At 33.8% G+C, this 72,089-nt stretch overlaps 4 protein-coding genes and 1 non-coding gene across 6 annotated transcripts; 4 read left to right on the top strand and 1 right to left on the bottom strand.

Annotated features, from left to right (window-relative positions):
• The first annotated feature begins 280 nt into the window (after positions 1–280).
• LOC102618022 (coumarin 8-geranyltransferase 1b, chloroplastic-like) lies at positions 281–2,757 on the top strand. The gene is made up of 10 exons (XM_052441052.1): positions 281–586; positions 670–738; positions 886–960; positions 1,218–1,301; positions 1,406–1,495; positions 1,752–1,850; positions 2,090–2,161; positions 2,286–2,381; positions 2,478–2,582; positions 2,716–2,757. Exons 1-10 carry the CDS (start codon positions 281–283, stop codon positions 2,755–2,757), a joined length of 1,038 nt encoding a protein of 345 aa, XP_052297012.1.
• A 12,189-nt stretch (positions 2,758–14,946) lies between these two features.
• Positions 14,947–15,053, top strand: LOC127902931 (small nucleolar RNA R71). The gene has a single exon (XR_008055569.1). It is a non-coding gene; the product is annotated as a small nucleolar RNA R71 (small nucleolar RNA).
• Positions 15,054–32,314: 17,261 nt separating this feature from the next.
• LOC127902223 (secreted RxLR effector protein 161-like) lies at positions 32,315–32,788 on the top strand. The gene has a single exon (XM_052441051.1). The coding sequence runs from the start codon at positions 32,315–32,317 to the stop codon at positions 32,786–32,788; it is 474 nt and encodes a 157-aa protein (XP_052297011.1).
• Positions 32,789–34,506: 1,718 nt separating this feature from the next.
• On the bottom strand, positions 34,507–35,076 carry LOC127902646 (uncharacterized). The gene is made up of 3 exons (XM_052442354.1): positions 35,009–35,076; positions 34,751–34,924; positions 34,507–34,653 (listed from the first exon to the last, which is right to left on the bottom strand). The coding sequence occupies exons 1-3, from the start codon at positions 35,047–35,049 to the stop codon at positions 34,545–34,547; spliced, it is 324 nt and encodes a 107-aa protein (XP_052298314.1). The 5' UTR covers positions 35,050–35,076; the 3' UTR covers positions 34,507–34,544.
• Positions 35,077–64,921: 29,845 nt separating this feature from the next.
• LOC102617448 (coumarin 8-geranyltransferase 1, chloroplastic-like) lies at positions 64,922–68,391 on the top strand. 2 transcript variants are annotated; one of them, XM_052442351.1, is made up of 10 exons: positions 64,922–65,116; positions 65,222–65,305; positions 65,412–65,513; positions 65,737–65,820; positions 65,925–66,014; positions 66,184–66,285; positions 66,416–66,511; positions 67,490–67,557; positions 67,838–67,942; positions 68,025–68,391. In XM_052442351.1, exons 3-9 carry the CDS (start codon positions 65,433–65,435, stop codon positions 67,938–67,940), a joined length of 624 nt encoding a protein of 207 aa, XP_052298311.1. In that variant the 5' UTR covers positions 64,922–65,116; positions 65,222–65,305; positions 65,412–65,432; the 3' UTR covers positions 67,941–67,942; positions 68,025–68,391. The 2 variants fall into 2 exon arrangements, with proteins under 2 accessions (XP_052298311.1, XP_052298312.1); XM_052442352.1 differs by lacking the exon at positions 65,412–65,513 and having other exon boundaries at positions 64,924–65,116.
• The last annotated feature ends 3,698 nt before the right edge of the window (positions 68,392–72,089 follow it).

The raw sequence follows: 72,089 nt of genomic DNA, 5'->3' as shown, positions 1-72,089 counted from the left end.
GCGTTATATAAGGGTATTCTTTTTTTCTTTTTTCTTTTTTTAAAGATTTTCCATCCAAAAACCAGAGCAAATTTACAGAGTCGGGCCTTGGGGGAAGAAACACAGCGAAGTCATCAATCATGTTTCAAATACAGTGTTTAAACTTCTCTCCAAAATTTAATGCTTTGCAAAAGCCTGGTGAGTCACTTTGTAACCCCAAAAGCCGTCACTGGTCTTCTTTTTTAATAAATTTTATGAACATTAATTAACTTCAGGTTGCTTTAAAACAATTGCATCGCCAATGACACAAAGACACGGCGCCGTCGCAAACACAAGTCCGAGCAACAAGTCCCCATCAATCAAATGCTACTCCCAAAGATCATTTCATTTACCAAATCAAAACAAAATTGCACTCAATAATGAGGGTATAATTAGCAATAGAAATGATCAGAAACCGTTGAACAATCAGCTTGTTCCTTTGGCGTTGGAAGATGGTTGTGCATTACAATCTGAGGATGATAACACAGCAGCTGCAGCTCCGAGCGTTTTGGAAGTTTTCAAGAAGAAGCTCGTTGCAATCAACCATCTAGTTCGTTCATACACGTGGGTTAGCATTGGGAGTTGCTTCTTATACAGAACAACTAATGATATGAAGTTTTTTCATTTTCTTTTTCTTTTAATCCTTTCTAGATTCACAGAAATGAGATCCGAGTTTTGTTTTTACAGGTTTTTACGAGTGTATCAGTTTCTTTACTTCCAGTACAAAGTCTTGCTGATTTGACTCCAAGATTTTATTGAAGGTAAATATTGTTTATTAAGTACTGAGAGAGAATTAATAAAAGTTACAACTACGTATTGGGAAATGATTGTTTGAATAACATTGATTCGTCTTGACATATATTTCAGGTCATAGTCCCCACATTACTGATGAACACTTTTCTGACGGCTTTAAACCAGATTTGTGATGTTGAAATAGACAAGGTATGTATATACATATATATATGAATGATGCACAGGTCCTGACGTCTGGATTTCTAAATTTAAACTAAAACTAGAGTTGCATATATTGTTTGATTCTAGTTTAAATTCGAATTTTATAAAATCCGAACAATCCTATCTGACCATGACTCCATATATGTATATGTTGAGATATTATATACATGCTCCTTTGACGCTTCATATTCATTATCTATTTCTTTGTTTGTTTTTGCTAATAAATAAACATAATGTTGTTAAAGATTAACAAGCCGTATCTCCCGCTTGCTTCCGGGGACTTGTCAAGGGGAACTGCAATGGCAATTTGTATAGGAAGTGCAATCTTGGTAAGCAGCTGACAGCAAAACTTTTGCAATAATCTAATAAATCAATTTAAGTCTTTTTAATTTGTGATCATTTTTAAATTCATTTACTGATCCCAATTTTTCAGAGTTTTACTTTGGCAATTATGGCTGGATCTCCACCACTTCTCTGGATCCAAATCTTGGGTTTTCTAAGCGGATGCGCTTACTCCCTGCCAGTAAGTGCCCCAGTTGCATGCTTCTGTAACGTAATTTAATAAACATTATATTGCCCCAAGGGTTTGGCAGAGAAATTTTCAAGCGGTCTTTTTTACTATTCACTTGATTTCGAATATTAGAGAAATAAGGATTAAAAAATTAATTTAAATTTAATAGATCTGCTACCTTTAATTGAAGAAAAAATAATTTACAAAACATAATATTAACCCAATCTAAATTGATAGTTTAATTGATTATTCTTAATCATGATTGCAGCTCCCCTTTCTTAGATGGAAGTCACACACATTTATGGCTCCACTCTGTCTCGTGATTATGATGGGATTGACAGCATTACCTTTTTGCATGCACATGCAGGTATACGTACAATTGATTCATCTTGCAAATAATTATCAATTAGATCCCATATCATAATTTTATCTTTCTCTTTTCGTTTTTGTAATTTTTGTGAAGTAGTTTCTCCATCTTCGCATTTGTAAACCGACTTCTGAAGGTAGTAATTTTAACTTTATATTCCAATTTTATAAGTGCATCAATTCTAATTAATAGAAAATAAATGATTACTATTTTACCTTTTTGTGTGATTATGTTAATAGGATTTGCCAGACGTGGAAGGCGATAAAAAATTTGGCATGAATACGCTGTGTGTCGTTTTAGGAAAAGAAAAAGTAAGTAGATCATAATTATCATATAATATTTAATTTATTCCCATCAGTTCAAAGAGAATTAAATAAATAAATCTTAGTCAAGTAATAATTGGCTTACAAATTATATTTTTCTTTTTCTGAAAAGGTCCTTCCACTTTGCGTCAATATGATGTTAGTTGGCTACGGATGTGCTCTAGTAGCTGGGGCTTCCTCATCTTTCATGATAAACAAGCTTGTCACCGTAAGAAATTTAGCCCTGTATATTTTTCATGAATGTGTTGATGACCTTGGTCACTTAAAAATTATTATTAATGATTTTTCGTTTAATTTCTTGCAGATAATTGGCCACAGCATACTTGCTTTGATTTTGTGGATTCAATCTAAAAAGGTTGATCTTGACAATTTTGAATCAACATTTGCTTTTTGCATGTTAACTTGGAAGGCAAGTGATCGATTACTGTCCTTCACTTGACACTTGTGATTACTGAGTTAAATCAATTAATCAATTTCCATAACTTAATTACTTCTTTAATTAGTGATTTAACTTCTAACATAAATATGTTGTTTATTTGCAGTTAAATTATGTTGAATACATCCTTATCCATTTTCTACGATAAGAACCAAAGAAATTAAGAAGGCTGCATTGTTTTTGGAATCTTCGTTTTCTGCTTACAATAATTGTTGTATTGTGATGTTGTATTTTCAACTAGCGCCCTCAGTTTAATGAGTGAATTAACTATTTATTTATTTGCAATAAAGTGAGCTGTAATGAAAAGTACCCAATTTTTTAAAATTTTAATATATGCATTAAGATGGCACCTTCAGATAATATTTTATTATATAGCTTTAATTATTAATTTTTAAGTAATCTCGACAGAACGAGTGAAGATTTATTAATGAAAAGAAAAAGATTTATTTGTATTTATATGTTATCTTATTTATTTTGTTTATCTTACCGTCGATACAAAATTTTGGTTCATTGATGTGATTAGGCTGTGAAAGCTCCTTGAGATAGTGCTATATAACTCCCAAATTCAGGTGCTTTGATTTGTGATATAAGAAAATTGTAAGGGTGTCGGGGTTGATGACAACTAAAGGAAAAAGAGTTAAAGGAAGAGAAAGAGCTTCTAGTTTGCTTTCTATGCTTGAAAACTACTTGCCTTGTAGGTTTACCCTATTATAAATTAAAAAGTTTTGTCATTGTTAATTAAATTGAATTATTCAATAGAAACCCTTCTTTTATAATTTCCTTAGGGATTATTTAGCAAAATTACTTTTGTAGAGTTACTGGCCACCATATCTATTCACCACAAATTAATCATCCAAATCCTCCATCGCCATTTATAAAGACAAGAAAAAATAGAAAATCCAAAATTGGAAACCATAAAAAAAATAACAATAATAATCTTGAGAGTTTTGTTTTCTCTGATCTCTAATCTTGGTTCTATTGATTTGGTTGGGTTTCCATTAGAGATCCACTGATCTTTGTTAGATTGGAATGATAATTTGGCATAACAAATGGTAAAAGAAAGTAAGCAAAAATACTCTAATTCAATAAACTATTCATAACGCTATCACTGGAATTCGAGTACCATGGAAGATCTTTCCTCTTTCCGTAAAAAAATTAGAAAATGGATAGATTTTGTTAAGTCCAATATTTATAGAGTTGGAATTTTATGGTAACTCTAGTTAAATTGGAAATTTATTTATTGCATATCTTGTAATAGGGATTAATTTATTAATTCCCTAATTTAGTGAGATTCTAATTTATTAGGAATATTTGTTTCCTAATTTAATTAGATGTCTAATTTAGCAAGTCAATTAATGGTGGGATTTTATAGTTGGCGCATGAGATCTATTTAGAGCAAGAAGTTAGTTCAAACTGGAAGTTCATTAAATGCTCTAGATATTTCTTAGGAGACAAGCAAGGCAAGAAAATCATATTTATTTCTATTCAGATTCATGGGAATTATAAGAGGAAAGAAACTCTTATTTGGAAAGAATCCAAGTCTTTTAAGACTTGCTATTTTGGTAAAACTCTAGTGCCTATATAAAGAGAGGTATTTCACAATTGAAGTTTAATGCACAACACAGAGCATAAAGCAGAGAAGCAAAATTCGGCCTCCTCCCTAGAGAATCCGGATTTGGCGCATCATGTTGTGTTGATTTGTTTTCTTATCTTCTGTTCATCTTTGCGGAGAGTCTATGTGGATTTTGGATCACTAGACATTGAAGAATTGAAGAATTGCTATTGAACACTTTGCGAAGTGCCTTGAGGATCGTGGATCAAGAGGGGTAGCAATGATTCAATAGAAACAGATTCAATCTAAGGTTGAGTAAACTGTATGGTGATAAACTGTAAGTGGGAGTCTTAAGTTTGGTAAATCCATAGGTTGTAACATCTCAACTTAGTGAATTGCTTTTTATTTGGGTGTGGCCTCGTGGATGTAGGATTGGTTAATCTGAATCACGTAAAAATCTCCGTGTCATTTATTTTCTGTATTTTATTATGTTTTTGGAAAATTAATATTTTTTTATGCAGATGAACAGTATTCGTGAACAGTAACAGTGAACAGTCGTGGTGAACAGTACTTCCGAAAAAAATTAAGTTGTTAATTTTTGGCTTTTAATTACCTACATCTATTTCTAATAGATCTAAATTCCTAACAATTGGTATCAGAGCGGGACACTAACTATTTATTTAGTGAGATTCTTGGAACCTAGATCTATTTTGTAGGTATGAGTTTGCAAAGAGAGGGAGGCTCTTTGACTCGTCCACCTGTACTAGATGGAACGAATTATGCTTATTGGAAGCAAAGGATCGAAATTTATCTGACAGCTGTTGGTTAATTTCTATAAGCAATTATATCAATGCCAATGTGCAAGTATACACAACAAGTAATAGAGTGATAAGTATTAAAGATCATCTCCACAGAAATTTATGTTACTTAAAATGCTAAAGCAATCACAACAGTGCAAATTAATTAAAGGCCAAACAAATAATTGTCAAATGATTCTATCATAACTAACAATTGTGAGAGATGAAATAAAACAATACTGTAATGAAATAAACTAAGTTAAATGTGTCTAAGATTCAATTGAGGATATAGTAGTTGAATGATCAAACTCTCCTAATGGGGTGACTGTTGTTTACCAAATTAGCACCAGTTGTTACAATAAGTGCTGCAGCAATGGGTAAATTAAATCTGCATCCGCAGCTATCGCATGTTGGAAATCTCATACCTTTAAATCTACTAACAATGACCAGTTGCTCATATATTTATGGTATGGCATTATAACCTTTAATCTCTCTACCCTACAAAGTGAACACCTATGTCTAGAGTGTCACAAATCTTAAATTCAAGCATTGCCCTTATGGGACTCAAGATAACCTAATCCAGGAAACTCGATTTAAGAACAAGTAATACTCTAATAATGTCCGCTAAGGCATGCCCTTTTGCTGCTCTACCTTAACTGAAACTATTAAATGGGTGGTCAACTGAAATAACAGTTGTATTCATAAGAACTACTAGAGTATAATGCTACAACATTATCATAACAACATAAAAGAACAGTCACGAACCCATTTGATTATTTATCACTCAATCACAAATAAGTTTAGTTCATAATCTGGATGAGAAGAATAAACATAAACATATTGGTTTCAGAATACATCAATTCACTTAAAGGTAAACGATAAATATAAGTTGAGCACAATGAAAATCAAAGTCAAATAATTCTGCACGATTGTCCACTGTTGCCAAAACAACACTCTTCAATTCTAATCTTCTTCTTCTTCGTTCATTCTAATTATTCTCACGATAATTCCTTGCCGCCTTTCTATGTGGTGCACGCCTCCTTTTTATATTGCAAATTAGGTTAAACTAAAACCCATGAGCGTGCATGTGTTTTAATTAGTAAACATGCAGATCACGACTTTATGGCTGACTCGCACCTAAATTTTCTCCCGTATTGCCCCCAAATTGCTCTAGCACTCATTGCTCTAACAACTACCACAACACTGTTTCATTCCCGATTGTGCTTTACTTCTTTTGTGGCCATCTTCATTCCTCCTCTTATTCTTCTAATGCTTTAGCATCTTCTCGTGAATTTAAAACCTACAATTTAAAACTTGTTTTTAGCACCAATTACTATGATTCAAGCAAAAATTATTAAGTTCAACTAAAATGAATATTTATGCAAAAGGTAATCAAAATGTAATGAAAACACCTTATTTGTTCTCTAAGTGACCTTAATTCAAGTCTAGAATTGATTTAATAACTCTCATTTCCTAGAGTTGTCACACCCCCAAACTTAAACCATTGCTTGCCCTCAAGTAATGATATATACTAACATTTCCCGCAAACAAACATGCACACAACTTTAGCTCTTTTATCTAATTTACAAAGATTCTTCCACCTTCAGATCACAATCCCAATCATACAAAATGCCCATAGTAAATCAGTTCTAGACTTAAGCTTCTTTCTGTCCATAGTGTGTGTGTGTTTCCTTTTGATTAAATTCTAGATATGCTGTAACATCACCAAAGGACTGTAGAAATTTCAACAATGATATATTTTATTCATAACAGGGGTAACATAAATTGCACATATTCAAACTGTGATTGTTCTAATATTGATAAACTGGGGAGTAATTAATCTCCTCACTGTAACATTGATCTTTCATGTGAATGTCAATCACTTGTAATGATGATACCCAATTACTTAAACCATGCCCAGATCAGAGTTGCTGCAGCAGTAACTATAATGTAATCTTATCTAAAGGTATCTTTTACTCAAGGCTGAACATGGGGCTCATGAACAGACCTCGCTACTCAATGCCTTAGACAGAGGATTTTGTTTTTTTTTTTTGTTGCTACAGCATTGCTCATAACTCTTGCTACCTTTGAACATAATTCTGCATATGAGGTACATACTCAGATCTGGTTACTCAGCAACTTGAGCCATTGGAACAGATTGTATTTCATAGAAATCAGAGTTAATCAAACTTGCTTTTCCCCCCAAACTTAGGATCTGCTCTATTCTTCTGGCTTTGCTCTAGCAGTCTCATACAATTCAACCAAAGTCTACGTGTCAGGACAGAATTTCACTTTCATCTATAACTTATCTCTACTTGGCATTCTCATAATACTGAATAACACTCAATTTATCTTCATTAAGTATTCAAATCCATACACAAATACTAGATAACAGAGCTTCACACAACATAGACATAAACACATACATAAATCACATGCATTCGACACATAAACACATATATAAATCACATGCATTCAACAACTCCCCCAAACTTGAGAGATGCTGTGTCCTCACAAGCATACATAACAACAGCTCACACACTGCCAAACAAAAAAATCTCGCTGGGTTTTTTGTTCTTTAACAAATATAAATGAACTAGTAAAGAAAGAGTACTCCCCTGGGGTGGGGATTGCAGCACAGAACAGGTTGTTGTCAGCGCTTCTTGGATGCACTGTGCAGCTTATCCTTTGGTGAAGTTTTTGGGGAGGTGGTTGGCACTGTTTTTGTCTTTTTCACTGCGGGGCTGGTGAGAGGAGTGGTGGATGGGGTTGCTGTAGCAGGACCTTTAGAAGTACTGCTTTTTCTTTTGTAGAGCTGTCGCGGGCTGGCGCGAATGGGCTGGCTAGGAGTTTGCTGTGGAGGAATTTGAGTTGATGCATCAGCTGCTTAGCCCTCAGCTGTGATGGCCGCAATGATGGCCAGTAGTTGGTTGGCTTGTTCAGTTGTAAGCGTAACTTTGGCTACTGCAGCAGCTAGCTCGGCATCAACTTGCTCCAATTCATCTGCAGAGTCAGGAGGTGTTGTCATTTTAGCTTTGCCCTTGTCTTTTCCCTTGCCTACAAAGACTGGAATAGATGGTTCCTCTTCAAAGTCTTCCTCCTCTTCTTCTGGGATAATGTGCTGCTTCCTAGTTTTGGACTGAGTTGGGATGGTTGGTTCCTCATGTTCTTTCTCCGAATTGTCGTCTGTCTCTGAGGGTGAGCTATTAGTCTCAGACTTGTTACCTTCGTCCTCAGGCAGGTCAGATGGTTCAGCATTGTCTGATTCGACTTCTGCTGGTTCATCTGTAGTAGTGGCTTCTTCGCTGGCTTCTGCTGGAGCACCTGTGGTGCTGGCATCAAAATTATATTGCTGGAGCAGTGAATCAGAGAAGTTCCTGTAAGTGCATTTCATGTGCAAAGCAAAGTGGTGTAGTTGGTTGTCCAAGTGCTGAAGATAACTCCAAAACTGACCATTTTCCCACTGCTGAGCTTCCACACATTGAGTTATACTGTTGCTGAATGCCTAGATGGTCTGTGCTAAGCCAATGGCTCGTCTTGCTCCTGTCACAGCAGCTGGTTCAGTGGTTGTTCCAGCACTCTCACCTGTAATTCTCTCAATTGTACGTGCTGTAATTGCACCCTCATTCTTAACATGGTCATCTTTGGCATCAAGTCGAACACAAATACTGGTGACAAGTGAAGGAAATAGCAAGGCAACAGTTCGGTGAGTCTTGACTGCACATTCTTGAATTTCTTTTGCAATGATGCTACCCACATCAATGGGCAGCCCATGAACAAGGATATATAACAAAACCAATCTCTCTTGCGAAACAGTGGTAGTGTGAGTGGTGGGCATAAGCCTAGATTTCAAAAATTTCACCCACACCTTAGCAATAGGCTTTAAATCTATTCTATTAACTACCCGCCCTTCTTCGTTAGCCCATGATGCCCCTTCGATGGTAAGCGTTTTGAAAATGGTGTTCCACTTTTTCGGGGTTAACTTATCACGCAATTTATCATACTCACAAGTCACTTCAGCAGGTAAGTTATAAAAAGCATTGATAACACGGGAGTCTAGTGGGACAAGTGTATTTCTTACCCATACATTGTGCTGATCAAGGCTTACCAAATTGGCGTAGAATTCTTTGACGACAGGCAGCACAGGATCTCGAGGGTGGTTGCAAAACTCTAGCCATCCTCGCTTTGCTATAGCATTATGAATGGTTTGCACAATTCCCGTGAGTTGGTCTGGAAATTAAAACCCTTTTTCTTCCAAAATCCGACGCAGCTCTATGAGTTCTTCATATTTTTCTTCAGCGTGGTAACTCTGGAATCGTGACGGATCTTTGAGGCGACTTGTTGTTTTCTTGTATCTCGGCATTGCTGTAGCAGTAACAAATCGAGGTTACTGTTCCTGAGAGTAAAAAGAGAAGAAGAGGTTAAGAATTAGGAGGGTTGAATTTTGCGAAGGAGATGGAGAATAGTAGCGTAGAGTACTAAGCACAGTGACTCCTTTTTATAGTGGACTTTTAATTGGAGATAAATACGGTAACTTGAAATAATTGAGGGAATAAAATAATTTGAATTAAATGTGCATATCCCAAAATAATCGGTCAGTGAATTTAAAGCTCTATTTTCAGAGATTTGTTTCCGCAATTTCTATCTATATCCATGCATCCATCTGTCACGATTTTATCTCTAACGGTAAGTGAAAAGCTTCAGCTTTTAATTTACTGTAACGGTAAGATTAGCTGTTGTAGCATCCATTTGCTTATTCTAACAACGAATACATACTCCCCACGAAAGCTTCTGACCCGTGATTCACCTTTGAATTCTGCCACCATACATTCTCACGTGTCAATATAGAATTCAATTGTCACCCTTACTAAATTCAAGTCTAACATTTAAAAGACATAGATATATCAAAGTAAAGTGAAAATAAAGTATGCCGTAATGGAAAAAGGACAAAAATAAATGGTTAACATGAAAAAGAAAAATAAGATTAAATAAAATGGCAAAGAGAAAAAGCTGTCTATAAAACCAAAGGATATCAATATCAAAATTGGTTTGAAGCGGCTGTCTCCTCAATGGGTTGCCTCCCATGAAGCGCTTGATTTAAGGTCCTTCAGCCTGACCTTCTATTTTTTGCTCAATAGCTAGGTTCCTTAAGGAGTAACACCTCCTTTGAATATTCTACTGCTGGATGTATGTAATGCTTAACCCTGTGCCCATTGACCTTGAACTCGTGGCCTGTTTGTTCATCTAGAAGATCAACAGCTCCATGAGGGTAAGATTTTAACAGCTTAAACGGGCCAGACCATCGTGACTTGAGTTTTCCCAGAAACAATCTTAGTCCTGTGTTGTGGAGTATTGACCAGGGGTGAATTTTCTGTGTTGAATATGCTTGTCGTGCCAGTATTTTGTTATCTCTTTATAGATTCTTGCATTTTCATATGAAAATAGTCGTAATTCATCAAGCTCACAAAGTTGAAGTTTCCTTTGCTCTACTGCAGCATGCATATCCCAATTTAATTTCTTCAGTACCCAATGTGCTTTATGCTCTAGCTCTAGTGGCAAATGACAAGCTTTGTCATAAACAATTCGGTAAGGAGACATGCCAAGTGGAGTTTTGTATGTTGTTCTGTAGGCCCATAGAGAGTTATGCAAATGTAAAGACCAATCCTTCCTTATGGGGTTCACCACTTTTTCTAAGATCTTTTTAATTTCTCTGTTAGACACTTTAGCCTGACCATTGGATTGTGGGTGATATGTTGTTGCTATCTTGTGTCTGACTTCGTATTTCATCATTGCCGCAGCAAATATTTTGTTGCAAAAATGTGTGCCTTCATCACTAATAATTGCCCTAGGAGTGCCAAACCTGGAGAAAACATTTTTTTGAAGAAAAGTCACCACATTTTTAGCATCATTGGTAGGTAATGCTGCAGCTTCTACCCACTTAGAGACATAATCTACAACAACAAGGATATATAAGTTCCCAAAGGATGAGGTAAAAGGTCCCATAAAATCTATTTCCTAAACATCAAAAACTTCCACTTCCAGTATGTTAGTCAATGGCATCTCATGTCTGCTAGTTATGCTCCCTATCCTTTGACACCTATCACAACATTTAACAAATTCATAAGCATCTTTAAAAATAGTGGGTCAATAATAACCTGATTGCATAACTTTGGCAGCTGTTCTGTGACCACCGAAATATCCTCCATATGCTGCAGCATGACATGACTCCAGTATACGAGGTATTTCTTCTACTGCAACACATATTCTTATTACTTGATCTGAGCATAGCTTATATAGATGTGGGTCATCCCACTGATAACTTCTAACATCATGAAGAAATTTCTTTTTCTCTTGAAACTTCAGCTCAGGTGGTAGCAACCCACTTACTAAGTAGTTAACAAATTCTGCATACCATGGAGATTCTGACTGCTGCAGCATCTGTGTTTGCTGTACTACCAATAACTGTTCATCAGGAAAAGTTTCGGTGATGCCCTTCCTTGTCAATGTACTAATGTCTGCTTCCAGCCGTGACAAGTGGTCTGCCACTTGATTCTCAGTCTCTTTTCTATCTTTAATTTCCAGATCAAATTCTTGAAGCAATAAGATCCATCTGATTAATCTTGGTTTGGCATCCTTCTTTGAAATTAAATATTTGATGGCTGCATGGTCTGTGTAAACAGTTACTTTGGTACCCACTAGGTAAGCTCTGAATTTGTCAAAAGCAAAACCACTGCTAGCAACTCTTTCTCTGTAGTAGTGTAATTGATCTGAGTTTAAGTGAATTTTTTGCTTGCATAGTATATGGAATGGAAAACCTTATCATTTCTTTGTCCTAATACTACTCCCAAAGAATGATCACTAGCATCACACATCAATTAAAATGGTAAGGTCCAATCTAGAGATATAACTATTAGAGCAGTGATCAGAGCTTTCTTTAATTCTCCAAATGCTTGAAGGCACTCTTTGTCAACGTGAAATGGTTTGTCATGCTCCAACAATGAACACAAAGGCTTAGCTACTTTGGAAAAATCCTTAATGAATCTTTTGTAGAATCTAGTATGACCTAAAAAACTCCTAATACCCTTTACTGAGGTTGGAGGTGGTAGTTTATCTATTACCTCTATCTTGGCTTTATCAACCTCAATACCATCCTTGGATATCTTGTGACCCAGAACTATTCCTTCTTGCACCATGAAATGGCACTTCTCCCAATTGAGTACTAAGTTGGTCATCTCACATCTTTTAAGAACTTGTTCCAAGTTGTGTAAACAATCATTGTATGTTTCTCCAAAAACTGAGAAGTCATCCATGAAAACTTCCAAAGTCTGCTCTACCATATCAGAAAATATAGACATCATGCATCTCTGAAAAGTTACAGAAGCATTGCATAGCCCAAATGACATTCTTCTGAAGGCAAATATTCCATAGGGACAAGTAAATGTAGTTTTCTCTTGATCCTCTGGAGTTATAGCAATCTGGTTGTAGCCTGAATACCCATCTAAGAAATAGTAGTACTGTTTTCCAGTAAGTCTGTCCAACATCTGATCTATAAATGGAAGTGGGAAATGGTCTTTCCTTGTGGCTTTGTTGAGCTTCATGTAACCCATACACACTCTCCATCCAGTTACTGTTCTTGTAGGAATAAGTTCATTCTTCTCATTAGACATTACTGTTATCCCTCCTTTCTTGGGAACACATTGAACTGGGCTCACCCATGAACTGTCTAATATTGGGTATATGATTCCAGCATTTAGCCATTTGATGATTTCTTTCTTCACTTCTTCTTTCATAATAGGATTTAGCCGTCTCTGGTGCTCCACCGAATTGCTGGAGCACTCTTCTAACAGGATTTTATGCATACATATGGTTGGGCTTATCCCCTTGATATCTGCCATGGTCCATCCAATTGCTCTTTTGTATTTTCCCAACAAATCTACTAAACTCTGTTCTTGACCTGCATCCAAAGTAGAAGAAATGATCATAGGAAGTGTGTTGTTTTGACCAAGATAAGCATACTTTAAATGTGAAGGTAACAGTTTTAATTCAAAACTAGGAGGTGATTCAATAAAGGGTAAAGTGTTTTTACTTCCCTGTCTGAAAGATTCAGGTGTTCAATAAACTTGTTGTGCCTATCAGTTTGCTGTTTGTTCATCCAATCCGTGTGGATTACTGCAACATCTTTCTCTTCAACATCCTCAAAAGTGGTGACTTTTTCAAGTACATTACTGTAGCATCTGTCCATTCTGCCTGCTACAACAAGATCCACTACACTCAAGAAATTGCAATCTTCTACTTCATCAGGGTTCCTCATAGCCTCTAGTACATTAAATGTGACTTGCTGATCATTTACTCTCATGGTAAGCTCTCCTTTCTGCACATCTATCAGAGTTTTCCCAGTTGCTAGAAAAGGTCTTCCTAGTATAATGGGTACCTCTTTGTCAGCTTCAAAGTCCAGCACAATGAAATCCACTGGAAAAATGAATTTGTCAACCTTCACCAGTACATCCTCTATCTTTCCTTCAGGGTATGTATGAGATCTATCAGCTAATTGCAGGGTGACTGTTGTTGGTCTGCACTCCCCTACTCCCAGCTGCTTAAATACAGACAATGGCATCAAATTAATACTAGCTCCCAAGTCACAAAGTGCTCTGCCAACATATCTAGTCCCTATAGAGCAGGGTATTGTAAAACTCCCTGGGTCTTTCAATTTTGTGCGAATTTTACTGTGGAGCATATGACTGCTTTCCTGTGTTAAAGCAATTGTTTCAAACTCTCCCAGCCTTCTTTTTCGTGCCAAAATATCTTTTAGAAATTTCACATAATTTGGCATTTGTTCCAAAGCTTCTACAAAAGGCATATTTATGTGCAGTTGCTTTAGCACTTGCAGGAATTTGCTGAACTGCTTGTCTTGTTTTTGCTTCTAGAGTCTTTGAGGGAAGGGTGGTGGATGTCTAAACTGCTGGTTGAATTCAGGAGGTACCAAACTCTGTTTGTTTAGGGTGGTGTAGGTTGTGGCTATTGGTGTGGCAGCTTCCTTTTCAGCATGATCTGATAATATTTTTTCTGCAGTTGCTGTAGCTTGACCCAATAATTCAGTGTCTTGATGAGGATTTTGCTGTAGCAGGCTGCCCTTTTGAGTTGGTTTTTGTACTCAATTGCATTCCATCCCCTTTTTGGTTATCTCAACAGGTATATCAACATTCTTTCCAGATCTCAAACTGATTACTTTGCAGTGTTCTTTGCTCTCTCTCTCCTAGGATCTTCTGTATTGCTAGGTAGGCTCCCTTGAGTTCTGCTGCTCATTGCTGTAGCTAGTTGTCCCATTTGATTCTCAAGGTTTCTCAAGGACATTGCTTGACTCTGCACAATTGCTTCATTCTTTGCAATATACTCCTTGATCAGTGTTTCCAATGGAGTGATTGGATCCTGACTGATTTACTTTTGCCCTAAACCCTGCTGATGAAAACCAGGTGGCTGTGTGTTTCTATTCTGTCCATTGAATGCTCGAGCATTTCGATTCTGACTGCTCCATGAAATATTTGGGTGTTGTTTCCAGCCTGGGTTGTAAGTATTTGAATATGGGTTGTTCTGAGGTTGTCGATTGAAGTTACCTACATAGTTTACTGAGGCTGGATTTCTAGGACAATTATCAAAATCATGTTCTTCACCACAGTAGACACAAGAAAGTTCAGTAACTTGCTTTACTGTTGCTGGAGCAGCTGTCATGGCTTTGACCATGTTAGTCAATGAGGTTACTTGAGCTGATAAGGCTGTAATTGCATCAATGTTATGTACCCCTGCTGACCCTTTTGCTGCTAGTTGCCTTGCTGAAGGCCACTAGTAATTATTGTTGGCAATTCTTTCCAGAATTTCATAGGCTTCAGTGTAAGATTTGGATAACAGAGCTCCATTTGCTGAAGCATCCACCATTAACCTTGTACTCGGATTCAACCCATTGTAGAAAGTTTCCAATTGAATGCAACAAAAGATACCATGATGAGGACACCTTCTGAGCAATTCTTTGAATCTTTCCCAAGCCTCATAAAGACTTTCATCTTCAAGTTGATAGAAGGAAGTAATCTCATTCCGCAACTTTGCATTTTTTATCGACAGGAAATATTTCATTAAGAATTTATCAGCCAATTCATTCCATGTAGTGATGGAATCAGATGGTAACGAATTTAACCATGCCCTTACTCGATCTCTTAAAGAATAAAGGAAGAGCCTCAGCCTTAAGGCATCTTGGGTTGCTCCAGCAATCTTGAAAGCATCACTTACTTCCAAGAACAATTTGAGATGGAGATGAGGATTTTCATTAGGCAATCCATTGAATTGTCCCACTGTTTGTAATATTTGAAACATCATTTCAACTCAAAATTTACTGCTTCTACCTTAGGTCTGATAATCACAGGGTGTACACCTTGCGGAGTTAGTACAACGTAATCTCTTATAGCTCTATCTCTGTCATCAGCCATGTAAATAATATTGTTGTTGCCTAGCTGTCTCCTGTTAGCATGTTCATTCTGCTCTCCTTGAATGTCGACTGGTAGTAAAGGCCCGTGAGGATTCAAATTTTGCGCATCCTGTAAATTATTCATGCTTTGCAGCAATTTCTGAATTCCTTTGTTCTCTTCGTAGTTTCCTGACAATCTTTTCAATCTCAGGATCAAATGGGAATGCCACAGATCTGTCTTTGCGCATGCATGTACCGATCTGCCAATAAATAGAATGAATCAAATCAAATTTGGCGCTATCAAGATTTACTTTACGCTTCAAAAATAAACAATCAATCCCCGGCAACAGTGCCAAAAACTTGTTGGTTAATTTCTAAAAGCAATTATATCTATGCCAATGTGCAAGTATACACAACAAGTAATAAAGTGATAAGTATTAAAAATTGTCTCCACAGGGATTGATGTTACTTAAAATGCTAAAGCAATCACAACAGTGCAAATTAATTAAAGGCCAAACAAATAATTGTCAAATGATTCTATCGTAACTAACAATTGTGAGAGATGAAAATAAAACAATATTGTAATGAAATAAACTAAGTTAAATGTGTCTAAGATTCAATTGAGGATATAGTAGTTGAATGATCAAACTCTCCTAATGGGGTGACTGTTGTTTACCAAATTAGCACTAGTTGTTACAATAAATGCTGCAGCAATGGGTAGATTAAATCTGCATCCGCAGCTATCGCATGTTGGAAATCTCATACCTTTAAATCTACTAACAATGACCAGTTGCTCATATATTTATGGTATGGCATTATAACCTTTAATCTCTCTACCCTACAAGGTGAACACCTATGTCTAGAGTGTCACAAATCTTAACTTCAAGCATTGCCCTTATGGGACTCAAGATAACCTAATCCAGGAAACTCGATTTAAGAACAAGTAATACTCTAATAATGTCCGCTAAGGCATGCCCTTTTGCTGCTCTACCTTAACTGAAACTATTAAATGGGTGGTCAACCGAAATAACAGTTGTATTCATAAGAACTACTAGAGTATAATGCTACAACATTATCATAACAACATAAAAGAACAGTCACGAACCCATTTGATTATTTATCACTCAATCACAAATAAGTTTAGTTCATAATCTGGATGAGAAGAATAAACATAAACATATTGGTCTCGGAATACATCAATTCACTTAAAGGTAAACGATAAATATAAGTTGAGCACAATGAAAATCAAAGTCAAATAATTCTGCACGATTGTCCACTGTTGCCGAAACAACACTCTTCAATTCTGATCTTCTTCTTCTTCGATCCTTCTAATTATTCTCACGATAATTCCTTGCCGCCTTTCTATGTGGTGCACACCTCCTTTTTATATTGCAAATTAGGTTAAACTAAAACCCATGAGCGCGCATGTGTTTTAATTAGGAAACATGCAGATCGCGACTTTATGGCTGACTCGCGCCTAAATTTTCTCCCGCATTGCTCTCAAATTGCTCTAGCACTCGTTGCTCTAACAGCCACCACAACATTGTTTCATTCCCAATTGTGCTTTACTTCTTTTGTGGCCATCTTCATTCCTCCTCTTATTCTTCTAATGCTTTAGCATCTTCTCGTGAATTTAAAACCTACAATTTAAAACCTGGTTTTAGCACCAATTACTATGATTCAGGCAAAAATTATTAAAACTCAGCTAAAATGAATGTTTATGCAAAAGGTAATCAAAATGTAATGAAAACACATTATTTGTTCTCTAAGTGACCTTAATTCAAGTCTAGAATTGATGTAATAACTCTCATTTCCTAGAGTTATCAACAGCCATTGATGAAAGAGTTTGGCAATGCGTACTCACAGGATATACTTCACCTATCAAAATTGATGAAGATGGTGTAGAATTTCCCAAGCCAGTCAGAGAATGGATTAATGATGAACTTGATGCATCTGGATATAATGCAAAAGGACTTAATGCCACTGTGAATGGAGTTGATGTGTTTCAGCACCAACTAATTTCTACATGCAAGACATCCAAAGCTGCTTGGGATATACTCCAGAGTACCTTTGAAGGCGACAATACGGTAAAACGTTCTAAACTTCAGAAACTTAAATCTGATTTTGAAAACTTGAAAATGCATGAACATGAAACCATATATGAATTTAATTCTAGAATCCTCGTTATGGTTAATGATTTTTTTGCTCTTGGAAAACATATTTCTGAAGAAGAAATTTGTAGAAAAATCTTAAGATCTGTCCATCCTAGATATCATCCTAAAATTTTGGCCATTGAAGAATATGTTGATATGTCTGTTATGACTAGGGGTTCGCTTATAGGAAAATTGATGGCCTATGAAACTAACTACTTGAATTTGAATCCCAAGAAAGGAAAAGGTATTGCTTTTCAGGTTGAAACGGAGACTCCTATCACCAAATCAAGTGAAGATGATGATCTATTTTTGTACGTGGATAATTCTCTTGCACTCATTGCAAAGAATTTCGAGAAGATGTTGAAAAAGAATAACTTCAATAAACCAAAGAAAACTTCAACATCAGTCGCTACAACGGTTCAAAAAGGTTCTTCTAACTCTAATTCTAGATTGTTTGATTTTAACAAACTTGTGAGTATTCGATGCAGAGAATGTGGAGGCATGGGACACATACAAGCACAATGTGCCAACTCTCTTATGAAAAAGAAAGCAATGCAATCCACTTAGAGTGATGATGATTCTAACAATAGCATTGATGAAGAAGACCTTGTTGGAGGACTTGTTGTCCATAATGATTGTATTAAACAGGAATCAAACATCAGAGATGCATCCACATCTGAAGCCTCTCACTTAGCTCCTTGCAATGAAGACATTGATTCCCATCTTGACACAATGTGCAACATGTTGCCCAGAATAATGATTCAGATAGTGACATCAGTGACATTGATATAAATGACAAGAAAACATTTCATGAAAGCTACAAGATGATGTTCGCTAAATGGAAAGAAGTCTACAATGAGAATGTGACATTGATGACTCAAGTATCTAATCTTTTAGATGATAAGGCGAATCTTGAGAGTGAGGTAATTTATTATAAGTCTTTACTTACTGACAAAGATAACCAATTGCTTGCAGTAACGACATAATTAGACAATACCAAAAAGTCACTTAAGATGATGAGTTCCGGAACTCAGAAGTTAGACCATATCTTGTCACTTGGCAAATCTAGCTCAGATCATCATGGTCTTGGATATCAACATGGTAAAGACTCAAATTCTCAAGGTGTGTTTGTTAAAGCTTCTTCACAAACAGTTTCTCCACCTATAGTTAAACTTCCATATCTTTAAAAAGGTAAAGCTGTTGCTCATTCTTCACCAGTTCATCAAGGTAAGAACAACAAATTTATTCCCACTTGTCATTTTTGTCATGTGAAAGGACATATAAGACCTAATTACTTCAAGCTCATTAAATATATGAAAAAGGCTATGTTCTTTAATTATACTCATGGAAAACCTAAGATGATACCTAGACCTAAGGTTGAGACAAGTGAAAATAAACCTAGAACTACTTGGATAACAAAGACTGATTATAAAGCTTATGTTTCCTTTATTTCCTTGAGAACTTGCACTACTGATTTTTGGTATTTTGATAGTGGTTGTTCTAGACACATGACAGGTGATAGAAGTGCCTTGACCAATTATCAAAAAAATGATCGAGACAATGTAACCTTTACCGATGGTGTGAAAAGTCGGGTGCTCGGAAAGGGAACTTTGAATGTGGAAGGGTTTCCAAAACATTGTCTAACTTGACAATGTTATGCTTATGGAGGATCTCAAAGAAAATTTACTCAGCATTAGTCATATTTGTGATCAAAACTTGTTTGTCAACTTTGACAGGAACAAATGTCGCGTTCTTGATGTTGATGGAAATTGCATTTTGGAAGGACATCGATCATATGATCATTGTTATAAATTGACTAGCTTAATTGTTTGTCATAAGACCACTCTTGATGACACAGAATTGTGGCATCAAAAGTTGGGTCACTTGAACTATAGATTATTGACTAGAATTGTGAAAACATGTGTTGTAAAAGGAGTTCCAATGCTTAATAAGAAACAACCTGGAATATGTGTCTCACGTCAATTTGGAAAACAACAAAGGGCGTCGCATAAAGCCATTCAGGATAAAACAACATCAAAAGTGCTACAACTACTTCATATGGATCTTATGGGACCAATGCAAGTTGAAAGTTTGGCTGGGAAAAGGTACGCATTTGTGTGTGTAGATGATTTTTCTAGGTATGCATGGGTTGACTTCATTAAAGAAAAATCAGATACATTTGATGTGTTCAGAAAACTGTGTGAAAATGTTAAAAATGAACAAAATTGCAATATTGTCAGAATTAGGAGTGATCATGGAAGAGAATTTGAAAACTCCAGTTTTGAAGAATATTGTAATTTACATGGAATTTCACATGAGTTTTCCTCACCTATTACTCCAGAACAAAATGGTGTTGTAGAAAGGAAAAATAGGGCCTTGCAGGAAATGGCACGAGTGATGTTAAACTCAAAGAAACTTTCAAAGAGATTATAGGCTAAAGCACTTAACACTACTTGCTACACCATTAATCGTGTTTATTTTCGTCCAGGTACTAAGAAAACTCCTTATGAGTGATGGAAAGGTAAAAAACCTGATCTAGATTACTTTCATATTTTTTGGAGTATGTTCTTTATATTGAATGATCGCAAACATCTTGGTAAATTTGATTCAAAAAGTGATGAAGGTGTTTTTCTTGGTTACTCCAATAATAGCAGAGCTTTTCGTGTTTATAATATGAGAACTCAAAATATTATTGAATCTACAAATGTGGTTATTGATGATTATCAAGATTTTGCAGATTATTCAATTGAGGAAGAGATAACCAATCTTTTAGAAAAACCAAGTGTTGTTACAGCTACTCCAGAAGTTCGAGTTATTAAGCAAGGTAAATCTAGTGAACCTCCCTTGAAAGAAAAGGAATCCGTTGAAGAAGACACCTCTAAGGAAACACCAGAGACTGTGAAGAAGCAAGTTTCAAAACTCCAGGCAATCATGGACCTGCAGGACCCAATCAGAAAGGAACCATCATCAAGAATTAAGAAAAATCACCCATCTGAGCTTATTCTAGGTAATCTTGATGAACAAATGGTCACAAGGAAACGGTATGCAAATATGGTAAGATTTACTTGCTTTGTATCTTTGATTGAACCTAAGAATGTTAAGGAAGCTTTAGTTGATGAATTTTGGGTCAAAGATATGCAAGAAGAATTAGAACAATTTGAGCGAAATGATGTATAGATGCTAGTACCTAGACCAAGTCACACTAATGTTATAGGAACCAAATGGATTTTTAAGAACAAAGCTGATGAATTTGGTAACATAGTGAGAAATAAAGCTAGGTTGGTTGCACAAGGCTACACGCAAATTGAAGGTGTTGACTTTGATGAAACCTTTGCACCTGTTGCTAGAATCGAATCTATTCGTTTGATATTTGCAGTTGCTTGTTTAATAGGTTTTAAATTATTTCAAATGGATGTTATGAGTGCCTTTTTTAATGACATCTTAAATAAAGAAGCCTATGTTGAACAACCTAAAGGTTTTGAAGATCCTCATTTCCCAAACCATGTTTTCAAATTGAAAAAGGCTTTATATGGTTTAAAGCAAGCTCCTTGAGCTTGGTATTAAAGGTTGACCAAATTTTTGCTTGAAAATAGCTATAAGCGAGGGGGAGTAGATAAAACAGTATTTATTAAGCAACTCAATCCAGGGATTTTAGTTGTTCAAATCTATGTTGATGATATAGTATTTGGTTCTACTTTTTTCTGATCATGTGTAAGAATTTGTAAGTCAAATGAAAAGGGAATTTGAGATGAGCATGGTGGGAGAATTGACTTACTTTTTGGGTTTACAAGTGAAACAAATGGAGAATGAAATTTTTGTTAATCAAAGTAAGTATGCAAAGAGTTTAGTCAAGAGATTTGGTTTAGATTCTGCAAAGCACTTGAGAACCCCTATAAGTACTAATAGGGGTGGGCAAAAAAAGCTAATTAATTAAAAACTGAACCGAACCGGTCGGTTCAGTTCGGTTTTTATGCATTTTGTTTACCTCCAAAAAACTGAAATAGTAATATAAAAAATAGTAAAACCAATCGGTTCGGTTTTCGGTTTAAAAAATAAAAACCGAAAACCGAACCGAAATCTCAAATAAACCGATTGTTTTGAAAGCTAAAGCTAAAAGCCTAAAATCTAAATCTAAACTTCTGACTTCTGTCTTCTTCGATTCCTGACTTCCTGCTGGCCGCTGCTCGTCTTGACCTTCAGCCAAAAGCAAAATCGAACTCGTGAGTCGTGACCTTCAGCCACAGGCTCGAGTCGTGACCTTCAGCCACAGGCTCGAGTCGTGACCTTCAGCTACACTTCTGTCTTCTTCTGTCCCCTCTGCTCGTCACCACCGCTGCACGCTCGTCACCGCCGCTGCAAGCTCGAACTGGAACTGAACTTAAAATAATCGTCCAAACTAAAACCTAGTATAGCAAGTGTCACTGGTGTTCTTCACATTTTGAGATCACCATCCAGTTATCTGCGACCGTTAGATTTGCTTCTTTACGGTCAGATTTAAATCTGTTAGTGAAGTGAATCCAACTACAGCCACTCTACGGTGAGTCTCTTTTCTTGTCTCAGTTATCGGGTTTGTGAATTTCTGGTAATTTCTGTGCCTTTCTATGTTGAACTGTTATGTGAATTTATGGTATTAGTTGATGTCGCGAAATGACCAATCGAGTCGTGCAGCCATGAAATGAGAAGAAGAATCATCTTGGAGCATTATTGGAAGAGATTTTGTGAATATTGTGTTGCTGTTGTTGAGTGTCAATCAGTGCATCTTTCTTTCTTGCACAAATTGAGGTATGTTTTGGTAAAGGGATCTTGCACAAATTGAGGCATCTTTCTTTCTGTCGAACCTTAGTTGAGGTCCTACTTGGAAGTTTTGGCTGCACCAGTCATCTAAAGTAATTGTTTTGAAACTTTCTGTAAATTGTAGATGAAGTAGCAGCAATCAATAATTATCTATAATTGTATTGGTATTTTGATAAATTTTCAATAGATATTATTTAATTGAGAATTCGACTATTAATAATGTTAGCTAAAAACATTTTATTTTATTTTGATGGGTGTTGTTGTACTGGCTGAGCTATCTTTCAAAAAAGTTATTTTGTCTCAAATTTCCAACGTAAATAGCCCAACAAATTTGTGTCATTATGTATATTTTCTAATATAAATACGTTTCATAATTGTGCGACTTATCTTTCTGTTTTAGTTGTATGTTAAAAAAATTAAATGGAGAAAAAGAAGATCTAACCTTTTTTTTGCTGGTCAAGGCAGCTGCTTCTCGAAAAAATACTGTCATTGATATCTTAGGTTTCTCGGAAGGCTCTTTTCCTTTTGTTTATCTTGGAGTTCCAATTTTCAAGGGTTGTATTTTGTCCCTTACCGGGCAAGTTGAGCTAGTTAATAATTTTTTCCCCCCATTGAAAATATTACATCATTTTGCCTTTGTTTTTCTCAGCGGTCTGTCAACCCATGATTGATTTTAACATGTCGAGCGCAAAAAGCACAAAAGCTCTATTGTCCTCCACATAAACTTGTAGCATTTAGATACAACCCTTAGATAATAAAGTTACTGTTTTCAAATCATTGTTCAACGCCATTGTGTACCACTGTTCTGACTGATTCAAGCTTTTAATAAAAAAACCCAACAACATGCCATTGCAAAAACATTTTATTTTATTTTACAAATTTTGACGGATGAGAATTTTCTTTCCATTAAATAACAACTAGATTTTTCATTCACAGCTGTCATTTGGCTGCTTAGATATTTATGTTTATGTTATTGCATGTGTTTGTGTAGAATGGAAAATTATAATGAGGAGGAAGTGCAAGAGGTGGAGGTTGATGATGGAAAAAAAAGGAAAAAATACCTTTGAGATCAAATGTTTGGGCTCATTTTACCAAACTACCTTGTGGAAACAAAGGAAAATGTCATCATTGCCGTAAAACCTTTGCAGCTAATAGAGGAAATACCACTAATTTGAAGAATCATTTGGATAGATGTAGGTCATATGAAGGTGTGAAGGGTGAAGGGGATCCGAAGCAACAAGTACTTTTCCGTCAAAAGGGAAAAGATAAAGATGATGGAGTTGTTAAACTTAGTGGCAGGTTTAGTTAAGAGGCTTGTAGAATGGCACTTGTGAAGATGATTGTCAAGGATGAATTACCTTTTAGCTTTGTGGAGGCTGAAGGGTTTTTAGAGTTCATACAAACTTGTTGCCCAAGATTTGATGTGCCATCGCGAATAACCATTACAATGGATATTCTTGAATTGTATCAGCATGAAAAAGGGTTGTTAAAAAGTGTTTTGGGTGCAAGCAAGCAGAGAGTGTGTATTACCACAGATACGTGGACATCAATTCAAATGTCTAACTACATGGTCATTACTGCTCATTTTATTGATGCGGAGTGGGTGTTGTACAAAAGGATTCTTAGTTTCACACCTATAGCTAATCATAAAGGAGATGGTATTGGGAAGCTAATTGAGGCATGTTTGATTGATTAGGGGATTGAGAGGTTGTTCACAATTACAGTGGACAATGTAAGTGTCAATAAAGTTGCAATAACTTATGTGAAGAAGAAGTTAGCAAATTGGAGTGTGAATTCAATGGTTTTAAATGGTTTATATATGCATGTGAGGTGTTGGGCACACATAATAAATTTGATTGTGCAAGATGGGTTGGCGGAGGTGAATCATTCAATAGCTAGTATTCGCAATGCAGTAAAGTATATTAGATCCTCTCCAGCAAGATTGCAAAAGTTTAAAACATGTATTGATAGGGAGAAAATCTCATATGGAGGGCTTATGATTTTGGATGTGCCTACTAGATGGAATTCAACATATTTGATGTTGCACAAAGCGGTTGTGTTTGAAAAAGCATTTGATAGGATGAAGGAAGATGATGGACATTATGTTAATTGGTTTGTTAAGGATGAGGATGAAAAGAAGAGGGAGGGGCCACCGAGCGATGACGATTGGGCAAATGCAAGGAGGTTAGTCAACTTTTTATTGGTTTTTTATTATGTGACCTTGAAATTTAGTAGCTCTCTTGATGTCACTTCCAATGATTACTTAAATGAAATGGCAAAAGTTCTAATTCATTTGAAGTCACTTACTACTTTTAGTGATGATTTGTTGAGGAAAATGACCGAAAAAATGGAGCAAAAGTTTGCTAAATATTGGGGTGATTCTTTTGATCAAGTTAACATGTTATTATTTGTAGCAAATGTGCTTGATCCTAGATGTAAATTGTAGTTTGTTATATTTTGTTTTAGTAGCATGTATGAATCTAGGAAGGTTGAAGAATTGAAATCTAACATTAAGGAGTTGTTGATGAAGCTATATAATAGCCATATTGGTGGGAGTGATGTGAGGAATAGTGGTGGTGTTTGTTTTAGTGATATCCATGATGGTAGTAGTGGTGGTGGTGGTGGTGGTGGTAGTATAATGTCAATTGATCTTTTTTCATCTTTCAAAATGATGAAGCAAAGTTCAAATGATGATATTAGTTCGAAAAATTATGTTGAAAAGTACTTGACGGATGCTAATGAGAGTACTAGTAATGCCCATTTTAATATTTTGACTTGGTGGAAGTTGAATGCGCATAGGTATCTGATTTTGTCTTAGATTGCCAAAGATGTTTTGGCAATTCCAGTGTCTACTGTAGCTTCGAAATCGGCATTTAGCACAGGAGGACGTGTTCTTGATCATTTTATAAGTTCTTTAACTCATAAAACTGCTGAGTCATTGATTTGCACTCAAAATTGGCTTCGCTCAACTCTATTAGGAGAACGGATAATACAACCTACTCAGGAGGAAACTGAATTCTATGAAGTTATTGAAGCAGGTAATATGTTACTACTATATTTTGATATGTTGTTTTGGTTATTTCACTCTTAACTAATCATTCTAGTATTTTTGTTTAATTTGTTAATGTAGAATTTGGTAGGCCAATAGTAGCTCAACAAGAAGAAGCAGCTGAGGAGTAATTAGGATTTGGGAGCTGATTGATGTTTATTGCTTTTGTAGTTTTGTTAAAGTTTAAAAAACTTTTTGCTTATTTATTTTGATTTGAACTTGTTATTTGAACATGTTATGTGTTCTTGAACATACTTAAAGACATATTTTAATTTTTTTTTGGTTAACTTTTTATGTTTGTGGTAGATTTATTAATTTAAGGTTTTAAATTTAAAAAACCCCAAAATAGGCCCATAATCGAAATAATCGAATCGAATCGAATTATTTCAATTAATCGAGTATTTGATTATTTCGGTAATTTGATTTATCGCGATTATGATTTTAAAATAATCGTAATCTAACGATTATGAAAAAATTAGTAAAAAACCGAACCAAACCGAACCGCGCCCTGTTAGCCTAAAGGGCTATACATAATGTAATTTTGCTGATAACAAACATATGTATTAAGTGATTTAATAATTATTATATTTCACATTTTCACTAGTTTTTTAAGGATAATATTTATGCAAGTGAAATCAAGTTTGAAGACGCTCAACGGACAACGGCGACATCAAGAATATAGTTTAGAGCTCAACGAACAAATTAGTGCGATAAATTCTTGTAAAGCCGGTATGATTTAATTGATGCATGATTTAGCATTTGAGAAGCTCAAGAGATTAATTTAATTAAATATTTTTCATAAACTAAAAGATTTTATTTTTATAAAGTAAAGTATTTTGTGGATTTGAGTAATTTGGACTTAAATGCTAAGATTTGAAATCTTTGATTTTAATAAGTATTAAATTTCAGAGTTGGACGTTTTTACAAACATTTAAAATGTTTTGAGCCATACTATAATTTATGAATATTTTGGACTAAAGTAAAAGGTTTTGAGAACTTTGAAAAATATGAGTATTATGTTGAAAAAGGACCTTTGTGCGAAATAATAACATCTTTGGGGCCATATCATAATTTTAGAAAGTTTGGGAAAGACAACTATTCTTAGGAAATTCTGAAATTGAACCTATTTACAAAGTTTTATGAAGTTTTAGGCCTTAGTATAATTATAGAAAGTTTTGGGCCAAAGTGTGATTTTAGTGAACAATGTTACTATAGCAAAATTCAAAAATAACGGTAATATCATTGTTCCTGAGCGGCTAGCCAGATAAATCAAGCAGCTAACCGCTTGGGCGCGGGTATTTGCCTATAACGGCTAGTTTTCGGACTTTAACTATAAAAACTCAACTCAAACTTCATTCTAAGAACTAATGCAAGCAAATATAAGATCATACAACATATATTGAGCTTCCAAAACGTAAATCATCATAGATTGAATCATTGTTGAGCTATTATTTGCGTATCCACTCTTAAAGAGAGTTTTTGTTGTAATTTTCATTTCTTATCAAATTGTGAGTGTACAAGTGTGAGAAAAACTTAGGGGGAAGAGATTGGGGATATAATCTCTTGTTGTAAAGGTCCATTGATACCTTGGAAGTCAATTGTAAACATTTGAAGCCTTGGGAGGCTTGGATAGTGAAATCCTCAAGCCGGGTGAGCTTGGAGGCGTGGACGTAGGCGGGGATAGCCGAACCACGTAAAAATCCTTGTGTTTGTTTTCTCTTCCCTTACTCTTTTAATATTATGCTTGATTGAATTTATTGTTTTTGATTTGATTAAGGCAATAGATTAAATTGTTGTGCGAATTGTATTGCATAAATTTTAAAATCCCAATTCACCCCCTCTCTTGGGTTGCATAACTTGCATTTCATTTGGTATCAGAGCAAAGTGCTCTTGTGTAGACTTAATCGTCTAGAGTTAAAGATCTATAGCAACCCAAATTAGCTCAACCATCATGGAAGGTCAATCTACCACTAGACCTCCATTTTTCAATGGAAATGATTATCCTTATTGGAAAACTAGGATGAGAATTTATTTACAAGCTTTAGATTATGAAATTTAGGAAGTTGTTTGTGATGATTTATTCATTCCTAGAAAGAATGCTTTAAGTGAGTTGGATAAAAAAAAGATATCTTTAAATTCCAAGGCTATGAATGCTTTATTTTGTGCCTTAGATAAAAATGAATTTCATAGAGTTTCAAATTATTCTAATGCTTATGAAATTTGGAGAAAACTTGAAATTGTGTATGACAAGACTACAAACGAGGAGGAATTTCATGAAGTGTCGAATTTGGCACTTATGGCAATTGGAGATGAATCGGATGATAAACTTGATGAGGTAAATGATCTTCCTACTTATGATGAATTACATGATGCGTTTAAAGAATTGTATGATGAGTGGATGAAAATTGGTAAAAAGAATGCATGTTTTAAAAAGAAAATGGTAGAGCTCACAAATGAAAATGAAACTCTAAGTGCAAAGATTATATGCCTAGAATTAGAGAATAAAACATTGCATGATAGAGTTGCATTATCAAATGAGAAACCTAGTACTTCACATGAGCATCTAGAATTATATTTAGTTGACTTGAAAAATGAAAAGGATGCTTTACAAAAATGCAATGATTCATTAAATGAAAAGATTAAAGGACTAGAGTTAGATAATAAAATGTTGCATGATAGAATTGCACCATTTAAAGGTAAACAAAGTATTTCAAATGAGCATGAAAAATCACATGTTGACGAGTTATTGAAAGAAAATGAAGTGCTTAAGAAAAAGAGTAATGAGCTTAATGAAATTGTGTTAAAATTCACAAGTGGTCAAAAGAACTTAGAAAAATTACTAAGCACTCAAAAATGTGTGTTTGAGAAAGGAGGACTTGGGTATAAGCCTAACTTGAAACAAAAATATTATAAAAATTATTTTGTTAAGGCTACCTCCACAAGTGATTATAAGATTGTTTGTCATTATTGTAATGGAAATTGTCATATGAGTTTTAGATGTCCAATTAAGAGAAATGTATATTATGGAGTCAAGTGTATTTGGGTTCCAAAAAGAACCAAATCTAACACTCAATGACCCAAGAGTATTTGGGTACCAAAATGCACAACTTGAACGTTTTCCTTGTAGGTACCACAATCAAGGAATGGCGGAGAGTTCCTTGATAAAAGCTTATGAGGATAATCACTTGATCATGGTGTAAGCAAAAATGATGAGACAATATAATTTAATTGTTTTGGTAACAATTATTGCCTTATTGATTATAAGTGATGGTCTTTTAATCTTAGTAAGTATCTAATAATTCATTTGGTATCATAACATTAAGTGCATTAACATGAAGTGGATAAGTTTATCTTGGCTATTTACTATGTTGAGTGGATCATGATAAATGGATAGTAGCTTGAATTTGTGAAAGTATACTTTTATATTTACATGATCGAATTATCATTGTGTATAACATTGAGTGCTTTATCATGATGCATGGTTATATATATAAGATTATAGCTTGTCAACTCATCATGATGGATTTGTTTTGATTTTAATGATTATGTAATGCCTAAGCATGATAAATAAGTGATATGCTTTAATTCTCAATCTTTGAATACTTACATATTTCATGATTGTGTGATGTATATGCATGATAGATGAGTTATTTGTTATTTCTTGTATTAGAAGTGATCATGGTGGAGAATTTGAAAATCATACATTTGAGATTTTTTGTAATGATTTTCCATTGAGCATAAATTTTCATCACTTAGGACTCCACAATAAAATGGAGTTGTAGAGAGAAAGAATAGGTCTATTAAAAAAAATGGCTAGGACCACATTGATTAGACATCATCTCAATAATACTCTCTATAAGCTTTGGAAATATAGAAAACCCAACATTAGTTATTGCAAAGTTTTTGGATGCAAATATTTTATTTTGAGCACAAAAGATATTCTTGGCAAATTTGATCCAAAATTTGATGTTGGTATTTTTCTTGGCTATTCAAACACAAGCAAAACTTATGGAGTGTAGAACAAAAGAACTTTGATTGTGGAAGAATTTATACATGTTATATTTGATGAGTCTAATTCTTCCTCTACGGAGAAAGTTGTTGTTAATGATAATGTAGATGAAAAGTTACAAGAAGATTATCAAAAGATAGCCAAAAGAATGCACCACTTGAAAATCAAGAGGAGCAACATGAAGAAACAAATGCAGAGTAAAATGAAGGTACTTTTCATATACTCCCAAAGAGTGGAGGTATGTTTCTTCTCACCTTAAGAACTTAATTTTGAAAGATCCATCACAAGGTGTAACTACTAGATCATCACTTAAAAATATATGTGAGCATTTGTAATAATGAATTTGATCACTTGTTCTTTAACTCATAACTATGGCTTTTCTTAATAGCTGTGTTGATTTTGATGATTACATTGTATTTGATGAAGTTTGATCTTATGCAATCTATAATTGGTGAATGGATGCATTTTTTTGTGCTTTATCGATGCATTTTTTAATATGCATTACTTGTTGTAAATGATATTAAAAAAAAAATTTACTTCGAGAATTTTAAGCGTATGAGATTTATTTTAAATTGTATTGAAATATCACATTAGATCCTAAATGAGTTTAATTTTTAATGTGATTAGTAATTATGGAGTTTGTATAGTTGATAATATGTATGTCAATTTGGTAAACAAATCAAAACCTCTTTGCGAAGAGTAATTTTCAAAAATTCGGCATGAACTTGGGATAATTTGATTTCTTGATGATTTTCATGATTGATGATTATATGTGCGTTGCTTGATGAATTGATGGAGTTGTTGGTTTGTTATAATTGTTTAAGCTTATATGGAAGTGTTTTTAACCATGTTGTATATTTAAGGATTTGTTCATTTTAAGGGGAGACTCTGCCGAAATTTTTGCTCGCACAAAATTGGTAATTTCTTTATCGAATTATTTTTTATGCTATTGTTTCGATTGCATCTATCTATTTTTTATGAAGGGGGAGATAAATATGATATGTTTTTGGATAATATCATTTTGGTTAAATTTTTTAATTGGCCATATATTTAGGGGGAGCATACAATATGATTTTGGATAATATGCATTTTGAGCATTCTTTTGATGGCATGATGGTTCATGATCAGTTTATGGTTAATTGGATGTTTGATTATTATATGTTTCTTGATTAACCATTGACATATTATCGATCTTCGCATGAATTTCTAGTAATTTTGATGATGAAGGGAGAGAAGTCATGTATTTTGAATATGAAGACATGTAATACGTATTTTGTATTTCAAGTATTTATGCATGGTTTTGAAATATTAAGGGGGAGCTTACAAATTATCATAAATCAAATATTCAGGGGGAGTTTTTGTTTTGAATTTGATTTATATGTTTAATTATATATGTCATGTATTAAGGGGGAGTATAAATGTCAAAATACATGAGATGTTTGTCATCATCAAAAAGGGGGAGATTGTTAGCCTAAAGGGCTATACATAATGTAATTTTGCTGATAACAAACATATGTATTAAGTGATTTAATAAATATTGTATTTCACATTTTCACTAGTTTTTTAAGGATAATATTTATGCAAGTGAAATCAAGTTTGAAGACGCTCAACGGACAACGGCGACATCAAGAATATAGTTTAGAGCTCAACGAACAAATTAGTGCGATAAATTTTTGTAAAGCCGGTATGATTTAATTGATGCATGATTTAGTATTTGAGAAGCTCAAGAGATTAATTTAATTAAATACTTTTCATAAACTAAAAGGTTTTATTTTTATAAAGTAAAGTATTTTGTGGATTTGAGTAATTTGGACTTAAATGCTAAGATTTGAAATCTTTGATTTTAATAAGTATTAAACTTCGAGTTGGACGTTTTTACAAACATTTAAAATGTTTTGAGCCACACTATAATTTATGAATATTTTGGATTAAAGTGAAAGGTTTTGAGAACTTTGAAAAATATGGGTATTATGTTGAAAAAGGACCTTTGTGCCAAATAATAACATCTTTGGGGCCATATCATAATTTCAAAAAGTTTGGGAAAGACAACTATTCTTAGGAAATTCTGAAATTGAACCTATTTGCAAAGTTTTATGAAGTTTTGGGCCTTACTATAATTATACAAAGTTTTGGGCCAAAGTGCGATTTTAGTGAACAATGCTACTGTAGCAAAATTCAAAAATAACGGTAATATCACTGCTCCTGAGCGGCTAGCTGGATAAATCAAGCAGCTAACCGCTTGGGCGTGAGAATTTGCCTATAACGGCTAGTTTTCGGGCTTTAACTATAAAAACTCAACTCAAACTTCATTCTAAGAACTAATGCAAGCAAATATAAGATCATACAACATATATTGAGCTTCCAAAACGTAAATCATCATTGATTGAATCATTGTTGAGCTATTATTTGTATATCCACTCTTAAAGAGAGTTTTTGTTGTAATTTTCATTTCTTATCAAATTGTGAGTGTATAAGTGTGAGAAAAACTTGGGGTGAAGAGATTTGGGATATAATCTCTTGTTGTAAAGGTCCATTGACACCTTGGAAGTCAATTGTAAACAGTTGAAGCCTTGGGAGGCTTGGATAGTGAAATCCTCAAGCCGGGTGAGCTTGGAGGCATGGACGTAGGCGGGGATAGCCGAACCACGTAAAAATCCTTGTGTTTGTTTTCTCTTCCCTTACTCTTTTAATATTGTGCTTGATTGAATTTATTGTTTTTGATTTGATTAAGGCAATAGATTAAATTGTTGTGCGAATTGTATTGCATAAATTTTAAAATCCCAATTCACCCCCCCTCTTGGGTTGCATAACTTGCATTTCACGCCCCCCCTAAGTACTAATGCCAAGTTGACTATTGATGATAGTGGTTCTAGTGTGGATCCTAGTCTTTACAAAAGCATGATTGGTAGCTTACTTTATTTGACTGCAAGTAGACCAGATATATTCTTCAGTGTTGGTGTATGTGCTAGGTACCAAGCAAATCCAAAGGAATCACACTTAGCTGCTGTCAAACAAATCACTCATTTTGCTAGTGGAACAATTAATGATGGAATTTGGTACACTAATGACACTAATTCAAGTCTTGCAGGATATAGTGATGCAGATTGGGCTGGCAATACTAATGATAGAAAAAGCACCACTAGAGGATGTTTTTATCTTGGAAATAACTTAGTATCGTGGCATAGCAAGAAACAGAATTCAATTTCTCTTTCCATGGCTGAAGCTGAATATATTGCAGCTGGAAGTTGTTGCACCCAATTGCTCTGGATGAAACAAATGCTTGAAGATTATGGTATGGCTCAGGGTATTTTGATTGTGTTTTGTGATAACACAAGTGCTATCAATATTTCTAAAAATCTTGTTCAACACTAGAACTATGCATATTGTATTCGTCATCACTTCATTAAGGATTTAGTTGAGAGCAAGAATGTGTCCTTAGAATACATTGATATAGAAAAACAGCTTGCAGATATTTTCACAAAAGCTTTATATTCCAAATGATTTGAATCCTTAAGGAAAGCTTTAGGTGTGTGTTCCATGTAAGTCGAAATGTTTTTTTTTTTTTTTTTGCTTTGAGTCATGCATTTGTGCATTAGATATAGGACATGTATTTTAATTTAAAATCATTGTTTTTTTTTTTTGTTCTGTGTTTTAGACGACAGGCAATTTTTCATGTTTTTAAAGATTTGAAAGCCTTGAATAAGTTTTGATTAGAGTTATTTAACCTTTCTTCAAAAGCACATGAATGACAATTCAGTCTCTACTTTGACTCAAGGTTTTGATATTGACATGCTCTCTGTTGAGAATATTTAACTTGAGTTATGACTGTTTGCCTTGATTCTTATCTTGTCATAAGACCTCAAATATATGCAGACACTGTGGTCAGAAATAGCTACTTATAACTCTTAAGAGTGAAGCTATCCTTGAGTAATCTGAGTCTGCGTATCATAAATATGACAGAGGACGAACTAGTAGAGTGAAAGCTCCTGACCATAGATTTAAACAAAAAGGGGGGGGGCTTTGCTATCAAAAAAAAAAAAAGAGAAGGTCTGTAAATTAAAATGATCAAAAATTGGACATCAAGATGATAAGGTTAGTTTGACCAACTCTATGTTTTATATTTAATACCTTGACTGTGAAAATTGATGAATTTTTGGGAAAAATGTTTAGATTGATTTGTTTGCACACACACACACAAGCTTAAATTTCTTTAATCTTTACTTAATTGAGGAAATTAGAATCTTGATTACATGAATTAGTGCTTGTTGTGAAAAATTCTCAAACATTTGTTTTTTTCAATTTCATTATTAATGCATTAAAAAAAAGAAAAAAGAAAAAAAATCATGATGCATGTGCATTCTCATGTTTCTTCATAATGATATGTTTTTAGGTCCTAAGAGTCACTTTTTTTTTTTAAGCAAAACTCATTTTTTTTATAATGCATTAACAAGCTTTTCCCTTTACAACTAAGCATGTTGCGATCTTTTGGTCATAACTTTGTGTATAGAACTCTAAATTTGATTCTATAAAATTTTGTGAAAAGCTGATTCAATAAGCTTTCCAACGGTATATATAATTTTTTGTAAGAAACATTCTAATCCCCCTACAAAAAAATACAAATCAAATATGAAATATTAAACTCAATAATTATATATAGGGAAATTATCATTCGTATACCCTATATTTGCTCTGTTATTAAAAATACTACAACACTTTGAGGGTGTATCAATCGTCCACCTTTAGTTGACAAAATGTATCAGCTGACCACCAAACTGTTAGTTGCCGTTTGAAAGTTAACGGAATTACAGTGAATTGATGATTTTACCCTTGAAAATTATCACCTGTATACCCTTAAATTCTCTTTTTATCACTTGTATACCCTTAAATTATCACTTGTATCATATGAAAAGACCAAATTACCCTTCTGACGTCATCATACTTAAACGGCAAGTAACAGTTTGGTGGTCAGCTGATACATTTTGTCAACTTAGGGTGGACGATTGATACACCCTCAAAGTGTTATAGTATTTTTGATAATGGAGTAAACTAAGGGTATACAAATGATAATTTCCCTTATATATATAGCAAAAACCACTAGTACACTTATAGCTAAATATCTTTACTATACTTACACAGTTACAATTTTTTTTATATCAACACTGATTTCATTTCTCACTGAATTCAAATAATGAACAACCATTGAGGGCAAGTCTATCACAAGCAAGATCCAATGACAACTATTAACAAATGAATAAAGAGTTACAAAAAAATACTAATTAAAAAGTAAAAACTAAGTAGATAAACAAAGATATTTAAAGCAACAAAATAACTAACCTAGGATTATATGGTAAGAAGATAAATTGTTTTGCACTCAATTCTTGGAAGCGATCAACAAGGGTTTTTGCTTTCTGTTTGAAAGTACTCTCATCCAAAAAAGAAAGAGTGGTAGGATGAATGAACCCAAACTTTTCATTAATTAGTCTGGCCTTCGTTTCAGCACAAAGATATCTAGTATATAAGAAAAAATGCTAGGTCAATTAAAGTGAAACAAAAATAATCGACAAACTATAAAGCATTATTGAAGTATAATACCTCATGTATACAACAATGCAGTTTTGTGAAAGCTCTTGCATATCAATAAGATCTTGAATTTCCTCCAAAGTGAGCTCCAAAGTTCATGGAAGACTTGTGTTGGATTGCTTTTGCCACAAGAATGCTAAAGGGGGAGATTGTTAAGTCCAATATTTATAGAGTTGGCATTTTATGGCAAGTCTAGTTAAATTAGAAATTTATTTATTGCATATCTTGTAATAGGGATTAATTTATTAATTCCCTAATTTAGTGAGATTCTAATTTATTAGGAATATTTGTTTCCTAATTTAATTAGATGTCTAATTTAGCAAGTCAATTAATGGTGGGATTTTATAATTGGCGCATGAAATCTATTTAGAGCAAGAAGTTGGTTCAAACAGGAAGTTCATTAAATGCTCTAGATATTTCTTAGGAGACAAGCAAGGCAAGAAGATCGGATTTATTCCTATTCAGATTCATGTCTTATTTGGAAAGAATCCAAGTCTTTTAAGACTTGCTATTTTGGTGAAACTCTAGTGTCTATATAAAGAGAGATATTTCACAATTGAAGTTTGATGCACAACACAGAGCATAAAATAGAGAAGCAAAATTCGGCCTCCTCCCTAGAGAATTTGGATTTGGAGCATCATGTTGTGTTGATTTGTTTTCTTATCTTCTGTTCATCTCTGCGGAGAGTCTATGTGGATCTTGGATTACTAGATATTAAAGAATTGAAGAATTGCTATTGATCACTTTGTGAAGTGCCTTGAGGATCGTGAATCAAGAGGGGTAGCAATGATTCAATAGAAGCAGATTCAGTCTAAGGTTGAGTAAACTGTATGGTGATAAACTGTAAGTGAGAATCTTAAGTTTGGTAAATCCATAGGTTGTAACATCTCAACTTAGTGAATTGCTTTTCATCTTGGTGTGGCCTCGTGGATGTAGGATTGGTTAATCTGAACCACGTAAAAATCTCCATGTCATTTATTTTCTGCATTTTATTATGTTATTGGAAAATTAATATTTTTTATGCGGATGAACAGTATTCATGAACAGTAACAACGAACAGTCACGGTGAACAGTAGTCATGAACAGTAACAGTGAATAGTACTTCCGGAAAAAATTAAGTTGTTAATTTTTAGTTTTTAATTACCTACATCTATTTCTAATAGATCTAAATTCCTAACAGATTTCTTTTCATATTATTAATGAGAGTAGATTACAGAACCATGATCGGTAGACTTTTGAGTTGTACAATGTATGTATCTCGATTCTCAATTGACCCAGATTATAATGTATATGTAGAGTGTGCCAAATCTTTGTTCTGAAAAAGTATTCATAATGCCTTTACATTTTCACACATTTATAAAGGGCTGTAATTAATTTACATAGTCAACTGTCTTGCAAGTGCGTATTAATTGCATAGCTTTCCTCAATCTCTTCCGGATTCCATCACTAATGAACAGAATAATTTTTTCAGAGTTAGCAGGGGAAGAAACATAGCAAAATATTAATCATGCTTCAAATGCAGTGTTTAAACTTTTCTCCAAAGTTCAATTCTTTACAACAGCCTGGTAAGTTCTTGTTTACCAAAATGCCTTGAGTCTTCGTCATTTCAATACTTGAATTTCTTTTTAATATTTTCCTGACCATCAATCTTCAGGCTCCTTTAAAACAATTGCATCTCCGTTGACAAAAAGACACGGCACCATCATAAACATATTTCTAAGCAACAAGTCCTCAATCAAATGGTCCTCTAAAAGATCATTTCAATAAGGTAAACCTATGTAACTTATTCTTTGTTTGGGGGAAAATTTGGGTGCTCAAGTGGGCCAATAACTTAGTGACACATGGTAAGAAAAATAAAAAAAGAGAAGCCACTTTGTTTGACTAGGACAACAAGATAGCTTACTAGGAACTAGGAGATAAACTCCCAAAGGAAATGATAGTTTCGGCAAAATACTCAACGTCAACGGGTATTATTGAAAGCCAAATTTTGATGGTTAGGGCTAACACGTGAATAGTGCACGCAATCATGAGAGCGACGGAAATATCTTTTTTTGGCTAAAGATGAGGAGCCAATGAAAATAGAGATTCTCTAACTAAGCAATGAGAAAAAAACCACATCAGTTGTCCTTTTGATACGACCAATAAAGCAACAGGACCATAGGGTCGAGAGACTGCCATGTGCCCAACTGTGAAGGCAAAAAGGTAGTTGGAGGTTTCCTTACTCCCAAGCTCATGGATATCACCATCAAGAGATCACTAAGAAAAAAAAATACTAAAATAACCTTATTTGTAGAGGACAAACCAATGAAAATTTGCGAGCTATCGAAAATTACCAAAATACCTCAAGAACACTCCTATATAAGCTCCAGATTTCAATTTTAAAAGGGATCTCTAGCTCTCTCTCTCTCTCCTTTTGCTCCATCTAACCCTAGGCCCCCCTTTTTTTCTCAAATCTAATTTCTTTAGAGGTTGCTTCATCTTCTTCTCTCTCCATTTTTATACCTCCATTGAAAAGCTTGGCCACCTCATCTCACAAATAAGCTCCTCAACTATTCTCCATAAGACCTACATCTCCCTCATGTTATTATCCACTATAAACAACCTCAATAAGATTTTATTGATACTGTAAAACAGATCATGTAATACTTCAGATACATTGTGGATCGAAGATGAATACTCCAATAGATGTTGGCCAAAAGACCAAATTACATAAAATATTGTGTGTTCTTTATTGTTTATTCTTATTCTATTCTGATTATGATAGTTTTGATGCCAAAATCACATTTGATATATAAACTTACTGAGTTATACCATGAGTTTACTGAGCTTTGCAGATAAGCTCTCTAGAAATGAGTCTATGAAGTACAAAATTTGTCAAAATTTAGAGATTCTTTGAAATTCATATAAAATTGATTAAAATCCTATCAAAAACTTTAGTTTTTTTTTTAATTTAAAACCAACTAATTATTTTTAAATATTCACTCTAATTTTAAAAAAAAGTATGAAAGGGAAAAAAAACAAAGTCCATGTCGACTTATACAAAACGTGTTGGCCTATTCAACTAAATTAATATGAACATAGATTTGGAATGTTATATTTATTATGCACATGCAAATTTTATTGTTATATGAATGAAGATTCATGAAAAATTAATGATTTAGTTGCAATTAATAATCTAATTTGGTTATACTTTTAACAATTAACATCTTGTAAAATTGCTTTCAAGCATTGCTACGTTGTGACACTTCAATTAGTAAAGAAACTTTTTTATTTTTATTTTTTGGCATTTCAACAATCAACACTCTCATTCGCTTTCGGCAATAATTTTCATAATGAAAACACTTTCATGATTCCCAACTCCGAAAACCCAACTACCATGTGCAAGTTTCTCCCATTTGTACAGCCATATGAAAAATATTTAACTCAACATGCAGTAATTTGTGCTGTTGCATTCTTAATTTATTGCCATGGTAGAGATTTAAAACGCAACTTATGGGGTTAGGTCATTTTTGGTTTACTAAAACATTCTATTATTTTATTACCCCAACAATTTTAAAAGTCTGCCTCTAAAATGAAAACATGTGAGCTCCTCGAGTTCACTAGAGCTATTCCCTGAGCTTCTTATGTCGACTCTCTAAATTAACTCTCACGAGCTCTGATGAGCTCTCCGTGTTATTCTAAGTTCAAAAGACTCAATTCACCTCCCAAATCACCTCAGTTCACCTCCTAAATAATTGCATCTCACCTCCCAGATCACGTCAGCTGTATCTCTTGCCCCAAATGTCAGAAAAACATACCTAAACCAAGCTTAATTCATTCTTCCCCTAAAATATAAATTTTATTTGTTTTAATCGGATTTGACCTAGATCCAATGAGAACAACCACTTAATGGAAAAAATCAAATCTTAGCAACTTGTTAATATCTTTGCTGGCCATCAATCCTCAGGCTGCTTTAAAACAATTGCATCGCCATTGACAAAAAGACACGGCGCCATCGTAAACATAAGTCCGAGCAACAAGGCCTCATTCAAATACTCCTCTCAAAGATCATTTCATTTAACAAATCAAAAAAATACACACAGTGAAGGTATTATTAGCATTACAAATCTTCAGAAACTATTGAACAAACAGCTCGTTTCTTCGGCGCTACAAGATGGCTATGCATTACAACCGGAGGATGATAATCAGCTGCTATAGCTCCAAGCTTTTTGGAAGTTTTCGAGAAGAAGCTCATTGCAAACAACCATTTAGTCCGTTCATACACTTGTGTTAGCCTTGTCAGTTGCTTCTTACACAGAAAAGTAATTATATGAGGTTTTTATTCCTTTTTTTTTTCCCTAAATTCGCAGAAATGAGATTCGAATATTGTTTTTCAGGTTTTTGGGATTGTATCAGTTTCCTTACTCCCAATATAAAGTCTTTGCTGATTTGACTCCAATATTTTTCATTGAAATATTGAAGGTAGATATTATTTATTAAGTAGACGGACAGAGAATTAATAAAAGCTACAACTAGATACTTGGAAATTATTATTATTATTTATTACAAAAGGTCTATCAAGCACCTATAGCTGTATGTGTGAATCAAAATTAAACTACTTCAAAGAAATTTAAAAAAAAAAAGGGAAAAATGAAAGAAAAAGTTATGACATGGGAGCTAATTAACAATTATTTGAAAGACGAATAACTTGTGTATATACCTTCATGTGCATGCAAAAGGTAATTGAAGTGTAAATCCCATCAGAACCACAAGAGAGAGTGGAGCCATGAATGTGTGTGACTTCCATCTAAGAATGGGAAGCCCCAACCAAGATTAACAATAATCAATTAGAATATTAATCTGGATTGGTTTAATATTATGTTTTGTAAACTTTTTTTTTTTAATTAAAGTAGGAGATCAACAAATTTTAAATTAATTTTTTAATTCCTATCTTTCCCAGAATATTCGAAATCGAGTGAATAACAAAAGATACAACTTAAAGATCACTCTGTCAAACTCTTGAGGGCAATTATTAAATTATGATACAAAGCGTGCAATTGGGGCACTTAGGGGCAGGGAATAAGCGCGTCCACATAGAAAACGCAAGATTTGGATTGAGAGAAGTAGTGGAAATTCAGACATAAATCCCAAAGTAAAACTCTGCAAAAGTGGGATCAACTAATGAATTTAAAAAAGATTAAAAATTAAAAAGATTTGAAATGATTTATTAGATTATTGCAAAAGATTTTGCTGTCAGCTGCTTACCAAGACTGCACTTCCTATACGAATTGCCATTGCAGTTCCCATTGATAAGCAGCGGGAGATACAGCTTGTTAATCTTTGACAATGTTATGTTAGATTTATTAGCAAACCGGATTTTGCCAGCCCTGGTAGTAGCTCTACTTAGGACGCCTTGAAAAAGGAACATATTATCTTTTGGAAACAAATATTTCATAAACATTTAGCTTAATTATGTTTTTGAATCAATCTCGAAGATTCACAATTTTGTTTTGTAAATGAAAGGACTGCAGGAAGTAAATCAGTCAGAAGTATATTCTCCTTTTTAGTTTGATAATTGAAATGATGAAATTTCCAATATTAGGATTTAAAGATGAAACGGTTCATGATTTGTAGAGGTAAAATTATTTTAATTTAGTTAAACTGATATTTATCATTTTATGTAATTTAGTAAAATCTTGTCTTATTTATATGGTGACTTACTTAAAATCAATGTCCAAAATAGAAAGATGAAGATAATATCTGGACATATTAATTTAGAATTATTTAGGTTTCAGGAAAATATGGACTGTTGATTCCATTTTCAATTGTACATATATATTCACGTGTTTAATTAATGTTATTGGGAATATGAGTCACCATAACTTCCTTTTAAGTCCAAAACATGAATACACTACTACAAAAATGAGTTTTACTGACACCAACTTAGTGTCAGTAATCACTTTTGCTGACACTTGTTAATTGTGATAGTAATGCTCAAGCCAGAACGTTTGGTGTCAATAATTCGTGTCATTATAGTATCATAAAAATAATGACACTATAGTATTAGTATTTGATAATACTATTTTACATGTCAGTAATTCGTGTCACTATAGTATCGCCAAAACAGTGACACTGTAATGTTAGTATTTAATGATAAATTTACATGTCAATAAGTTATGTGACTACAATACTTAGTGTCAGAATTTAGTGTTGTTATGCTAGTTTTGGTTAATAGTATATTTTTGTTTTAATTATATTTTCTTTTTTTTTTACAATTAAAAAAAAACTCAAAACCTATTACGTATACCAAATCTCGCAAAACAATTTACATAATAAATATCTCAAACTCATCACTTAAATTAACATAATTCAATTACACTATTTGGAGAGAAAAAATAATAAGTACCAAACTAAGTTTTTGACAACAAATTATTAAATTAGTTTCAATAAACATTATCCAACAAAAAAAAGCGCAAGGTCACTCAATATCAATCCGCGGCTTCATTTTTCCTCATCTGCAAGTACATAAAATCAATTACCATACCAAAATATCAATTATTATAATTATAGCTCCAATAATAAATTCATAATTCTGGAAAAATCACTTACAGCTCTTGTAATCAATGAGTCCTATAAATCAATGGATTCCTATAAAGTGAAATAATTTTTACAGTACACTTATATTTAACAATATTAACCATAGCCAAAAAAACTACTAGAGACCATGAATAGTCAACACAAAATATATTGGACTCAACAATTATATTTCTAAAAACTAAAATGGATTATATGCATCTACAACCAATATTGAAATAAAATATTAGAAACTGCATTATTACTCTTCCAATTTAATAGTCTAGTGACCAAACGCTAATTACATGGAATGCTTTCACATTGTCAATGTAGTGGTAATTTAAGCTTATTTTAATTTCTAAGCCAGATCTGTTTATCTAATTAATGGATTTGGTCGTCTATGGCATGCCAAGACTAAATTATTAATCATGAATTCAGTTTGACGGTATCACAATTTCATAGAACTACTCTAGCAAATATTTTATTCAAATTTATGCAAGAAATAAATATAATACATGTAAACTCAATATTTTGTTCTTATATGAAAAACTTATAAATTAATAATAACATATGTATTAATTTGCAAACATTCCACTCACAATTAATCCTGAGCAATCCTAAATCACTAGAATGTTTTCTAGTTGATTAGCAACTGATAGTTCTCCTATAAATTAGAGAAAAATTTATAAGAAATTGTGCAATCTTTAAAAAAAAAAGGTAAATTCAAAACCGTATATAAAGACAATCCATATTTATTAACTCTCTATATCAAATTAATATGTATCTATCATCCGCATGTTTTTAGGGATTCTTTCCATATTTTACAACTTTAGCTTAAAGCTAATCAAACAAAGATGAATGTTATAGTTTCATCCACTATTTTGTCAATCCCTCTTTTAAATAAATAAATAAAGTATATAAAGTAAGCTAAAGTAATAGCCAAGATTAAAGTCAATGAGGAAATTCTTTCAAGCTTTATAAATAAATAAATATACTATATTGTAATCCAGCTTTAAAATTAGGCATGCACGACACCAGTTTCTTTAGTAGTACATAAGCAATTGGTGCACCATATTAAGTAATAAATAAATATAATTAAATTTAAACAAGACATTGCAGTTCTAGAAAGTAGCCATATGCTTTAGCATGGTAGGGGCTTTGCTAAATTTTGAGATGCATATTTCTTTCAATTATGTCTCCCTCATTGCAAATTGTCTTTAGAAATATAATTTATCACAAGAATTAAAGATATATGACAAGTGCTTTCCAGAACATCCTGTGAAAAGTATTATAATAAAAATATAATAAAAATTAGTAGAAACACTTGACAATTAAGAAAATATAGATAGAAAAATTATTAGAAGCCTCTTATCCTTTTCATACCATCCAGGCTTCCAATTTAGAGATTCCCACATATAGACTGGCCATTACTCTGCCTTTTTTGTTCTCACATGAATCACTTCTCTTGGCTTCTCCACCACTCTATCATCATTTCTCTTTCTTTTTTTGCCATTCAATCCCTGCATACCAACTCCCAAAATCAGCACAAAAACTTAATAATTTTATTATGTTTTTTTACATTTGCACAAAATAAATGATTCAACATGAAAAAGATAGAAATAAATAACTAGATAAAAGAAAGACTAATTAACCTTATTATTTTCACTTAACAACCCAATTTCAGAAGCCAGAGGTGGAGACAAATTCATAAAACTTTCAACAGTAAGCCCCACTGCCTTCTTTCTGCTTCTATTATCATGGCTAATATTTATTTTTATATGAACATAATACATATAGAAAACAAGCACATACATGCTTAATACATAGTAGCCTACCTATATAAAGGCCAGTAAGAAAACACATACAATATTATAAAGCGCCAGATAGTTACAAGCTGATATTAAAAATTTGATGCATAGTGGAAATAAGAGCTTGTTAAGAAACAATGCAAACTCCTTGACAGTATTACAACATTTATTGATCCTAATAATCAGCTTTCCAGGAATTCAACTATGAGACCTTACATTCCTAAATTTTGTTTTCTGATCTTATTTCAACACAAATTCTAACAAACTTGTACATGCATTCATGTGCAATAACACTTCTCAAATAAAATATAATCATCCTACTAAGAAGTAAAACATGCATTCGTGTGGTCAAGGACTTTAACCATTATCTGTTAAAAAAATCAATGAAAATCTTAATCTCTTTAGTTTGATTAAAAATTAAACAAATGAAGATTAGTACCTAGTAGAGGTTCTGTACTGCTATTGTGAAGCAGAGGAAAGAGAAGATTTTGATAGAAACACTGGGAGAGTGAGTGGGGGAAGGAATTGGACTGCTAGTAGAAAGAGCCCTGTGAGGATGATGCTTCTGAACATCAAGAAGTTACAGCCCCACTAATCTTCTACTTTGAAGCTCGATGGCTTGTTGCAAATCAGCTTGCTCCTCTATTTTTCCCCTCCACAGCATGTCCTGAGTATTATTATTGAACATTCTTGCGTTACAAAGACCAACAAAAGCTAGAAATTAAAGAAAATTCAATTTGGTATTGGAATGAAATGAATGAAAATGAACTTTTTTTTCTTTTGGTTTCTTAACTCTTACCTAGTGGAAGGTCAAAAGGCTCTCTTGAATCAAGCCCAGTTAGGGTTTCACAAGAAGAAAACTCCCCTTTTCCAATTTGTTGCTATTGCTTCCTGTAAATAAATAACAAAGTATCTTCTTTTTATTTTTTTAAATAAAAAATAAAACAAAGTTACCAGAATCAAGCATTGCAGCAGCCACAGCTCTTTGAGTAGGTTCAGCTATCAACTAGACTTCGCCATTGGAGTTACGAAGTAGGACTCTACTGCCATCTATAGAGAACTGCAGAGCAGCACCGGATGAGACCACGGGTCTTCGCGTTGAGCAATCCATACAATTGTTTTATTTGCTAGGTTGCTGCTGTCAATGAGCCATATTCCAACATAGAAGCCATTGCCACTGGTGTAAAATTCCAAAGGAAAATGGCCAGAAGGAGAAGGCCAGAAATTTGGAGATGAGTTTGTGTAAAGGGTGGAAATAAAAAAGAAACTCAAAAATTTTGAATAACTAGAAATGAAATTCAAAGGAAAAATGAAAAGTACAAAGATTGAAGAGAGCAAAATGCCTTTACTAGTATGAAACTTTTCTCTCAGTAGTTTCAGTGCCTATAATGCCTTTTACCCATGCCTAAAAGAAGATTGAATTATGCCTTTTACCTTGTGCAATTGACAACAGCAAACGAAGCTGGAAGGAGAACGAAACCAGAGGCAACAAACAAAGCAAATGGAGAACAGCTAGAAGCTATAGCGTCGATACGTTGGAACAGAAGTGATAGCGGTGGCGGAGAGGGCGTGGGTGTTTCGTAGCAGCGACAACATGGTCATTCTTTATCTTTCACGATAGAGAAAAAGAAGTCAAGCAAGGGAAGGGAAATTAGGCAGCGGCTGCGGCGTGGGCTCTCTTGCACAATAAAAAAGGGGAATTAGGGTTTTGTTTTTTATATGTTAAGTTTTTATATAACATTATGTCTCTAACTTAAATCTATAGGGTTCAATGGTTTGTGGTCTATATTTAGAACCTTCAGAGTTTTAAAAGTTCCAGGTTCGAGTTGAATTCAAAACAAATTATAATTGTTTTTTTTAATCTCTGATACATTAGTATCAGTGATCTCTGATATTTTATTTACTGACACACTAATATCAATAATTTGTGACACCTATTTGTTAAAAGCGGAAAACAGTGCATAGTTAGGTAATTACTGACACTTTTTTTAAAGTGTCAGAAACAAAGTGTCAGTGAAAGTCATTTTTGTAGTAGTGATAGTAGTTGTTGGTACTGTTCACATCATTGTTACCATTCATTTGATAGTATTCATAGAATTGTTTTCTCAGCAGCAACCAGAAATTCATCAAGGCGTGCATGAAACACTTGTTGTTAAGACCAATTTATGCTGCTTTAAGAAAATTTTCTAGTTCAAAAAGGACACAAATAAAGCAAATTGACCAATAGGACACAATGACACTATTGTGAGGTCACACTCCAAGCACAACAATTTAAAATATCAAAAGAAAAATTGATGAATAAAATATGAGATAAAATGAGAGGTAATAAAGATGCCTTGAATGCTTTGTATATCTCCTTTATACAGAGAAACCCTCTATAATCCCTTACCTAATTCGATTTGAATTAGTCACCTATTTTCTTTATTTAATTTAAATAGTCATCCGTGTGTTTCGTAATTTAATTCTCAAAGAGATTAAGAAAAGAGTGTTTGGTTTAAGAGAAAATCTCAAAGAAAATGTATTTCTTAAATCTAGAACTTTTATTCACAACTAAATCTATACATCTTCATATTTATGCACACTATCAATTATAAAAATTTGTAACTAATCTATATTTGTTATCACTAAGCTAGCTACAATTTGGTTACATACACTTTGTGTGTTAACAACAATCTTAACAACTTATACTGAACTGTCAGTTGAGCTATCACTCTCCTTAACGCACTCTAATGATTTGGCATTGCCGACCTATTTCAATTTTTGCTTAAGCTTGCTTCTCTTTTCCTTTATATAATTCAAACAATGTGCAATAACCCCCTTTAAACTTAAGGGACTGAGGAGAACATTAAGTTTGGTTGTTGGAGAGTTGAAGTGATTAAAAGGAGGTTTAGTCATAATATCAGCATCTTGCTCCTGACTTGGTATATAGTAGATGTTAAGCTCCCCTGCAATCACTTTATTTATGATAAAATGCATATTAATCTCAATATGCTTTGTTCTTGAGTGATAAACAGGGTTTTTAGCTAGTTCAGTTGTACTAATGATATCACACCAAATGGTAGGTTTCTCTGTACAATGTACTCCTATTCCAAAAAATAAAAACTATAACCAACTCAACTCTACACTTTGTTGAATCTAAGGATTTGTATTCACTCTCAATACTTGATCTAGTAATGGCTGATTGCTTCTTTGATGACTAAGATATCAAAGTGTCACCTAGATTGATGCAATAGGCACTAATAGATTGTTTGTCACCTAAGTCACAAGCCCAGTCTACATCTATAAACCCTGCAAGCTTCATATCTCCATTTCTAACAAACTTGAGTCCATAATCTTGAGCGGGTTTCAAATACCTTGGAAATCTTTTGTATGCCACGAGATGTTGAACTGTAGATGCAAACACATATTGACCTAGTTTGTTGGCAATCTCAGGTCTTGTTAATATTAAGTATTTTTTTCCTTTAACAATACTTCTATAATGTGTTAGATATTTAACATAATGACCAAGATTATCTTCAACATAATGACCAAGATTTCCTTGAGCTTCCTTCTACAATTTCAATCTTGTACTCATAGGTGTATCAATGCCTTTGTGCTCTAGTAACTGAACTTTTGATAAAAACATCTCTTATACATTTTCTCTGAAAGAGATAAACATAATTTGCATAATTAAGACTTCTATTCGTAGAAAATAATGAGTTTTCCAAGATTTTTTAATGCAAACATTATGCTAAACTTGACAATGAAGCTTTCTAACTTAGTGTTATTTGGACAATAATTAAGATATCATCAACATAGATGAGTATCATGATCTAGCACTCTTTGTGAAGAGAGAAGAATCAGATCTTGAGTTTATAAAACTCATTGCAACGACCATCCTTTCATCTACTCATACTAAGTTCTTGGAGCTTGTTTCAGACCATAGAGAGATTTTTAAAGTTTACACACAAAATATGGTTTCTAAGCACTAATTAATTGGTCCTCTCAAATCTATGATACTCAACATAGATGAGCATCACAATCATGGATAATTTGGTTCTCTTTAGGAATAGAAAAGAATAAGATCCTGAGTTTATAAAACCTCATTGCAATAGACATCTTTTCAACATCTCATACTAAGCTTTTGAAGCTTGTTTAAGACTGTAGATAGATTGATGAAGTTTACACAAAAATTCTAGTTTTTGACAATCAACAAAGCCTTCTAGTTGATTTATGAATACTTCCTCTGTCAAATCTCCATTAAGAAAACATTGTTCACATCAATTTGCGTTATCTTCCATTGATTCATAACTGCTAAACTTAGTATCACTCTAAGAGTAGTTGATTTTACCACAGGGTTGAATATTTCCAAATAATTCACCCCAGCAATTTGTTGAAATCCCTTAGCTACAAACCTAGCTATTTATTTAGCTAGACTCTCATTAGTATTATATTTTACTCTATACACCTATTTATTGCCAATTATTTATGATCAGAAGTTCTTATGATTAAAGACCATATACCATTCTTGATTAAGGCATTAGATTCTTCCTTCATAGCTCTAAACCATCTAGGTTCTTGCAAGGCTTCATACACATAATCTAGTTCTTTATGAACAAGTAATGTAGCATACAACTTAGGTTTAAAAACACTAGCTTTACTTCTAATAGTCCTATGATAATTAGTTAGTTGAGTAGTGGATTATGATATATTTGATGAGATAAGTGTATGAGAATCAGACTGATTTTGTGGTAAATCATATTGAAAGACGTTGCAATGTATAGTACAATTGTTTGTGGTGATGAGTAGGAAATATTATCTTAAGTAGGATTTTTTGAGTGATGAAAACTGCTGCTTGTAGAACTTACAAAGTTAGGATTGTTTGAGTTGCGATCAATAGAGATTGGAAGTGTAAGGAATGTGGATGAATGATAGACTTATTGAGAGTGAATGACTGATTTGAACAAGGATTAGACTCTTTTGAAGTAAAGGCAAAGTCTGTAGAGCAAGGAAATGAAGATTCATCAAAGATGACATGTCTGACTATATATATTGTCTTTAAGAATGTAGACACTTGCATATTTTATGGGAAGTACTATAGCCAATGAAAATAAATTTACTAGAATGATAATCAAACTTATACTTATTATAATCTAATACGTAAGGAAAACATGTGCAACCAAAACATTTTAGGATATCATAATCACGTTTATAGTTGAATACTTTTTCATATTGTGTAAGAAATTCTAGAACTGTAGATGGTAACCTATTGATATGACAAATTGTTGTATAGAAGGCATCCCCCCAAACTTTAAAGGATAACTTAGATTGAGCTAACAAGGTGAAACCTAGTTTTAAAATGTGCTTGTGTTTCTTTTCAACTAACCTATTTTGGTGATGTGTATAGGGACATGAGTGTCTAAAAGTGGCTCCAGGTTGGTTTAAAAATTGAGTGAATGATCTATACTCTACCCTTAGTCAGATTGTAGTATTTTGATGGTACTGTTGAATGGATTCTCAACCTGCAATTTGAACAACTTGAAGACTTCTAAAGCATCGGATTTTAGTTTTAAAGGATAGGTCTAAATGTATCTATTAAAATCATTAACAAAGGTTATATACAGGCATAACCATCTATAGAAAGAACAGGTGAAGGACCCCACAAATCTATATAAATGAGTTCAAGAACCTTAGAGGTTTTGATTTCTATAATAGAAAAGTGTAACCTATGAACTTTACCCATCTGACATGTTTCATAACCATGTTAAAGTGCCTACTTTGTTGAATTACTTGAGAGATTAACATATTTATTTTTCTTAAGTAAATGCAATAATATCTGATGATAGGATGACCAAAACGTCTATGAAAAAGAGTAATTTTATTGATTGATGCATCACAAAGAAAACAACGGGTTCATAACAAATTTTAGAACTTGAGTCATTATTTTGACATGAGAATTGAGATCAAATTAGTTTGTAATCAAGTGAGACAAGTCAGTTAAAGATCTGTCAAGACTATGACATGTCGGTTGAAGTCCCTAAGAAGGCTATATGACAAGGATATCGTGTCATCTGTGTGTGCAAGAAAGACATTTGACTTCGCACGTGATTCACTTAAAGGAGACGATAGCTTAAGCTGCCGTTTCATCACTTAGAATCAACAAGATGAAGACACGTATCTTGGAGGCTGATCAAAAGTCAGTTAAAGCTGTTAACCAGCGCGGGAAGCTGCTGATCTTTGTCACTGAACACAGGGGAAACTTGCTGGTGATTGAGAGTCCATCTTGATCAAGCATTGCTTGTATATATAGCTCCATACTTTGGAATAACGATATAGTGTTAGTTGTTATCTTCTCTAAAAAGCTTGTACTCTGTAGACACTCATTCAATACAAACTTAGATTCACCTTTTCACAGTGGACGTAGGCTTCCATAACATAACCACTATAAGCTTTCTCTGTGTTGTTCTGTATTGTTCTTTCTGTTCATTAATTCTTACTTTGATTTGCATTGGTTGTTCAGATTGGTTAAAGCGTTCATTAAACTGAGTACATATCATCTTTAATTTTAGATACAAGAACCTTTCTTGAGTGGATCTTGGTGAGCCATTATCAGTTCTTTACTGGCATTTGGCACAACAGTTGAGATTTGCGTGAATGAAACATTAGCTGGGAATCGACCAAATGGTCACTTTAATAAGATTGGGTGGAAAAATCTTATTGCTAAGTTTTATTTAATGATCGGTAGAGATCATGAACAAAAAAAAATTGAAAAACAAGTGGGACATCCTAAAAAAAGATTGGCAACTTTGGACAAACTTGCTAAGAAATGAAACCGGTTTAGGATGGGATCTTGTAAAACAGACAATTACAGCTAGAGATGAATGGTGGGAGAGAAAATTGAAGGTGCAAATTTCTAACCTTTTTATTTTACAGTGTAATAGGAAATGATTTTGGGAGAAACTTAGACATATTTTTAACATATAATCCTTTTGGATTATTGTAGGAGATACCTCAAGCAATTAAATTTCATTCTAAAGGCTTGAGAAATTTTGTTCAAAGATGTTGCTGCTACAGGGGAAGGATCATGGGCGCCATCCATGGGTTTTGTACTAAATGATGGTGACGGTAGACCATCTAATGAATATGTTGATGAAGATAATAATATATATTTTTAGAAGGAGAATGTCAATATTGGACCAAATAATTTTGATGGACTAGAGAATATTGAGACTGACATTGATAATGGCACTCCTGTAGCATCTACACATTATAATGGAAGGAAAAGAAAATTATCAATTCAAAAGCGAGATGGAGATACAATTAGATTGTAACAATTAGATCGCTTATCTTAGGCAATACAGAGTAGACCATCAATAGTTATAAGAAATGGTGAAAATGGTTGTAGCATTGTAGAAGTAATGGAAATGTTACTAATATGCCTGAAATTGAGATAAAAAGTGAGATGTATCTGAATGCCACTAAAAATTATCTTAAGAAGGAGAATAGAGAGATGTTTGTTGCAATCAAGAATTGAAATGTTGAAATTGAGTGGTTGAAGTTCATGAAAGACTCTTTCTAGTTTTATTTTATGGCTTGTTATATTCAAGACTATTGTTTGCTTTAGCTTTTTTTATTTATCTTCTTGTATTAAGAATATTATTTTGAACCGATTGGGATATTTTTATTTTATTTGGTTTTGAGCTGTGTTAGATTATATTTTATTTTTTTCTTTTCTTTTTAAATAATGATAATTTTTGTTATATATGTGTGTACCGATATGGAAGTCCCATAAAATGACAATGATAGTGAGCATAATTACATTGATGAAAGTGATGCTGAGTACAAATTGTTACAAATGGTACAAATTGGAGTTGCATTTATGTCAATCATTTTATTAAGCATAGTTTAAAGGAACAATGTAGAACATCCCATCATTCAGGTCATTCTTTTATATTAGAGGTGCTAAATGGACATAAAGATAGATGTCACCAACAATTTAGAATGGAAAAACATGTCATTATGAAATTATGTCAAGTTTTGAGTGAATCATATGGTCTTAAAAGAGGCGAGAATATATCTATGATTGAGTCATGCATTTAGGAATAGAATGGTTCAAGAAAGATTTCAACATTCAGGTGAAACTATATCGAGTTTGTTTGGAATAGTTTTAGATGTTGTTTATCATATGGCCATTGATGTTTTGAAACCATCATACCCACTGTTTAATGGAGTTCCCAAAAAAATTAGGAATGATGAATGATATTGCCAATATTTTAAAGATTGTATTGGGGCACTTCATGGGACACATATACTAGTTATAGTGCCTACGTCGAAGCAAATACCATATATTGGAAGAAAAAGGATTTCTACTTAAAACGTGATGGCTGCATGTGATTTTAATATGTGTTTTACATTTGCATGCACTGGATGGGAAGACACTGCCCGTGATATGCGTATATTTTTAGAGGCGTTATGTATAGAGAATTTTCACTTTCCTCATACACCTACAAGTTAGTTATAACATATTATTTATAATACATTTCTATGTAAGTTTGTTTAATTTTTTTCAATTATAGAATTTCTATTTTGCATGTAAGTATTACCTAGGCGATGTTGGATATCCTCACATGATAAGTTATTTAGGTCCTTATAAAGGTAAACGATATCATCTTCCAGATTTTCGATGTGGAAGCCAACTAAGAGGACAAAAAGAAATATTTAATCATGCCCACTCTTCCTTGAGATGCATGATTGAGAGGACTTTTGGTGTTTGAAAAAATATATGGAAAATTTAGCGCTAAATGCTTAGTTATCCTTTTAGTAAGCAAGTGAAAATTGTGATTGCTTCAATGGTTCTTCACAATTTTATAAGAAAATATGTAGATAATGACCAAGAATTTCAACCTTTTGATGATGATGAGGAATTGCTTCCAACAAGTGAAAGTGAGAATCATAAGGAAGAGAACAATGAAGAACAAAGTCATGTTCATTCAATGTACGTGAAATGGACCAAGAACGTGATCAAATTGCAACACTTCTCATGTTCTGTTAACATTTTAGTTATATTATTGATTATTATCTTAATTTGGATAGTATTATTTGTTTGGCAGAATATATCAATGATGCAATTTTTAATTTTGAACATTGAAGAGATGATTGAACTAATTTTTTCTTGTTAATGGATAGCTTGGATGCATTTGTTTCAAGTTATATAATTATAAATAATATCATTTTTGGTAATTTAATTACACAAAAGCACTTTTAGTTTTACAGAACCAAATAGTCTAATGGTTCAAAAGAGCTTTTTTAGTTGATAACCAAACACCCAATGGCTTTTTGTCAAAAACTCTCTAGTATAAGCTCTACTCCTATAAGCTCTATTCCATAAGTTGTACCAAACAAAGCCTAAAAGTGTGAGTGAATATGCAACGAAAGGGGTTTAAAGAGATTTATAGGGGATGCCAATAGTTCAACTCTATACATTAAGTTAATAAGCTTTTTCCTAAGCTCTAAGCCCTAAGCCCAAGAGAAGTTAAGACTTCCAAGCAAAATTTGACACTGAAAGACTTTCCAAATTTGATTTTATCATTTTGATTGCTTGGTTTTTCAATGCAAATGGGATTAAAATTTCTCTCGTATCATCGAGGTTTCTTCAAATAAAACAAAATTGTACGATTAGTAAAATGAGAATACGTTGATTGCCTAAACAATTGTACAAATGTATTCACGTGCATTACATGTATTGATAAATTAATGTTTCTTTCGCTCTTGATATTTCACTTTCTCTATGAGGGAGAAGGATAGTGGAAGTGGAATGATAAGGTAGAAAAGCACTATATATCATTTTAGTACCGAATCAAGTCAACGGGTTTAGGTTACAATTTAATCAAAGTGTAATTAGGTCTCGTTCTAATCTAAATGACTCCAGGAGATTTTACTAATGTGTTAAGTGAGATTAGATGGCACTCTAATCTAAAGACTCTACAAGAGAGATTTTGATAAATAATACAAAAGTAAGTTATAAAAGAGAGGTTTTATTATTAATGAAAAGGTAGAAGATGCGATAATAATAATAAGATTCTCTATTTATAATATAAGAAACCTACTTTCCTAAATTATTGTAAAAAGTGAAATTAAATTACAATTATAATATAAATAAAAGACTAAAACACATGCATAACTGACTCCAATAAAAATAGAAAATACCTAAAGACCTAAAATAATAAATCCGAAAGTCCTAAAATAACATCCTACATCATTCTATATTATTCAAAAGATTATTGCCACTGTAGTAGTTGAAAACTAACCTTCTTAAAGGTAAAATAATACCATTTATGTAGGAGGATAAATGCATATTTGGTTTTTGTTATTTTAGTTTTAATGCCTATTTAATCTTTATATTTTGAAAATTAACCTAAGACTCTTTTGTCATTAATTATATTAAAGGTAAAAGTTACTTTTTTTTATTTTGACAATAACAAATACTCTTAAAATTTTGATAGAAGATAAGGGACCAGTCAACAATCTTTAGCACATGAATGGAAAAAAATTATTTTTCTAATAAACCCTCAAAATCCTTAAAAGAATATTGACATGACTCAAAAGTGTTATTACTCCCAAGTATAAGAGTGTCTAGTTATAATATAATCAGATGAGTCCGGGGTCGAACCACATGGATTTTAAAATCTAGTAGTCAATTTGTTAAACAAAGAAAATTAATTGCAGAAAAAGAAATCACTAGGAATCAATTTTAAAATATGCTAAGGTTACATGATTCACTCTCAATATTCAAACTATAGTTTAAATACTCTCTTATTTTTATATTTTCCCTCACTTTGAAAAGTTAATTATTATGTCATTTAATTTTTAACTAACTATGTGTGTGGATAAATATGGAATTAAGTACATAATGTGCCACAACTATATATATTAATGTGTTGACATTATGTTAAAATATCATACAAATCTAAGGAAATTTATGAATTAACATAACATAAAAATAACTAAAAAAAATAAAATAAACTTAAAACTCAATTGAGAAAGTAATTAATTTTATAATTTGAAATCTTGAGATTCACCATTCACCTCATCTTAGTAAAATTAGCCACTCATATTGAAAGAAAACAAAACACCATTTCTTTATTTGACAAACCTTTGAAATATATTACAAGGATATTGATTACACCAGAGAACAACAAAAGAAAGAAAGAAAGATTTCCTCAGCTTCACTCTGTTCTCTCTCGACTACCCCTCTCGCCTGCGTCCCCTTGCCTTTTATAGGCAAGGGATCCATCCTTTTTATTATTTTTTTTATTATTATGCTATTTTATTTTATTTTGATAATATATATATACATTGAGAGGTGTGATGATCAGATGGCAAGATGGCCACTTGACCATCACGAGCATGGTTGCTTACCCCTTTTTTTTTATTAATTACATCTCCTCAATTGTGCTTCAGCAGTTCTTTTTTGTTCCCTCTTTCAATTCCAATTCCATCTTTATTCCTAAAAAATATTTACGAGATAAAAATTAACATATTGTGAATTTCACATAAAAATATATTTGGGAGTGTTAAGATAATTTAAAAATAATGAGCGCATTAATCAACACTTTAAGTGAAAAACTAATAATTTTATCCTTATTGCATTCCAGTTTGCTACTTAAGGCACCTATTATAAGGCTAGAGTCTCTCAATATGACAGGAAGAGACAAATAGAGATCCAGGCTTTTAAGCAAAAAGCTAACAAGGCAGAGCGTGCAGAGAAGCGATCGGCTAAGCTCCATCAAGAAGTCCTAAACCTTGAAGAGAAAGTTGTTCTTGCTGATTCGACGGCCACCCAGCTCAAGTGTGAGTTGTCTGAGGCGAGAATAGATCTTAATGTTACCATAAGCGAGCGAGAGACTTAGAAATTTGCATATGAAGAGTAGCTCAAGTCCTCAGAGTTGCAGATTTCTGAACTCGAAGACAGGGTCGACAACTTGGAGAGAAAGGCTGACAAGGAATACAACTCTGGGCTCGCCTTCAGCTATAATTGCATCATGTTCATCCTCAAGAAAGAGTACCTAGAATTGGGCATGAGCAAATTAGAAGAAGGTGTGAACAGGTACATGGAAGAGCAGAGTGAGGGAGCTAAAGGCCAAAAGGAGCCACCTGAGGATACTGATGTGGCTTCCTCATTAGTTGTTGTTGACGCTTCCCCTTCTACAGAACAAATAAACCCTCATCCTCATGATTTATAAGTAATGTTTCATGTATAAGATTATAAGTTTTTTATTTGTTCATGTATTTTGAGCATTAATAAATTGTCCTTTATCGATTTTGTGCACCATGTTGTTGATTTATGCTCTGAACAAACTTACATAAACCTTGAACATTTTCTAAATTGATTGGCTGCTTGGCTTTGTCTATCTCGCCTTGAACAGGCTTCGAAGCTTTAAGTCTTTTATTTACATACAATTCTTTTTGCAAAATCGATTACCTACTCGACCTCATCTGGTCGAGCAAGTTTGGGCAAACATTGACTTTAGTCTCACCTCGAGTAGGCCTAGGGATTTAGAGTCTTTTACTTGCCTTAAAAAATATTTTTAGAACAATTACCTACTCGTCACCACTTGACTGAGCAAGTTCTAGCAAATTTTAATTTTTATCTTGTCTCGAGCAGGCTTTAAGACTTTAAGTCTTTTATTTGTTCTAGAAAATATTTTGGAACAATTACCTGCTCGTCACCACTTAACTGAGCAGGTTCTAACAAAATTTGACTTTTTATCGCGCCAGGCTTTGAGACTTTAAGTTTTCTATTTGCCTTTGAGAATATTGTACGAATTTATGCCTGCTCGTCTTCGTTTGATCGAGTAGGTTCTAGCAAATTTCACTTTTGTCTCGTCTTGAGGAGGCTTTGAGACTTTAAGTCTTTTATTTGCTTTAGAAAATATTTTGGAACAATTATTTGTTCATTACCACTTGACTGAGTAGGTTTCGACAATTTTTGACTTTTTGCCTCGCCTCGAGCAGGCTTTCAGACTTTAAGTCTTTTATTTGCCTTTGAGGATATTATATGAATTTATGCCTACTCGCATTCGCTTGATCGAGCAAGTTCTGGCAAATTTGACTTTTGTCCCGCCTCGAAAAGGCTTTGAGACTTTAAGACTTTGTTTGCCTAGGAAAGTATTTGCATCCATTACTGCTAGTCTTTGTAATAGTAAGGATTAACTGAATGAACTTCGTCGAGCTCTTATTATTCAGTACTTTAGAAACTATATGAAACAAATTGAACATTCACATCTAGTAATTATGACTAGATTGAACATTAATATAGAACATAAATTCAAAAGCTAACTCTTTACAGAGAACGCACACTGGAAATACTTCTTTAATTTCACGGCATTCCACAATCGCTTGACCTCACGACCATCTCCATAAGCTAGCTTGTAGGTCTTTGGTCCTGCTGCTCGTAAAACTCTGTCTGGCCCCTCCCAGTTAGGCCCAAACACTCCTTAACTCAAATCCTTTGTGCTTTGATTAACCCTTCTAAGCACCCAATCTCCACTTCTAAATTGTTGTACCCGTACATTCTAGTTGCAATAGCGAGCAACCCCTTGCTGATATTCAGCTGCTCTCCTTGCGACTGTCTCCCTCTTTTCACCTAACAAATCCAAGTTCAAGTATATATGCTCGCTATTCTCCTCTTCATCAAAGTGCTATATCTGATGTGTGCTTATCCCAATCTCTGCAGGGACTACCACTTCATGACCAAAAGCTAATGCAAACGGGGTTTCTCCGGTGGCGGTCATGTGAGTGGTCCTATAAGCCCAGAGCACACCAGGCAACTCGTTGACCTAGAAGCCTTTCTTTTCTCCCAGTGGTAGTGTCGTTAGGATGCACCAAATTTAAAACCTTACTACTAGTATAAATAATTAGTACAGAACGAGTAAGGATCGATCCCACAAAGACTATGCTAGTCATATTTATTATTAACTCTCAAGCAAGACTTAAAATAAAATAATAATAGAAATAATTAATATAAATTAATCTAACTAAAGAAAATGCCAATTATAAATAAAAGGGGAGTTTTTGAATTTTTAACTAAATAGCAAGAAATAAAGAAATTAAACTATAAAAACAAAAATTTAATAAAAACTCCAATTAAAGGAGAAAGAAATAATAATGATGAAAACTTTGGTTAAAGGATCATTTGTCACCACCAAACATGCACAAAATATATCAATTCTATCATCAATTTATATTGAAACTATCAACCGTAGACAACAATAAGTTCTGTTAGTCTCAATCTTTCCTGAGTTTGTCGTTAGGCAAAACAAGCTCTTCACCTAATCTCTAACCATTAAATAATTTAAAACAATCTCTTTAAATTTAAGATAATGGACGCATTAAATAGAGAAAGATATGAGGTTAATCTAGGTAATAAACACACAACTCGGATTATTTAACCTAGGTTATGTTCTCCAATTGAAATCACTGATTCCAACCTGCTACTAATGATTAAAATATCAAGACAATTACAGATCAAGAATTTTAATCTAATAATAGAATTTATTCAAGTCCTATCTAATTGGTCACTCAAACAAGACGAGAATAAAATCATAAACATTAATTATAGAAGAACATAAACAATCTCAATTAAATAAATTGAATGATAGAATTTAAATTTAATTGCATAACATGTTTAGGGTTTTGAATTCACCCTCAACCAAATAAAAAATCTAGCCTAACATAATTGAATTAAGAATAAGAGAACTGATAAAACCAATCATAGAGATTAATTCAAGCGGCCGCCTTTGCTTCAATTTAATTCCTTCTGGCGTCTTCCTTGTTTTTTTTTCCTTCTTGCGGCTGCAATCTCAAATTCTCTTGCTGCCAATTCTCTCCTCCAAATCAAAAGCCAAAAGTTGGCTTTTATAATGCCCAAGATTGGCCGTATTTTAAAGCAATTAATTTGCTTCCTTTAATTGCCATGCACATGCCATTTCAATTCTTTATTTCCAATGCTTTGTCCACCAATTGTTTAGGCAATTCACGTGCATGAAATATGGCCATTTCCTTTTTTGGTTCAGTTTGCTTCCCACATTAACCAATGAGCAAGCCAAAGCCACTTTAATGCTTGCACATGTTATTACCCTTTAAGATTCTTGATTCCAATTAAATGAAGCCACCAAATTGAATTAAATTCAATTCCCTCTTTAATCTCCACGTTATGGTCATAATCTTCTGAATATGCATGAATTAATTTTGTTGGCTTCGGTTTTCTTGGTTTCCAAAAATCTCTGATTATTTCCCTTTTCTAATTCCTTCAAGCAGATTTCTTCTTAAATGCTCTGATTTAATTTCTCTTTAATCTCAAAATATACCTAAAATAATAAAATAAAAAAAACTAAGATAAAAATTAACACAATAAAAAAATATAATTTACTAAATTAAAAATTAACTAAAATAACTAGAATATTTAAGATCAAAACAAGAAAAAGATGGAGAAATTAATAGCAAAATATATGAAAAATATGCATTTATCACCCGGTCGAGCTTTTAAGAGCTTTTTTATAACTTTGTTTGCTCGTTTGTTTGTGGATGAGTTGGTGAACAAAACTTCAGTTTTACATTTAAATTATTACAAAACTCTTTGAAGTTGTGATTATCGAACTGTCTCTCGTTATCCGTTATAAGCACGTAGGAACTTCCATACCTACATATTATGTTCCTCCAGATAAAATCGGTTGTCCTCCTCTCTGTGATCTTGCTTAAGGCTTCAACCTGAACCCACTTCGTGAAGTAATCTATGGCCACAATAGCATGCGTGGCTGCTCCTCGTCATTTGGGTAAAGGCCCTATCAGATTAATCCCCCACTGTGTGAAAGCCTACGAAGAAGACATTGTTGTGAGTTTTTCTAGTGGCTGAGCTGGAAAGCACGCAAAACTCTAGCAACTTTTACAACTATTAATCTTTTCTTGTGCGTCATGTGCATGGTCAGCTAGAAATACCCCTGCCTCAGTGCTTTAAAAGCTAAAGACCTTGCCCCCGAGTGATTCCCACAAATTCCCTCGTGAATTTCTCGCAGCACATAATCTGTTTGATCATAATCTAAACATCTCAGCAATGGGAAGTTGTATCCTCGTCGATAAAGCCCCCCGTCAATCAACGCATATCTAGCCGCCTGGCACTTAAGTTTCCTTGCTTGCTTTTTGTCTGCTAGAAAAATTCCTATCCCAAATGTATAAGATAATCGGATCTATCCACGAGCCCCTTGTATCTACCCTCATCACTTCTTCTTTATGTTCGATGCTCGGGGAAGTTTTGATTTTTACTACAGACTTAGGCATTTTCACATCTGATGTTGCTGTCATTCTAGCCAAAATGTCTACTCGATAATTCTCTATTCTTAATATTTACTCGGCCTCCACCTGCCCAAAATTCTCATCAGTTGTTTCTCCTTTTTCAAATACAACTCCTTCTTTTTACCTCTTGTTTGGAAGCTTTCATTGAGATAGTTAGTTATAAGTGAAAAATATTATGCTCAAAATATTTTCTTGATATATGAAAGAACGAGAGAGTTACAAGCTTATATACAACTATTAAGGTCAGCCAAATCTCTTAGTGTAATGGCTAGACAGGCTATCCTATTTATGACTACATACATTAAGGAATGAAATCATTTGTACATAAGGAATATTAATATTCTCAAGTGATACTTGCTCAAAATAAAGATTGTGTCTAGAATAAGGGATTGTCGATGCCAAATCTTACCGCTAATAATATTCGGTGAGCTGTAGCTACTGATTGTATAGTTTATCAATTAGTTGAGAATTTGTATGTATCTTCACCCTTTTCTGCTCACAATGCATGAGCCAACTACAAACCAGCAATGAAAGCTTCATATTCTGCCCAGTTGTTAGTTACTTTGAATTCAAACTTTATGGCATAAGAAACTTCAACCCCCTCTGGCCTGCGTAATATCACCTCTGCTTCAGATCCTTGCTCCCCACAAAATCCATCCATTATTATTAGCCAGACCCCATTAGAACTTTCTTCACTAGTTGTTTGTTCATAACTGATGTCTATGTCTAATTTTGTGTATTCAACAACAAAATCCACTAGCGTATGTGCCTTAATAGTCGTCCAAGGCTGATAGCTTATATCAAACTCGCTTAATTTTACTGACCATTTAACCAAGTGCCTCTGTCGAAGCGGTTGATCTGTCATCACCACTACTGGGTATGCCTGAAAATATGGCCTCGTTTTGCGAGTAGTTGTTACTAAGGCCACAACCCATTTCTCCATTTTCGGGCTTTTGGTCTTTGCATATAACAATGCTTTGCTGGTATAATGCACCGGGTGCTAACCTCATGTTTCCTCTCTTATTAAAACTGAACTTGTAGCACACTGTGAGACTGCATAGTATAAATACAATGTGTCACCCTCTCATGGTGTTAATAGCAGCGAGGCTCTGATCAAGTATTCTTTCAATTGTTGGAATGCCTCCTCGCACTCTGTTATCTATTATATCTTTTTTCTTCTCCTCATAACCTGAAAAAAGACGTAGCACTTGTCTGTTGCTCGAGATATAAATCGATTCAGGGCTACTAATTATCCCATAAGACTTTAAATCTCCTCGAGTGTGCAAGGAGATTTTATCTTTATGATTGTTCTAATCTTCTCGGGGTTTTCCTCGATTCCCCTACGGCTCACCATGAATCCAAAAACATTTCCTGAACTGACCTTAAATGCGCACTTCTCCAGGCTTAGCTTCATCTTATACCTCCTTAACAGGTTAAAGGTCTTCTAGAGGTGTTTCACAAGCTCTTTAGGATTCTTCGATTTGGTGATTATGTCATCTACATAGACTTCCATTGTCTGGCCAATCAAAGGTTTGAAGATCATGTTTACCAACTCTGATAGGTTGCACCTACGTTCTTAAGACCAAAAAGCATCACCCCGTAGCAAAACAAACCCCTGGTTAGTGATGAAAGCGATATGTTCCGCCTCCTACTTATGCATGGGTATCTAATTGTAACCCATAAATGCATTCATAAAACTGAGCTGGCCATACCCTGTTGTAAAATCAACCAGCTGGTTTATTTTTGGAAGCGGGAAACTATTCAATCTTTCAGATTTGTTGAGATCCGTGAAATCTAATGCACATTCTCCACTTCCTGTTGACCTTCTTCACTAGGACCACATTAGAAATCCATGAGGGATAATCAACTTCCCTAATGAATCCTGCTCGTAGCAGTTTCTCCACCTTATTGTTTATAGTATCGTACATTTCCTGATTGAAACATCTCTTCTTCTGCTTCACCAATTTTGCATTTTTATATATTGCCAACTTGTGGCACACAATCGTTAGATCAATTCCCAGCATGTCCTTGTGAGACCAAGCAAACACATTTAGGTGTGCTTGCAAATAATTGACCAGCTTTCTCCTCAGCTATTCATTTAGATTCAAACCGATCTTCATAATTTTACATAAATCGTCACACCCTATCATCACTTCTATTGTATCTTCACCCGGTTCTTGGCTTCCCCTTTTAAACTCCCCTTGTGCATCTAACAAGGTTATCTGTATGGTTTCTTTGGCTGTGGTTGCGTAACAGCTCCTAACTATCCTCTGGTCGCCCTTTAAAACTCTCACTACACCATTTACCCGATATTTGATTGCAATGTAATAGTTAGACATTACTGATTTGCTAATCCTTAGGAAAAGTCTACCAAAAATCATTTGGTATGCATTATCCTCTTCAACCACTACGAAGTTCAACATCATAGTTTTTTCGAACGGTCGTGAACCAATCATCACCGGTAGCTCAACCACTCCTAAGGGCGTCAGCCTTCCTCTTCCAAACCCCTTTAAAGAAGTGTTGGTGTGTTCTAGGCTCAGGTTCATGATTCCCATCTCCTTTAAAGCATATTTGAAAAGGACATCTACTGAGCTCCCCGAATTAACAAGTATTTTATTGAACTCTTTATTTGCAACATTTGCCTTTATTACCACAGCATCCTTATATGGGTATAACACTCTATCTTCATCGTTTTTTGTCCACATGATCGGAACTTGCCTTATCTTGGCCCTTTTTGCTGCCGGTATGTTGTAGAGTACTTCTTAACTGGTCATGGCATACTTTCTATAATTTTTCCGAGCCTTATTTGAATCTCCAGTTAACATGGGCCCACCTGCTATAACACTGACCATCGGCTATTCTTGACCCATCATTTCGACCTTTATTCCTGTGAGCTGCTAATCTACCAAAGGATAACTCCCATCAATAAACTCATTCATATATTAATTCCTTATCAGATCCTCTACTTGGTTCTTTAAGTATCTGCATTGGGCGGTCATATGACCATAAGTGTCATAAATTTGCATAATCTACTCCTATCTTGTTTATTTTCTGCTTTTGCAATTGGCGGTAGGGGACACAATAGGCCTCGATTCTTTGTGACATGGAACCGCTCCTCCAAGGGGACACTTAAGGGAGTATACTACCTATACACCAGACTTTAGTTAAAAATTTACATTGCTCTATCACTGGGGAAATTGTTAGGATCCGAACTGCGTCTATTAAATTTGGTGTTTGGTTGATGGTGAGCTATTGAGATATTGTGGTAGGGATGGTTGTGTGGTCAGTTTTGCTCTCTCTTATGGTCTCTGCTCGAGGCGTTATGAAGGGGAATTTTGTCCTGGTGAAACTTATAAGGTTTCTGGAACCGTAAATATGGGGTTGGTCTCACACCTTCTCCCCTGCTTAGTGCTGGTTTCTCAACATGTCTTGTGCATTTCCTTTTCGGCTCCCTTTCCTCTTCGTTGTAGCTCCTCCAACTACTCAGTCTTAATCTTAGCTGCTTATTCCTCCTCAATCTCAATATCTCTCTTCGCATGCTCATATGCCATGAAATACGATTGCACAACTAGGATCCTCATATTGTACCATAGTCTCCCTATTTTTACTCCTTCCTTTAGCCCCTTCAAAGCCTGGGGATGATTGAATGCCCCAAGGTCAAGTACAACACAGTGATATCTTTTCACGAATTCTCTTAGGGTCCTATTTTCTTCCTGTTTGATACCCATAAGTTCTATCATGTCATCCTTTGGGGCCACTGCTCCGCGAAAATGCTTGGCGAATTTCAGGGACATCTGCTCAAAACTTTTGATACTTCCCTAGGAAATTTACGATACCAATTTCGCACTCGTCCCTCCAGTGTTAGAGGAAATGCTATGCACCTCTGCGCCTGTGTCAATCCTTACACATCCATCATGTCATTGAAACGTTTAATATGCACCAATGGGTCATTCCTCCCAAAGTACCTGAGATTAGGAAAATAAAAATCCTTAAGTATTATGGTGCTCATGATCTCAGCTAAGAGCAGAGATTCATTATCAAACATTATTCTCCACTTGCAAGCTTTCTCATGCCCTACATCTCGTCTATTATCTGAGCCAATCTTCGTACTTCTCCCCCTGGTTCCATGGTGCAACTAGGGTTAAATGCTGCGACCTGTTCACGTTCCTGCTCTATGTCATGCAGATACTGCTTTAATTCCCTCTTCTTCAATATTCACTTCCTCCCCAAAATTCTCCAAATTTTGACCTTTACGGACTGACCCCTTGTTCCGTAATTCTGCTCACCACGGGATAGACTTTCGACTTTAGGTTTCTGCTCTACATTAGACTTATTCATCACCGCTAGATTCTGCTCGCCGTGGTCTAGTCTGTCACTTGATTCTGGAACGTCTTGGTTCTCCCTCTAGTTTCTTCTGTCAAAACCCCTCTGCCTCTCCCTCAACTCATGCAATATTGTTGTAAGGGTCTCTATTTGTCTCTCAATTCGTTCCATTGGCTCATACATTGCCCTTTCTCTCACCTCACTTGCTATTTCCTACAAAGTAGTGGACTCATTCACCCCAAGATCAACTCCATGAGCTCCATTTTCTCCTGTGTTCATTTTGCTCATCTTCTAGCCGGTTTGCTTGGTCAACGACAACTTTTCATTTTATCCTCACAGACAGCGCCAAAATGTTGATGTAGAAATCTGGTCAAGCTCATTATGGCGACTAGGTTGCTACGTCAACACTTGAATTTGTTTTAATGGGGCACGGTACTGCTTGCAGTCATTTCAGTGGAACGTATATTGACGACTACGTACTCTCCACTCTGCTTATACCTGAAATCATGATTAAACAGTCAGGGGGCGTCGAATATTTTTCGGACGAAAACCCTCCGACGCTAAAGTCAGTTTTCAAGTTTCTGCAAAAACATTTGCCACAAATCTTTGTGGCTTAATTGTAGCTATTTGAAGTAAAGATTTTAATTCCCACCAGAAAAAAAATTTAAGAAAAAAGTTCTAAGATGAAAGAGGCAGAGTTTCCCCCTAATTCTCGAGTGTCCTCCCTCGATTTGAATTTGCAAGGATTTTAACCAAACGTGCAGCATCATCCTTTATTCATGGGTCTTAGTGGGTTGGTTGAATGCATGGATTAGGTAATGGGTGAACGTGGTTGACGTGGTAACTGTCTAGGTGTGGGCATCGTACCTAATATTTTTGGACAACTAATTGGTCAACCTTTAATTGAGTATTTGTCTAGACCTGACTCTGGCTCTCCTCATGGGTTCTTTGACCGATCCCAATTGATCAACCAAATTACTATCTGCTCGAGACACCATTCCTCTGAGGGTTGCTTTTAGAACGAAGAGACCAAATTCTGCTCGTATGTATATCATGCAGTTGCATTTTAACCACCCTAACAGTTCGTTCATACACTTGGGTTAACATTGTGAGTTGCTTCTTATAAAGAGCAAATAATTATATGAAGTTTTTTCATTTTTGCTTTAATCCTTTCTAGATTTACAGAAATGAGATCCGTGTTTTGTCTTTACAGGTTTTTGGGATTGTATCAGTTTCTTTACTTCCAGTACAAAGTCTTGCTGATTTGACTCCAAGATTTTTCATTGAAATATTGAAGGTAGATACTGTTTATTAAGTACTGAGAAAGAATTAATAAAAGTTACAACTATGTATTCGGAAATGATTGTTTGAATAACATTGATTCATCGTGACATATATTTCAGGTCATAGTGCCCACATTACTGATGAACACTTTTCTGACGGCCTTAAAGCAGATTTGGGACGTTGAAATAGACAAGGGATATATAAATATAAATGATGCTCAGGTCCAGACGTCTGGACTTTCTAAATTTAAACTAAAATTAGAGTTGTATATATTGTTTGATTCTAGTTTAAATTCGAATTTTATAAAATCCGAACAATCCTATCTGCCCATGACTCCATGCATGCGTATGTTGAGATATTATATATATGCTCCTTTGACGCTTCATATACTTTATCTATTTGTTTGTTTGTTTTTGCTAATAAATAAACTTAACGTTGCAAAAGATTAACAAGCCGTATCTCCCGCTTGCTTCCGGCGACTTATCAATGGGAACTGCAATTGCGATTTGTATAGGAAGCGCAATCTTGGTAAGCAAGTGCCCGCAAAACTTTTTACAATCCTCTAATAAATAAAGTTAAGTCTATTTAATTTGTAACCTTTTTTAATTCATTAATTGATCCCAATTTTTCAGAGTTACGCTTTGGCAATTATGTCGGGATCCCCACCACTTCTCTTGATCCAAATCTTGTGCTTTCTATGTGGATGCGCTTATTCACTCCCAGTAAGTGCTTCAATTGCATGTCGTAACGTAGCTTAAAATGCTCTCAGGAGTTAGTCGACTAAGTGGTTTTTAAACAGTTTTTTTAATTGACTATTAGAGTTAGAATCTTTAAAAAATTGTAAATGAAAATTAATAGTCTCTAAATGATTGTTTTTAATCTTGGCTGCAGCTTCCTTTTCTTAGGTGGAAGTCAAAAACATTTATGGCTCCACTCACTCTTGTGATTCTGATGGGATTTACACTTCAATTACCTTTCTGTATACACATGCAGGTATACACATATAAATGATTTCTTCGTATTATAAATAATTATTTGGCTCCCATGCGATAATTTTGTTTTCCTCTTCATTTTGTTTCTGTAATTTTTTATGAAGTGGTTTAATTTTGATTTTTGTATACAGCAATACGTGCTTGGTAGACCTTTCGTACTTACAAGACCATTAATATCTACGGTCGCTATCATGTCCATCTTCGCATTCGTAAACGGACTTTTGAAGGTAATAATTTCAACATTCAAATAAATGAATTCACTAACAGAAAATGGATCTAAATATTCATTTCCTAAATAATGATGCTGTAACTATCTATTTAATCAACAACCTTTATAAACCCAAGTGTCTCTTTCTCCATGCATATATTACTTAGATCTGATGACGCAAGCATAAAATAATTAAATAACTGAAGAGTAAAAGTAACTCCTTTCGAAAGGAGTCTTTATTTTACCCATCTCAAGTTTTATTATTCTTCATCCACTATAGTTTCATGACACTGAATGATGAAGCAAATGAGTGTGTTTAATTTGCGTGTCACTTTGGTTAATGGATTGCTTTCTAATTGGAATTATTAATAAACCCTTATCTTTTTCTAACTTTGCATTGGAATTCTCCCCTGCAATGAGAGAAAAATGCGATCCAAGCTTAGCGCTGCAATGAAATTATGTTAAGGCAAAAGGTCCCGAAATGAGATCCTTCTCGTAAGCTCCCCGTTGTCTTCAAGGGTTTTAATTGCACCATGTGCCTCTCCTTTTCCGGCTCATGCAACACCATTTATTTAACCAATTTTTAGAAAGCATCCCTCTTTTGCATTGAACCTTTATGTTCCATAACTCAGCTCTCTCATTTATTTGTGCCAATATTTGCTAAAGATCCTGATCATTGTGGTTACAAATTTCGAATTATTATTCCCTTATGAAATAATAATTATTAAAATATCTTATTGTAAATCTCGATTTACTCTTATTTTTATTTAAAAGATTAAAAAAATGACCTTTTGATAAAAATTTAAATTTTCTTAATAAAAATGAGAAATAAATATGTTTACAATAACTTAAGATATTTTAAAAATTACAATTTCACGAGGAAAATAATTCAAAATTAAGCACAAATTATGGATTTTTTTAACATACAGTACCTAAATGTTTCCAACCTAGCTTCCTCTTGAATTCAATCTGGACGATTAATCAATCAAATTACCAGCAATTAATGCTGGTTGCGGGTTCTCAATGCTTTCATCTTGAAAGGATCAGCGATATTTTTTCCCCCAGGTGGTTGTCCAATCACCATCCAAATAATGGAGAGGAAATTTTTTGCCAAAGATAGAGATGTGCAATCTGTTAGTTGGAAAATGAGTCCTCTAGATCAACTCATTAAATCTGTTAGTTGGAAAATGAGTCCTCTAGATCATACAGTACCTAAACGTTTTCAACCTAGCTTCATCTTGAATTCAATCTGGATGATTAATCCATCAAATTACCAGCAATTAATGCTGGTTGTGGGTTCTCAATGCTTTCATCTTGAAAGGATCAGCGATATTTTTTCCCCCAGGTGGTTGTCCAATCACCATCCAAAAAATGGAGAGGAAATTCTAGCCAAAGATAGAGAAGTGCAATCTGTTAGTTGGAAAATTCGATCCCATGCAGACCATTAATTGTAAGTGTATCAATTCTCATTAATAAATATTAATAAATAGTGGATGGTTACTAATTTACTTCTTTATGTGATTTATTAACAGGATTTGCCAGATGTAGAAGGTGACAAAAAGTTTGGCATGAAAACACTGTGTCCTTTTTTCTTTTTTTTTTATTCAAGGGGGCTCTAAAGGAGCTAACAAGCAATTAAACAGGGATAAGTTATCCCATACATATCATAAGTTATCAAAGATCTTACTCCAATAGGAGAGATAGAGAAAAGATGAACACCAAGGGGGAGAGTCAATGCAAAGTTGGCGAGAAAATCCGCAGCAGAGTTAGCTTCACGATAAACACTGTGTCCTTTTAGGGAAAGAAAAATTCAGTAGATAATTTATTTATTCCCACCAACATCAAAAAGAATTAGATAATATAAATCATAGTACAATAATAATAATTGGCTTACAAATCTCTTTTTCTCTTTTTCTCAATTCTCAAAAGGTGCTTCCGCTTTGTGTTAATATGATGTTACTGGCCTACAGAGGTGTTGTGATATCCGGTACTTCCTCATCATTCATGAGAAGCAAGATTATCTCTGTAAGAAATTTAGCCTTGTATATTTTGTCTGAATGTGAATGTGAAGATGATCTTGATCACTTATAACTAATTAATGATTTTTTTTTAATTTCTTACAGATAATTGGCCATGTGGTACTCGCTTTGATTTTGTGGCTTCAATCTAAAAAAAATTGATCTTGACAATTTTGAATCAACATTTGGCTTTTACATGTTGATTTGGAAGGCGAGGGATTGACTACTCTCCCTTAATTGTACGTGATCATTGGGTTAAATCGGGACAAATTCCGCAATTTAATTACTTCTTTAATTAGTAATTTAACTTCTGACATAAATATGCTGTTGTATTTGCAGTTAAATTATGTTAAATACATCTTTATCCATTTTCTACGATGACAACGGGGGAAGGCTAAGAAAGGTTCAGATTCCTGCAACAGATATACGATAGAGGAATCGATTTTGGAAACTTCGTGGTTCTCAGCTTACAGTAATCGTTGTGTTATGTATTTAAACAGGCCCTTTCTTTCATGTGGAGTTGGGTGAATTAAGATTTTTTTCTTTTGGGAATAAAGTGGGGCATACTAAAGAATCACACCCAATTTTTTAATATTATAATATATGCCTTAATTTGGGAATTAAGATTTTTTTCTTTTGGGAATAAAGTGAGGCATACTAAAGAATCACACCCAATTTTTTAATATTATAATATATGCCTTAATTTGGCAGTTGGTACCCTCAGTTTACTAATATTTATTCCAACTTTTATTGTAATTTTTAGTAACTTTATTAACGAAAAAAACAACTAAGGACATAATGAACCATACCTCTAAATAAAAATATAAAAAGAGTAAAAAGAGTAAAAAGAGTCCAATATTAAGTAAAGGCTGGAGTACAAGAAAAACGAGAAGAGAAAATAGAAGCCTATAAACTAAAGCGGAAACAAGAAAGGAACAAATCAACTTATTTCAGCGTAATAATTTGTGTTGAGACTAAAGCAACACCCAAAGCATCCCAAGTACGTAGCATTATTCAAATCTCTTGAAGTTTGTGTTTGTTTAAATTTAATTGACCCCAACATTGAACAAAAGTCCTAATTTCAGGTGATGTTATTTAACTTAAATTTTTGACCTAAAAGTTTAGCTCAAATTTTGTACTACTAGTTTCATACAATTCAATGATAGACGAATGAATATTATTAAATGCTCCTTTTTATTTTAAATATTTAACATCGATTAAATTAAAAAAATCAGAATAATTTTTTTAAGAAATAATTAAATCTTGACTATCCATAACTTCTAAATGCATACTCCAAATAGAAAATGGTTTGCTTCCTAATTTTGCAAGAAAATCTACGTGCTTACTTAGCCTCATAAACTTTAGTAACTAGTGAGTTCCGAAATTGAAAAATTCTCCACCTTAGCCAGCCAACATTGATTGGTTGAAGCAAGTATAGTCTACAACCCCATACTCTTCTTCCTTTATTTTTTTTTTTTTTTTGGTCTGAACCACGAGGTGGTCCTAAGTGGGACCCCAACTGTGGAAGACACTTTTAAGCTCGTACCACAACTCAGACTAATCACCATACTCTTCTTTGATTGGCACATTTTTCTCCATCTACCCATATATATCTTCAATTGACCAATACAGAGTCAATGTTTGATTAAGCGCTCTTTTGATTGGCACCAGTTGATCACAACAGAGTCAATGATTTTGGAAAATGACTGCAGCAGGAAGGCCACCTGGTCGAGAATCTTTCGTCCAATGTAACTGCATATAAAGTAGTTTTCTTTATCTCTTCACTTGTGAAAGGCATATTAAGTTCATGTTCATCTCCGCATGAACCCACATATTGGCCTTCACTTGTGCGTGAAAGGCATGGTCATCTCTTGTCAATGTTTAATAATAAAAAATTTTAACATAATTTTAAATATAAATCTGGGCCCTTAAGGCCCGAACCAAAAAGCCTGACCTGGGATGGGACCAGACCTTGACGAATTATGCAAAATCAGGCCAAGTCTGACCCAGCCCATGCATTTTGCCATCCCAGGTTCCACAAGTATGTATGTTTGTGTGGTTTAACTCTCCAAGTCTCCTCACATCATTACTTGAAGAGGTTTGGGGAATGCTTGCAAGAAACAAGAAAATAAAGAAGATTGAGATTTCTCTTTTTAATTTTTTTCTAAAAATGTAGAGGAATGGGCGGTGGTACAAATAGAAAATCAAATTAGTTGGGGTAAAATTTATGACCAACATATACAAATAATGAAGAAAATATATAAAATATCAAAATTTTATTTGCATTCATATTTATATGTGTGCAAATATTTATGCTATTTTTAATATAAAATTTGAACTTGAAATTTTGAACCTAAATTCATTGTATTTAATTGGTCCAATAGGGGCAAATTTATAATTTAATTGAACTTTAAAAAAAATGTATTACGGAAATTTTGGACTTGGAGAGGATAGTTGGCCCCGCCTATACCTTAGTAGCTCTGCTATTGGGGAGTGGAGATGGACAAAGCCTCAATCAATTTTTTAAATTTAATTGGTTAGTTAAATGAAACTACTTGAAAACTACTCAACTAAACCCGTGGAGGCAAAGATTGACACTTTTAATCAAATTTAGTTTTTTTTCATCTTTTATAACTTTCATAAATATTATATTTGTAAACACTATGATGCTAAATTTTACTCTGAAAACTCACTACAGTTATGAGACAATAACCAAGTTTTTTTTTATTACGACAATAACCAAGTTTATTATTATTGTTGTAGATGTTAAAGTTTAAGGTCATCAAAGTGTGGAAGATAAAACTTAAAAAACATGGTGGGAGAAAGATGACCTCTCCCTAAAAATATTTGTAGAATATTTACCTATATATATATATATATATATATATATATATATATATATATTGAGGGTTAAAAGCCACCCATGGTTTCTTAGAAATTTTGGTTTCATAAATAGTCACAGACCCTTTTTGATGATTATATTTTTTTTATTATAACAACTCAAAAATTGATTTTAAATAACCTTCTATAATAAATAAAAATGATCTAATATTAAAATAATCTAATACGTACAAACACACACACACACACATATATATATTATGAATTATTTTGTTTAATATTGACTATTATTTTAATATTATTAATATGTCAGATTTGTTTTAATTTAAAAAAAATCAGTTCACAGACATTCAAAATTACTTAAAATTTTATTTTATATATTTTACTTACAATATTTTTATAGCTTATTTTTAATATCAGATTATATAAGCATAAAATTGTGGATTAATGGATTTAAGTATTAATAAAATCTATCAACATTTACTGATAATAACATAATATTAAAAGTTAATTGCCTCACATTATGTGTTATATTATTAATTATATTTAGTTTAATCTTTTATTTGAATTTATAAGGTATTTTATTTATTATATTTATCTTAATATTGTATTTATATTTATTATAAAAGTTTTTAACTATTATGAAAGGGTGTAATAGTTAAAAAGAAGGTTTGCATAATCATTTCTAAGATTAAAGGTGTTTATGTAATCAATTAAATAAACCTTTAGAGTATGGGT

This window comes from Citrus sinensis, chromosome 5, assembly GCF_022201045.2.
Source record: "Citrus sinensis cultivar Valencia sweet orange chromosome 5, DVS_A1.0, whole genome shotgun sequence".
Classification (NCBI taxonomy): domain Eukaryota; kingdom Viridiplantae; phylum Streptophyta; class Magnoliopsida; order Sapindales; family Rutaceae; genus Citrus; species Citrus sinensis.
Note: the sequence above shows the minus strand (reverse complement) of the source record. Positions and strands in the feature narration are given on the sequence as shown.

Bases quoted from the DNA above. Each gene is read 5' to 3' on its own strand.
- LOC102617448 (XM_052442351.1), top strand. From the start codon at position 65,433: ATGAACACTTTTCTGACGGCCTTAAAGCAGATTTGGGACGTTGAAATA. The intron at 65,514-65,736 runs GTCCAGACGTCT...ACGTTGCAAAAG, and splicing joins TAAATATAAATGATGCTCAG to ATTAACAAGCCGTATCTCCC. The intron at 66,015-66,183 runs GTAAGTGCTTCA...TCTTGGCTGCAG, and splicing joins GATGCGCTTATTCACTCCCA to CTTCCTTTTCTTAGGTGGAA.
- LOC127902223 (XM_052441051.1), top strand. From the start codon at position 32,315: ATGATTGGTAGCTTACTTTATTTGACTGCAAGTAGACCAGATATATTC.
- LOC102618022 (XM_052441052.1), top strand. From the start codon at position 281: ATGACACAAAGACACGGCGCCGTCGCAAACACAAGTCCGAGCAACAAG. The intron at 587-669 runs GTTAGCATTGGG...AATCCTTTCTAG, and splicing joins TAGTTCGTTCATACACGTGG to ATTCACAGAAATGAGATCCG. The intron at 1,496-1,751 runs GTAAGTGCCCCA...TCATGATTGCAG, and splicing joins GATGCGCTTACTCCCTGCCA to CTCCCCTTTCTTAGATGGAA.
- LOC127902646 (XM_052442354.1), bottom strand. From the start codon at position 35,049: ATGCAAGAGCTTTCACAAAACTGCATTGTTGTATACATGAG. The intron at 34,925-35,008 runs GTATTATACTTC...CTTATATACTAG, and splicing joins TGCATTGTTGTATACATGAG to ATATCTTTGTGCTGAAACGA. The intron at 34,654-34,750 runs GTTAGTTATTTT...ATTTGTTAATAG, and splicing joins TTCTTACCATATAATCCTAG to TTGTCATTGGATCTTGCTTG.